The sequence below is a fragment of the Cicer arietinum genome, chromosome 4, assembly GCF_000331145.2.
Source record: "Cicer arietinum cultivar CDC Frontier isolate Library 1 chromosome 4, Cicar.CDCFrontier_v2.0, whole genome shotgun sequence".
NCBI lineage: Eukaryota > Viridiplantae > Streptophyta > Magnoliopsida > Fabales > Fabaceae > Cicer > Cicer arietinum.
The window spans coordinates 10,418,749-10,490,837 of record NC_021163.2 but is presented as its reverse complement, the minus strand read 5'-3'; the positions used below and the strand labels follow the sequence as shown (position 1 = coordinate 10,490,837).

Sequence of the window (72,089 nt, the reverse complement as noted above, 5' to 3'; positions counted from 1 at the left end):
GTATATAAAATTTAAAAATTACAATAATATTACTAGCGTAACAGATTCGAGTGCATATACATGTGAATATCAACATCTACAAACCCGTTTTTACCTCTAAGTTTTAATTTCGAAAACAGTCTATATCTACACCACATCCACACTACATCCAATTAAACCAGATATTTCACATCTAAATCAAAAAGAATTCGAGAGAACATGTTAAGTTGTCATTTCTAACATAAATAGTAATTATCCCCATTGTAAATAATTAATGACAATAGTCTCGTAAAACAAATGCAAACGTATTAAAAATATTTAATTTATTTATTGTTTTCTTTAATCATTTAAAAAAAAAAATTAATCCACACTCAATTAAAAAAGTATTACTACTCCCCTTCTTTTTATATTGGGTGTCAGCATTAGCAAAATAAAAATATTTAAAAACAAGTGTTGTTTTATATTTTCAATGTCACATTAATAAAAATTTTGGTTTTATTTTTTATATATATAAAAAAAAAACTTTCGAAATCGCTCCATCTCTAATTTTAAAACTCTTTTTGACATTTTTTAAATACATTTATTATTCTATTTTTAAATTTATTTTTTATTAATGCTACCAAATTACTACTTTGAAATATGAAAATTTAACATTAAATACATCTATACATAAATGATAATTCATTAACAATCGTACATAAATTATACACATTAATTAATTACAATACTAACTTTTTAATATGCATGGAAATTGTCAAAATATCTTTTATAAATATGAATATATGGAGTAATTTATTAAGAACATTGATTATAATTAATAATTATTTTGTGATAAAAAATACACAAAAGAAACAAAATGGTTATGATGACTCTAATTAGAGAGGAAATAGATCGGGATGAGCTAGCCTTTGCAATACTCTAGTATAAGAATATTATTGAAATTTTTAGTGTTCTATGCAAAGTTTGAATTTAGTATTTTATTTTTTTATGCAAACTCTTTATTTTTTTATAAGCTATATAATGATAGTAAAATTCATTATATTTGATGCGATAATAATTATTTTATATTGAATCTTATGACTAAGAGAAAGATAATGTATTTTATTATGTTTGATGCGATCAACATACTTTTGTATGATAAAATCCTATTCACCAATCATCTCAATAGATTTTTTTTTTTTAGATTAGATTAAGGACGAAGAACTATAGGTAAAAGATATTATTATGAAAAATCATCTAAAATTTTATGTTATTCTTCACAAACTTTGAGGAAAAATAACAAGAGTAAGAGAAATTATAAACAACATTTTTTTTATATCTAGGGTTCTACTTTTAGTATAAGGATAAAAAAAAAAAGTCTACAATTTTTTATATATATTCAACCATAAGAGCTCAACAATCTATAAAATTGACATTTAAGACTTAAGTTGGTCGGTTTGATAGATTTAAAAGACTTTTTTATGACATCTAACTTGACATTTTTAGTTATAAAAATATAAAATTCAAACCCGCACCCGCGGATACCCGGATTATATTGCCACTCGCACATGTGGATTAATCTTATATGTACCGATCAAATTCATAAGTGTGACATTTTTTTTATTGTGTCATATAATATATTATAGATTTAAACTTATAAAATTCACAACCTTGTCTATCTAAAAAAAATATGGTTTGAACTAAATTTGTAGTAGACCTAACAATATTTATTTTTTGTTTTTTGTTTTTATTTTTTTATTTTTTATGGTTTGTAAAATAGACTTTTAAAAATGTCCTAACCTTATGTTAAAAAATCTCTCACATAAGTTAAACATGTAGTAAGTTATACCATAGACTCATGTCTATAAGTAATGCGTCTAACAGTAGTGTAACTTATTGTACCACTAATTCCATTCATTTAAATTTGTTCATACATGACACTCTAAAAATCAGTCTCATATGAAATGAACGGGATAATAAAATACATTTTCATATTTTTGACATGTTGAAATACTTGTATTTTATTCTAAATTATTTACTTCATTTATCTTATTTTAAATATCTTATATAGGCCTAACACAATTTTTAAGAGAACGATCATTAGGATTTATTTTAATAATAAAATAAATCTTATTTATTTAAATATTCTTATTAATTACAGTTAGTATAAAAATTTGACGAGTTGAAATACAATAAATAAAAATATCTTAATAAAAAAATTTAATATTATATTGAAATGAAAAATAATTTAAAACATAAAAAAAGATATATAAATAAGATATTTATTTTGAGTTGGAAGAAGTACAAAAGAACGCATAGCATGTTTTTATTTTGTTTTTGAAGTCTCTTGGTTGAGCAATAGCATAGGAAGAGAAGTGGAAACGAAAGGCATGAATTAGAAAGCTATGCACGTGAAAAGGTGCACCAGACCCATATTTGTAGGGAACGTAGCTTCCTTGGAGACTCACTTCCTTTCACAAGTTTCGGTGACCCCAACAAATAAACCCCCTTCACCAGTTCAACTACAATTTGTCTATTTTTCAAAGCCAAGTCAATTTTGCATTCTACTTCTAATCTTGAAGAAATAAAAAACAAATTAATCGATACAAATTAATATATATATATATATATATATAATTTAAAATTTGGATCACATACATCTATTACAATTAATTCATTGTTTTTATATTTGAGATAACATAGAGTACACATTATATGCATTGCATGTCTTGGAAAACAAACTTGGAAGAATCATTATTTTATACTCCCTCCCTCTAAGTGACTCAATTGACTATTTTAAAATTAAGAAAAGTGTATGTACCAACAAAATAATTAAAAATGTATAAATTAAAGAGAGAAATAATATTTTTATCATAATTATTATTAATTTTTAGTGTATTTACAATTACTATTAACAAAAAATAAAAATATGAAATCGAAAATGGTACATATAATAGTAATTATATGACACAATGAAAAAAAATTAATATTACATTATAAATTAAAAAAAAATTATTCATCTTAAAACACTTTTTATTTCAAATGAATCAATCATTATAGATGGAAGGTGATCTATTTTGAATATAAGTTAGGTTGATCCAACAAGTTCAAAAATCTAAAACAAAAATTAAAAGTAAATTGTTTTTGTACAAAATTGAGATTTCTATTAAATGTAAAATAACAACATAAAAATTAAGAATCTCACAAAATTAAATAATTTCTCTATTGACTAAACATATATATTAATATTAAAAATAAGATTTAATGTAGACTTCATTTATAATTTTCAAAAAGATACATACAATTAATTTATAATTGTCTATCAAAATTATTTTAATATATATATATATATATATATATATATTTTAAACTATAAAAAAACTATATTAATATTGTCATCATAAAAAGTGTGATGTATTCATATATTGTTTAATCATTATACATTATTTATTTTATTATAACTTATATACATATTTTGATAGTAAAAAATTCTATAATGTTTGCAATTTTATTTTATATTTAAAAAAAAAAGGGTTTCTTAAATTTTAAATAATTAATACAGTTGAACCATACCAAATCAACCTATTATTTATTTATTAAAATTTTTTCTTAAATGAAAAAAAACTTACTTCCAAACCGAATATTTACATCCTAATCGCCATGTCTGACCATGTTTTGTAACCTTTGTAGGACCCATAGATGGCCTCATCACTTCAAGTTCAAATAACTAATAAACAATAAACAATAAACAATAATCAATAATCAATAATCAATAATCAAAGCACAAGTCGTTTGTCTTCTTCTCTATCACCACAATCATCTTCCAATGACAACACCATCAAAACAAAGCAACGGCTGTGATCAAAGGATACAAAAACAAGATGATAAGAAACGCCCCCACCAAAGTGGGGCCCAACAACATTGACCAAACAAATGGACGGCAGTTTAGTATGTGTTGACCAACTATGGTTCTGTTCTGCTGTGTTCACCTCAACATTACATGACTTATGCTTACTTTCAATGCTTATATAACCATTCACTTCATCTTCTATGTTTTCTTTCTCATCCCAAATTTTTTTATTTTTTTCTTTTCATTTTTTTTTTCTTTCACAAATATTGAGTATTCAGATTGTTAAAGCATCCTTTCAGCTTTCAACTTGTGACAGTAAAGTAAGTTCTTTCATTCTATTATTATCTAATTTTATTTTATTCTGTTGATCTTTTTTGTTACTTCAAGTTCTAGGGTTTCTTTGTTCACAAAGCATGCCTCCTTTTTTTTATTTTATGTTTTTTATGTGATAGGTGAAATGATTTATTGAATCTTTTGAGGGGGATTTCTCTAAATTGACTATTATTATTATTATTTTTATTCCTTTTTCTTGGGGTCAAAATTTGAATTTCTATTTAGTTGCTAGCATGCTTGAATATAGGGTAATTTATGCTACTATTTAGTTCTCCCTATAAGAGATTTGATGATTGAGTATCTGCAAATTGAGTATTTCATCATGGAGTTTCATATAGAAATGAAGGGTTAAGAGGGTATTTTTTTTAATGATTGTTTGAAGATTTAAGTATTTGTTGGAAGGGGAAAAGTTTGAATTTGGATCTGAAGATCCCTGAAGTGAAAAATAGCTTGGTCTTGAGAGTTGAAACTGGTCACTAGTGTATAAGCCTTACTACCTTAGCTTTTACCGGTTGATTGGCCATGTAGCAATCTAAAGTTTATTGATGTATTAGAGACTTCCATTTCCAAAGTTTGATACCAATTGTCAATCTTATGGTATATGTGATATTTGTATTCAGATGGACACCTCTGTTGAATGATATATGTCTTCTAGTTGGGGTCATGTGCATATTTTTCACTTGTCATATTAATTTAGATCCTTTTCCTGGTCGTATCTAGTTGGATATTTAAGATATTTGATGTTTGTCGAATGTTATTTACACAGGTAACTTTGATCGATAGAATATTGATTCCTTGGATAAGAGTTTGAAATGAATCCAATGGGAAGCTTGTGTGCTAACAACTGGGCAAGGTCCTCTTCCTTACTCCCTCATGGGAATGGAATACAGACAAATTTATGCTCAGATCCTCCCCCTTTCTATGGGGTCGGCATCGAAGCGCCTTTCAAAGAAATCAACCAACCCTCTCAAACTCAGTCTGTGATTCCGGGTGAATCTAACAAAGATATTAAGATCCCTGATCAGGAAACCGGTAAACTCCAAGATTGGGATCCGAGTGCGATGTTGAATAACCTTTCATTCCTGGAAGAAAAGATCCATCAGCTCCAGGGTCTAGTGCATTTGATTGTTAATAAGAAGTGTCTACCTTTTGAACAACCTCATGAACTTGTGACTCAAGAACAGCAACTTATCACAGCTGATCTCACATCGATTATCGTTCAGTTGATCTCTACTGCAGGTAGTCTTCTTCCTTCGGTTAGGCACACGCTTACAAACACAAGTCCATTGGTCGGACAGCTTAACCAGCTTCGCGGGATTAACCTTCCCTTTGGATCAGGTGCAAGTAACGGTATTCAGCCACAAAATAATAGTGGAAATAAATTGTTTGATCAGTCCATTCGGAATGATGTACCTAATAATAATTGTGATATGGAGCACAACCATAATATGGAAGAACATGAACATAAAGATGACGAAGATATGGACGAGGGAGAGAACCTTCCACCTGGTTCATATGAGATTTTACAACTCGAAAAAGAAGAAATCCTTGCACCTCACACACATTTCTGTACAATATGTGGCAAAGGGTTCAAGAGGGATGCAAATCTTCGCATGCACATGCGAGGTCATGGTGATGAGTACAAAACACCAGCAGCCCTTGCAAAACCGCATAAAGAAATTGGGTCTGAACCAAAGCTTATCAAAAGGTATTCATGCCCCTATGCCGGCTGCAAGCGTAACAAAGATCACAAAAAATTTCAGCCTCTGAAGACTATTTTATGTGTCAAAAACCACTACAAAAGAACACACTGTGATAAGAGTTACACTTGCAGCAGATGCCACACAAAGAAGTTTTCAGTCATTGCAGATCTCAAGACTCATGAAAAGCACTGTGGCAAGGATAAATGGCTCTGTTCATGTGGCACAACATTTTCAAGGAAAGACAAGCTTTTTGGACACATTGCTCTATTCCAAGGCCATACACCGGCTATTCCTTTGGAAGATACAAAAGGACTTGCCGAGCCACATGATCGATGTGACACCAAAGAAAATAGCACTATCTTAGGGAGCATGAACTTCTGTTTTGGATCAAATCCTTCAAGTGAAAATGGAGTTAATAACATCATGGATGTGAAAGGAAATATTGATGATCCTATCAATTGTTTCTCACCTTTGAACTTTGAAGGCTGTAACTTTGGTGGGTTTAATGAATTCTCCCAACCTCCATTTGAAGATTCAGAAAGCTCTTTCTCTTTTCTGATGTCGGGATCGTTTAATTATGCTCCCAAATCTGGTGGTGAATCGTGTTCTGACAATCTGTTGTAACAGTTTATGATGGTGTTAATCTACATAATATCTATGTTTTCGTTGTTACCTTGTTAAGGAATAAGCCTTTTTAAAGCTGGTCAAGTAACCTTTTTCTTTCTGTTAGTTTTGTAAAGCTGGTCAAGTATCTCGTGTACTCGCCATTTCTTAATATAGAAAGATTAATTCTCTAGAAGCTCTAATTCTTTATTCAAATGGAGGTTCTATGCAGCCATATACCATCATTGAGTGTAGATTTCAAATGCAGAGGATCTTCACTGTAAAAATACTACGTGGTTTATATGTATAGAACAAATATGATTGATTTGGCAATTTAAACACTAATTGCAAATGATCCTGTTTGAGAATATAAATTATTATGTATGTTATTGACAAAAGACATCCATAGCAACAGTCTTCTTGCCTATGTGGATAGAATAAGATATGAGTTGAACTCAGGTACTGCGTGCGATTGTTATTGATTTTAACCTGTCAATATGGACATTGTTTGATAATAATTTAGTTGAAGTATCATGTGAGTCGTGGATCTCAAATTCAAGAATGAGTTCGAGTAATAAGTGTAACTGTAGGCTTTTTTAGTGGCACACTTGGTTGTCATTCAGTCTTGTTCAATCATTCAGTTTTCTTCTTCATGTATGACATGATGAAGCCTTTTTAAATGGCTTTACCATTATGGCCAACTCATAAAAAGGCTCAGAAAGGACACCAGATGTTTGGATCATTTCCTTCCACCGTGTCTTTCCATCAATAAACAAAAGGTGCGCGCTTTCATAATTTTTTCTAAAATAGCAATTCATAATTTTTTCTAAAATAGCAATTGTGTTTTTCTTAAAACCATTTCCAAAAATGTGCAAAAGATATTTATTCCACAATTTTCTTTTTAAAAATATAAGCTAATATGCAAATAGATCTTCTTACCACGGCTATCTTAATGGACGGGCTAATGTGTAGCAATCCTTTTTCATTGAACATTAAAAAAAGAACATTGGATGCAGGGAGGTTGAAACTTGAAAGGAGAACTGGAGTTTGATAGCAAGTTACAAACTGAAAATTAAGACTAATTGGTTTAAGAGATTAAACTTGCTAGTATTGCCTAAAAAAAAGATTAAACAAGCTAGTTGCTGCTTGCTATCACAAACTTTTGAGTGACTAGGAGCTTCAAACCAGCCTTTGATGGCAAACCGCAGTATTTCTCCTTTAAAACCACATCATCTTGGCAAGACCAAGTCAATCCTCGAGGAGAGCTGTTTTCCCACATAAACCTCTTAGAGAAAGGGTTCACTAAACTCTGTTGAAATTGCTGCACCGTCTCACATCTCAACCCCTGCAGCACAATTTTTTTAACAAATTGTTAAGAGAGAAATAGTATACTGTGAAAAGAGATAACACATACTTGTCAAAAGATGAAGAATCATTAGTTCTGTTGGCCGTTGAATTAATCTAATGTCCTAGAGTACTTTATTTTGACCGTTAGATTAATCCAAATGCTGAGGTTTGTCATGAATTAAATAAATAAATACCTTTTCCATGGATTTTATTTTCAAGGTGACATCATCACTAAGAAGGACAAGTTGTCCATCATTATATTTTCTTCTACATTGAAGAGCAAAGTCAAGGATGTGATTTTCCTCCACCATTGAGCTCTGGATATGAATCCACCAATTTGACTTCACCAGGCATTCTTCAATCCATTCCAAGGCCAAGACAGCCTCTGAAATCCTTCTAAAAATCCCAACCTGTTGCTTCATGCTTCCCAATTCTCTTATCACTGACAAAACAGTGTCATTAAGAACCAATTTCAAAAGCATCATCATTTCAAACAAAGCACATTAAAACAAAGCATGTATTAATATGATACTCATAGGTACCTGATTCTGGAATGATCAAACGAGTTCCCTTGAGACCTTGTAGAAGCTGCAAAGCCTTTCTTGACTCCTTGTTCAGAAGAGAAGTAGAGTCTACAACCATGTCCCAGCTCCTCTTTTGTTCTTTACTAATATGCTGCAAACGAAACATATTGTAATTGTAAGCATATATAAAAAAAAAAAAAAAACTCTTGAGCCATTCACAATCAGAATGATGTCTTACAAAAGTTTCATTGTGCTTGTATGAAATGTGTCCACAATTACGGGCTCTGGCAGTGCCACCAACAATGGTTTTTGCAGCAGAAAAAGGACTAGAATTCATTGAATTGTGATTGCTTCCAGAGCTCATTAGTGATTGTAAGGGTATCCTTTCCACTCTCTTCTTTTCAAGAGGCTTTTTCCCTGAGTTCCATCCTATTGGAGTCTGGTTCTCTTTGTTCGAAATGGCACTTGTACTTCTTTCGGCTGAATAGACATTGGGACTAAAATTAGCCTTCAAATTATGTGACCATTGTGACTTTGAATAGATGTTGGGACTTGTACTTCTTTTGGATGAATAGAAGTTGGGACTAACATTAGCCTTCAAATTATGAGACTTTTGAGACTTGGACCTTTTACTTCCTTCTAGCTTATCTTTCTTTCTCATAAACTGCAAGTGAAAGGTGTTTGTCGGGCTTGAGTTTTCGTTGTTTGGAGTGAACATTTCTTCTTCATACAAGACACAGAAAAGATCCCTTGGCTTCATGATTTTGATATCCTTCAAATTACTCATTGCAAACTTAGTGTCAACATTAGGTGTGTTCAATAATCTGCTCTTCCTGATTCGATCCTGAGGTGCACTCGCAGCCTTATCCCTTCTTGACCGAATATCACTAACAAAGGTTGTACTTTTCTCTGATGATTGTTCTACACAGCTTTCAGCAATGAGATATTGCGGGGTCTGATTCTCTTTCTTGTCTGTAATCTTTAAATCAGCTTCCTGAGGCACTGCAGGACTAAGTGGCTCTGTCTGAAAGGATTGCATGGTATCATCAGCTATTTCATCCAGTGAGTTACTTTCTCCATCACAAGGTTTAGCATTCAGGTATGTCTGGAACTCCTTGTCACATTGATTTTGCTTTTCTCCATCAGATAACGAATCGACAGCAATTTCTTCAACAATCTCGATTTGTTGAAAATTGATTACAGGAATTGCTTCCTCAACTAGTGAAGATGTTTTTTCAGATACGAAAGTTCTTGCTATGCTAGTTAAAACATCGTTAATCCTGTCATCATTTTCCTCAGAGATGCATCCTAATCTGTGTTCTAGAGGTGTTACATTCACTGCAGCTTCACCATTTTCATCAGAAGATGCAGGATCCACATTTTCAATCCATTTATTTCCAATATCTTCAACTATTTCATCCAGTTGCTCATGGCAAGATTTAGCATTCGGGTTCTGCAACTCTGACTCATACTGCTCACCACATATATCTTGTTTTTCTCCATCAGAGAATGAATCCACAGAAACTTCCTCAGCAGCATTGGTTTGATGAGATTCAGAATCAGACATGTCCTCAGAATTGAAAACTCTTGCTCCACTAGTTAAAATATCTTCAAACTTGTAACTATCTTCGGATGAGCATCCAAATTCAGATTCTTCAGTTATCACATCCACTGAAGCATCATCACAATTTTCATCAAAAGATGCTGCAGGATCAATCCACTGCTTTTCCACAGAAGATTCTTGGCGCAATTTAGTGCCCTGAACTGCTTCCAAACCTGGGATACATATGTTTTGTTTAACATATTCCTTCAATGTGCAAAGCAAATTAGTATCTCCTGGCATCTCTACTTCGGAACAAGCTTCAGTGACCCGTTTGTTATCAACTTCATCAACTGAATGCACATAAGGTGGAGATAGGAAACAGATTTGACATTCACACAAGTTATTTTCACCATCACAGCACGATGTTCCAGTTCCAAATGAGTCATCCTGAACATCAAATGTTTCACCTTTGGATTGGCTATTCTCTTCATCGTCATCACAACATAAAGAACCAATGTTCTTCTAAAAAAAAAAAAAAAAAAAAAAAAAAGATAACATTAAGCATTGCTTAACAAACAAACACATACACTGAATATAACCAAACTAAACCACTCCTCCAAGGTCTTGTTGACAATACCTTAAAAACTAAACTATATCAAATTGTGAAAAATTTGTTATCCTAAGTAACTAGCAAAATTCCAATAAAACCCAATATTGAACAAAAAGGAATTAAAAATGAACAATTAGACGAAACACAAATGAAATGAAGAAAATAAAAGCAAGAACAACATAAAATTGAAATAAAAAATGGTACCTTTATTGCTTCGGCATCCAATTGAGAAACAAAGTGAAGAAAATAAACCCTAGTTGAAACCCCAAGTGTAAAGGTGTCACCTTGCTTGAGGTCAACGGTAACTCCAGGTTCAATCTTTTTACCGCACACCCACGTTCCATGCACTACCACCACATACAATAAAAACCAATCAAGATTCCAATAATCAATAATGAATAATACAAAAAAAAAAGGGGGGGATTGATTTGAAATACCAGAAGACATATCGAGGAGGGAAATGGAGCGAGAAGAGGGAGTGAAGCGAATTTGAAGGTGGAATCGGCTGATGCTGGGGTGAGTGAGGACTATGTTGCAATTTTGGTGTCGACCGATGAGAAGAGTGTAATCATTGAAGATGTTGTTATTGTTATTGTCGAGGATGATGAAGATGTTCTTGAGGATTGCTTTGTTCTTGAAAACAGTCAAAACTGGGATTATAGGTTCCTCTTGTAGTGGTTGTTGTTGATTAGGGTTAATGGTGTTATCGTGTGAAACGGAGATTGAAGCCATTATTATTATTGGGAGGGAGGAATGAGAAAGAAGGAGGCTCCTTTGGTTGAGAGTGAAAGTGTGAGAGAAGAGAGAGAGCTTTTGTAATGTTTTTGGAGAAATGGAACGTTAATTGTGCAACGGCTACTTCTTAATTAAGCGTTTTTCAGTTTACGTTTAACTATTCCTTGATTTTTAATTTGCCACGATTAACAACTTTTTTAAATTCAGTATTTTTTTTAATTTATTTAATTGGATAATATGATTATTGATCTTCGACATAGGCCCAAATTATTTATATAAAAAAAATATATTATTAATTTTTTATTTATAAAAGTATTAGTTTTTTATGAAAAAATCTTTGATAAAATATTCAAGAGACGTATTAGAATATTTTACAGATAAAATAGTGTGTCTTTAAAATATTTTTCAAGTAAAAATATGTTTTTTTAATTAATTAATTAGTGAAAAATTAATTAATTAAAAAATGACTTTTTCATGATTTAAAAAATAACATTTTGCAGATGTTGTGTTTAATATTATTATTTTTCGGATAATGTGGTGTTATTGGGTTTTCTAAATAGACAGTAGATTGAAAATTAATACGAGCTTAATTAAAAAGATAGTAGATTGAAAATTAATACGAGCTTAATAGATATTATGATGAACAACAATAGTTTTTCACTTAATTCTTTTATTTTACATTTTCAAAATAAAATCTACATAGCCGAAAAATAAATATAATTACGACTGAATATTTTTATACAATTATTTAATCTTATTTCAACTTATTGTTGAGATATTTGAGAAGATATAATTTTTTTAATAAGCTAAAAGGTTATAAAATCAAATAAAATGGGAAAAAACACTGGGGACACAAATGTTTATCCAAAAATAAAAAATAAAAAACGAAAAAGGCAAAAGCTAATGTTATGATTTGCAGTTCTAGAACGAGATTGTAAGCATCTATTTATTTATGTTTTTTAATTTAGAAACAACTTCAAAGAAACCAACCTCATCTCTTTGTATCTTGATAGTTTGGTTGACTAGATATTTTATAATAGCAATCTTTTCCTCCTCATCACTAAAACTTTACCTTTATAACTATTTAAATAATTTTTAATTGTTTGATCATCCTTCTCTGCCACATCACTGCATAAACACCTTATTATTCTCAAATCAACATTCTCCTTCTTAGATCATAATTACAACTAAAATCATCTTAGCTTTAACATTCTCCTTCTATTTTAAATCATATTAGCTTAAACCCAAGTAGTGTAATTAGATCATAATTAAAACTAAAATCATCTCCTTCTTCCTTCTCTTTAACTTCCACCACTCAAAACGAATTAGACTAAGATTTTAGTCTTTATGACTTGTATTTTGTTCATAAATTTGTATAACATCTGATATAAATTAAATATTTATTGACTTAATACGAATAAAAATATAATAATGATTTTCTCAAATATAAAAACGATATCAACTTTAATACCAAAATTTTTCTTGTCAAAAGACCATAGATTATATATATTATATATATGACTCACAATCCGTACTAAAATATAATGGGCCTATTCATTACTTAGCTAAACGGGCCTAAGAATAATAACATAAGTGGCCCAATATGAAAATTGCATACGGTAAAATAAAGTGTAGTAGTTTATTTGTATAGAGAATAAGCAAACTGAAGTGCATCTGAGATTGAGTTGTGACTTAACATAATAAATAATTAGTACTATATGTAATGCGACGTCGTTAATCAGAGGCCATACCATTACCTGCAATGATTCGAATTGGTGATAATGACAAAATAGTTGAGGAAGAGATGATTCGGTGGTTGACATGTCACAGTTAGTATAATAGTATGTCACAAATTTCCAATGGAAATGTATTCCACAAGTTAAATACTATGTGTTGCAGTCATCATAGTATATGCTACATCATTCAATTTTCAACACATGAAATTCTACTAATACATATACAAGCAAATAAATTCTCCACTCAATGTACATAGATAGGAGTAGTAGTAGTAGTAGTATATCTCAAAATTACATTAATATTACGATTTTAAAATGTAGTGGTATATATTTGAATAAAAAAAAATGCATTAATTAGCTATTTGTTTGCCTCAAATGGGTAGATGTTTGAAGTTTCCGTGGCAGAAGAGAAGAGATTCCTTCCCCTGCAGCAGCAATAACATAGAGAAGGTGTTTGCAGTTGGTGATCAGATTCAGGCTCACATTCCCCCAAACAGATAACAAATTGTGATCTACAAGCTATAGTAAATATTGCAGCTTTCTGGGAGTTATTACTCTACCTATGCCTATCTTTGGTTTCTGCTTAGAGTATGTGTAAATTTGCTTTATCTTTTCAAATTTTATTTTCATTTTAGATTAAAATTTACCATTTTTAAATTTAAATGTGTATATTTAAACATAAACTATTTTATATTCAATTAAATTTTAAATAAAATAAATTTTTTATTAGTGCACAAGAAATTGAAAATGTAGATTATGCTAGGTGGCTGTATAGGTACATAGTTGAATAACATAACATGAACTTTAATGCATGGAATACATTGCAGTTTTCAATAAACACAACATTGTCTTGCATGCTAAAACATGCCTATCTGGGACAAACTCAGAGTATTGTAATTCTGTTTTGCACGAATTAACACTAGACAATAACCATATATAGCTTACAAGTTATAACAACCAGGGTGACAATCAGAATATAGCTAGATATAACTTTATTCCTCCTAAAATTCACATTAGAACTATTTGTCATTACTTGTGCATATAATTAACTTAATTTAGAATTATCACCAGGGCAAAATTAGTAAACAAGTACAACATAAATAGTTAATAGGTTTAGTGTTCAATTCGCTTAGATGATTGATAATTTTTCTATATTTTTTCGATTGAGATAGTCATTTGATTAGTATAAATTTAACGAATTAAAAAAATAATTTATTTTCCCTTATTTGTAAGTTATGGATCAATTGAGTTATTTTTTCATGTATGAACTTCTATTTCATAAAACATATGTCGTTGTGGGAATTTTGAAAACAATTTCATGTGCTAGTCACATCGGATCATTTCAAAGTTGGACTAAAGTAATTAGTTATTGAGTTTCATATCAAGATCAATAGATTAAATTGAATTTGGTGATGTTGATTATAAAAAATTTAGGACAAATTTTATTTATTTTTCAATCAAATACTAAATTATCATTTCATATTCCTTTAAAAACTGAAAGATTAAGACAAATAAAGTTTTTTTCAATGCTTTTATTTTGGTTGATTAAAATATTGTTTAAACAAACAATTAATTAAACACTTATAGTATAATTGTTTAATGCATACAGATTTATATATAACTTATTTTTATAATATAAGATAAAATAAAATAAAATCACTATTTTTATATAAATTATAAATTATTTTCATTTCGTACTTATGGAAATTGATTGAAAATAATATATATATATATATATATATATATAATAAATCATAATTTATATGTCACTATTTTTATATAAGTTATAAATTATTTTCATAAACTATCTTTAAAGTGTTTTAAGATATTAACTAAAAAATAACTTATAAATAAATCATAATTTATTTTTTTAAATTCTCTTAAACAAATTATTTTTAATCAAATATTATCCATCAAGTCGGGTTAAACCGCAATAAGTTACAAAACACTTCATCAAAAAATTAAATATTATTGCATTTTTAAAGTTGAATTTAAATTCAAAACCTTTATTTAAAATAAAAAAAAATCCTTACCATTTCATCTAAATGAAGAAATCCTTATCATTTCATCCGAATACTATCTCAAACAATCTCACATCTTCTTAGCTATTTGACACCATTTTTTACTATAAAAAAGTAAAGGATAATAACAGTTCCCATAGAAAATAAATAATTTTAAATTCTATTGCTAGATTATAAGATGATTCATGAAGTCATCATCAGTATCTTTCAAAAAATCTGATTTTTTTTGTTCAATTAAAAAAACTTTAAATATCCATACATAAAATGACATTTTCAAATAACAAGAAACCACATCTTACTCAAGTATAAACCTGGGTTTCATAAAAGATATATTCATCACATTAACTAGGGTTTTTCCACTTTCACCCAAAACTTAAAAAAGGAAAATTAGGGTTCATCATATGCTTAAACATTGAACAAGACAAAAAGGACACTAATTGATTCCTTAATAAAATTACATATATGCTTCATATATATATATATATTCACCTAAATATCCTTACTTGAACAACCTACCAACAACTAATTAAAAAAAAAAAAAAACTCTTAATATTTGAAGACATAAATATATATAAAATACAACAACAAAAAAATAGGTAGTTAAAGAAAATGATGAGAAAAAGATGATTAGCATAAAAATGATGAAAAGGGTTAGGTTATATGATATGATATGATATCATAGTGATTGCCAAGCTGAGACAGTTATGAGAAACCTATTTTGCCATCCTAAAGAAATAGCCCTTCCATCATCTCTTTCTGAAACCCTGAAACCACCACCACCTTCTTCCTCAAATTGAAGTGGACAATAATGTGTCCTCATCTTAAGTAACAATTTAGCTTGTATCATAGCTTTTGAGCTTATTTTAGTACCAACAAATCCATGATTCTCCATTCTAGCTTTCCATGTTTCCATTTTTTCATATTTGTGACAATCAAGTTCAAAACCACCTTCCACATCATAATTAAGCATGCTTTTAATCTCTTTTCCAAGAACCTTCTTTTCAATCCTCAACCTCTCAATACTATCAAGTGGTAAACAATCATCAAGTGAATCAAACATGGCTGCAAAATAATGCAAAGAATCTGTGAATCTTGACAAAAAGTTTCTATTAGGGTTTCTACTACCTTCTTGTTCAACCAACACAACAATGGAAGGGTTAAGAGAATGAACAAATCCCAATGTGTCAGATATTTTCATAAAACAACTCAAAGTGTTTAAATAAGAAACTAAATTAACTGCCACAGTTTCATTTTTCTTCTTCCTTAGGTTAATAACCCTAGAACCTCTTAATAACCCTTGAAACTCAAAAACTAGGTTTCCAAAACCCTTTGAGAAACTAACTAACCTACTTTCAGTTTCTTGAAGCTCTTTAAGATTCTTACCAAAACATGTTAACCTTAGTGAGATTCTGTTTCCACTTGTTGCTTTTTCAGAGAGTGATTGAATAAGTGAAGGCCATTGAAATCCATAAGAAACATCAAAATCAATAACATGAATAGAACGGTTGTTTTTTTCTTCTTCTTTTTCAAAAGCTTCTAAGATAGCTTGATTTGCAGTGAAATGAGCAAATTGAAAGTAAGGTGAGACTCTATAAAGATCAGTGAAAGCAAGAAACTCTTCATCAATGGTTGGTTCTTCCATAACCATGTCATAAAATGGTGATTTTCTTGACAGAAGTTTTGCTGTTAAACCATCTGTGAAATAAGCAACAACACGTTCAACAGAATCACCTGTTAAGGAAACATTTTTGTAAAGATCTGTTAGGTTTGTAAGAGATGAATCAAAGTTGTTGTTGTCAACTAATGTTGCTGTTGTTAGAAGTAAGTGAATTAATGGAAGACCATTTTCATGATCTTCATTAACAACACTTTTTCTTCTATGATCTTGTCTTATCATTTGTTCTCTCATTTGAAGAACTCTAAAGATTTTTGCTTCATAGCCTTCATAGGAGTTTCTAATATTATTTGTGATGTTTTTTCCCTTTTTTTTTCTTTCTTTATTGGAAGAAACTGAAAGGCTAAGATTTAGAAGCTCATCTTCTTCTGAATCTTCCATATATGAAAAAGGAGAAAAAAATATATAAATAATAATAGTAGTAATATAATGGGATGGACTATTTCTTATAATTTATATTTGTGTATGTGAAAGAGAGAGAGAAAAAAATCTATGACATAAAGGGAGATATATTTATGGTTGTGGACTTTTATGAAGGAAGAGAAGTTCACAAAAATTCTCTCATGTCATGACATGGCTATATATAGGAGGAAGACACCAAAGAGAAAAGGATCAGAGATTTTTTCTTTCTTATATTTTGCAATAAGACGGAGAGATTAAGAAAGAAGGGTATCTTTATATTCTTTATTACAATCAGTGTCTTGGGTGAGGAAAGCACATTGATCTTTTCATTATTATTATATTATAATTTAATTGTATTTTTATATCTATTTGTTTTACAAAAATAATCTTCTTATATTATTTAATATTAATGTTTTTTATCTTTCAAATATTTGAGGTAGATATAGATTTTTTCATTTAAAAATAGTGATGTGACATATTTTTAATTGACATGATATTAAATATTAAATGTGTTGATTTAGTAAAATCCAAGTGTATATATATATATATATATAATTGAATATTAATATAACACATTTAATACATAACAAAAATATTTTAAGATATTAAAAATAAATTTTATTTTTAATTTGTGTTATTATTTTCTATTTTTGAAATTTTTTTTAAAATTTTGAAATGTATTATTTTATTAGATGGAGAAATTTAAGTTCATATATATATTTTATCACGTTAATATATTTAATGTTATATCATTTAAAAATATGTCACATTACTATTTTTGAGATGAAAAATATAAATTGAGTTTAAAAATACAACAATTTTAATATTAACTAGAAAGATTAAAATGTTTAATTAAAAGAAGACTGATTTTATAGTGTTATTAAATCAGAGACTAAAATAGAATAGAACCATATATTATATAGTGACTTTTGAAATGAAATACAAGGACTAATTAAATTAAGGGTTTTCAGTTTTAGTTCCCCTTTGGTAGTTGAGAAGGCTTGGAAGATGCCATATGCATTAGACAAGAGACAGCGGTGTCAATAAGGAATCAAACGTACCGTCCTTCAACAATTAATTCTCTTTATATAACTTTTTTTCATTTCGTTTCTAATTAATAATAACAACAACTTATCTTCATCAATACCAGATTCTATATTCTTTGCATTTCATCAATTGACTATAGCTAAAGTTCCATGTATAAACAATTTCTTATAATTAAGAAAAGAAATGATCTCTATATATAATTAGCTATATGCTATTACTATATATATAAAAATATATTTCAGGTTCAATCTCAAAAAAATTAACTTAATTATTAATTTACTAATATTTACTTTAAAAAAAGCATATGAGTTATTATTAAACACACAAGTCAACTACATGCAACTTATTATTAATTATAAGTTAGCAACATTTGAGGTTTAATTAATTAATTTATATTTCCTTTGATGGAAATAAAGAAATTCGGATCCTTTATATATTCTTGTCAACGTGAATGTAATTGGCACAATTTAGAGAGATTTACAAGGATTTTGGCTTTCTTATCATTTATATTCCTTAAGTACATAGGGATCCTCTGCAAAGTAAAACTTTTTGACACTTTCTCGTCATAATATGCCAAGACAAATGGATGCTAACAAAAAGTCACGCAACTTTACCCGTATATATATGATAGATGTTTTTCATTATTAATTATTAATGTACTTTTTCTAATCTATAATTATTTTTGAACTTTGTTGATTTTTCTCTTTTGGTAGTAAAACATGGCCGTGACTGAATGGCATAATTAAAGGTTAAAAAGAAGCATCTACCATTGTGAATAAATATATTATTATAATAAGGAACTTCGATCGATCAAAGTAGGAAATATATATTTCAACTTTCTTTGGCTATCTCTATATTTTGCAGCATACAGTGAATACATTGACAACACTAGGATGTCTCATGTTCATCATTAACTGCACAGTCCTTCATCGATCAAATATCGAATCTGTGAAGTACTACAAATTAAATAACTATAGCATATAGAAAAACCTGAAGTGCTTTTATATTTTTAAATAAATCATATATACGAATTATAGGATCATCCTGCTGTCAAACTTGATAATATGACATTTTTGATAATTTTTAATTATATATTTATATTATAAATTTTACTGTTTAATTGAAAGTTACATTTTCATATATATAATATTGTTTATTATTAAAAAAACCATTTTTGTAAAATTTAATATTAATATAAAACTATTTAATATATAAATAAGATATATTAAAATTAACTTGTCATGAAACGGTAATTTTAAAATATATAAAATATTTAAAGATTTAACTAAAAAATATTTTAAAATTAATATAAAATTTTATAGTAGTTAAATAATTAATTATTTATTATTTCAAAAAATTCAATTAAATATTAGAGTGATAAGGATAACTAATGATATGTATCATCAATGAATATTCTAAATAAAATAATTATTTTTATAAATAATAAATTATATAATAGGATATAATTTCAAATAAATACTAAATGAATACTAGTACATCTTTTAACCTTTAACTTATTGTTTTAGTCGAAAAAAACAATAAACTTATCGATGGTTACGTGAAGAATCTACGTGTAATAATTTAAGTTCGGTCTATCAATCATTTTGCATAGAAAGAAAATCATTTCCCGTAAACAAAAGGAGAGGATGAGAGAAGTTATTATTTCATAGGAGTTGGTATTGGTGTTTGAAATAGTCATAGGTAGCAGCGCTGGATCCTCTTAAGGTCACATCAAACATGAAAATGTTCTTAATTCTTCATTGTCTTGTTAATGGAAGACACATAACTTGCCATTAATATGCTCCAAATTTGGCATAATCAACATGCTATTTGACACTGACATATGGCAATTTCTTGGGTGCACTAAAGTATAGAAGAATAATGGAAGATGTCAAAAAAAAAAAAATGTTATTCAAAGACCAAAGAAGAAAGAGCATTTAACATTAAAAAAAAAAAAGCATCTAATATAATCTAATACTATATAGTATAAATAAATATAGGTTCCCTCGTGCATATCTAAAATAACAAAACTAATAAAAAAGAAAGAAAATAGCAAAACCCAAATGCAAGAAACCTCTTTGTCTCAAGTTGATGAATGGAAAGGTAAAACGAGGAAGGAAAGAAAAAAAAGAGGTAAGGTAGAAAAACATGCCTTGGTGTCAGAGAAACCCACGTGAGACCTCTCTATGCTACCCCATGTCAAAGACAAAACAAAAACAAACCCCCAAAATCCATTTTTCTTCTTATTTTATTATTCATTTTGCGTGAGAAAATAAATCAGAAACAAAAAATAATAATTTGATAAATAAAAAAACAAAGACAAGTACGTATATATATAGATAAAACATGAAGTATACTAAAGAGACGAGATGGGGTGTGTGTTAGAAACAACAAAGGTGTGGAGCAAAAGACAAAGTACTTGAAGAGGCTTCTCAATCTCTCATTCAGGTTTGTGGAAATTTTTGGATGTGTCAGACAACCCCACGTGAGAGCTTTTCATCTCAAGAAACAAATGTTTCCTTCCCAATTTTACATATATTTTTTTTGAAGAGAGGACAAATTTTCACATTTTTTACAGTTAAATGTATTTTTATTTTCTAAAAAATTTATATTAAAATATTTTAATTTTGAAATTTTATAAAATATCATTTAATTATAATTTATACTATTGACTTAGCATATATTTTAGATTACTTTTCTGTAAATAGGTTTATAATAATAAGAAAAAATCCACAAAAAATAAATCAAATTTAATTTTTTAAATTAATATTTTTTTTACTTGACATTTAAAAAAAATTATATCTAATTTATTATTAAATAAAAAATTTAAATCTTTGTGTATATTTTTATAATATTTTAAATATATTTAAAAATTATTAAAAATTTAAAAATTAAAAGACAGTTAAACATATTTATTTTAACATAAACTTAAATTAATTTTAAGATAAAATTAGAAGTGAAATTTATTTTAATAAAAATTAAACTTAAAAAAGTTCAAAATATTAGAATTAAAATCATATTTAAATTTTTTATTAAAATTTTTGTAGACAAAAAAATTCATGAAGAAATACCGTTATATCTAGAAAATGAATGAAAATATATTGTAAAAGTAAAAAATGTATATAATGATTCCGTTTGCGTGAGGATAGAGAGTTTGCGTGTGAAGATGAAAAAGGAAAAGGAAAAGGAAAAGGGAGTGGTGGGGGTTGAATTGAATCCTGAAGTGAGGTGGTGTGGTCGGTTCTCATGTCAGAATCATAAATTGATGGATGGGGAAATAAATAAATATATAAATTAAGAGCAGTGCATATTGCAGTCAAGTAGTAAGTAACTTATCACTCATATCATATGCATCAACATTCAACAACCAAATACCAAAACTACTGTTTTCTAAATTTCACCCTTCCAATCTATATATAAATAAATAACTATATTCAATTCTCTTTCAGCATCTAATTAATGATACTTTAGAAATACGTACTATCAAATTGTGTGTACATCAACGGATTCTGAGCACGTGTTGTCTTGATCATAACGAGTTTAATAAATACTCCCTCGAACCAAAACTAAATTATGAGTAGCTTTGTTAAAGATAATAAAATAAAAAAGGACTTTTTTATTAAATAATTTAACGATTATTTATTATAGTTTTTTAAAAAATAAACGTTCTTTACGGTAATGAAAATTATTTTAGAAAATAAAATTGATACAAGAAATAATTTTTACGAGAAGATGATTAAAACAGTTTTTCATTTTAAATAATTTTAATCTTTTTTAGATTTTAGTTATTTTTAAAAATCATAATAAATAAATATTCGTATTAATTAATTGTAGTTAGTAAAAATTTTAGATGAATTAAAATATAATAAATAATATATTATTCAAAAAAATAATAAATAATTATTATGAGATAATGATCGAGTCATTAAATTATTGACGTATAATAAATAAAAGTATATTATGAAGAAAAAAAATAAATTATTGATGATATAAAAAGACAAAAAGATAATGATGAGTTTTCCCTCCAAAATAAGTTATAAAGGGAAGTTATAAGGTAGTAAGTGACAAGTAGGTCACTAGTTCAACTCTTTTCTTTATAAAATATCAATTTTTATTATGATTTTTTTTATATTTTATTTTTGTTGTTTCTATGTCTTTTATTTGAATTATTTTATTTTTATATTATTTATGTGTTGATGATTTTTTTTTGTTTTTGTATATTTATTAATTGTTTTTTGATAAATATTTACGATATATTAATCAATTTAGAAATGTATATAAGAAATAATAATTAAAAAAATTATATATTTTATGGTAATTTTGTAGTTAAAAAATTATTTTTATAAAATTATATACAAATAGATTAAAAATTATTTTAAAAAATATATTTTAGAAAAAATTATTTTTATAATACTAGACAAACATAAATAAAAAAATTATTTTAAAAAAAATCTCTATAAAATTATTTTTAAATTTTTTAAACTAAAAAAAAATATTTAAACTCAAACAAAACGCAAGTTAGATACATTTTTTTACCCTTACAATACAATACTTTGTATAATATTAAAGAGGCACTAAAAAAAGCAGTGAAACCGAGTTGAGTATTGTTTAGAAAATTGTAGTACTATATTTTTACATAAAACAGTAATATGGGGTGGCCCTCACATTCATATGACATGATCCGGGAAATCATGCTATGTAGTATTCTGAATATTGGGAATAACTTTATTTAATTTGAGACACCAGTATCCATATGTTAGTTGTCTGCATCCTAAGATGCAAACTATTTGCTTCTACAGCTGTTGTCTTCTTTCAAAATATTATAATTTGCACAATACTTTGATTGATACTTACTATAGTGGGTGTAATTATGAACAGTATTGTAACAAGATTAGAGGATCTTCCGGATATTACGATTCTTGCACTCCAACTCTTGGCATCTTTGACACTCTCTCTAAATAGCAATCATCACTTTGTATCTATTATCATTAGGGATCCAGGGAGATGCTATGGGCTGAGTGGAGGATTACTTACTTTCTATATGTTCCAGATTGCACGATATAGTTTATTATTGCTCAATGTCATTATTAAAAAGTTATTTGAAATAATAACTCCATTAATATTAATTTAAAAAAAATTAAAAAATTAAAATTAAACTATTAAATTATACTTTTAAAAAATATCATCAATATTTGTTAGAATTTTAAATAATATTTAAATACAAATTTACAGTTGATCACCTATTGAGTTGGCTAGGAAAGAGAGTTTTGTCTTGAATGCTATGATTTTGGTATTAGTTGGAACATAGAGATAGAAAGTGTCATGTTATTTTGAGTTCCTCAGCAAGTTGAAACTTGTGATGGAAGAGGTACAACCCATGCATACTTATGCGGTTATCCTGCAAGATATTAAACATCAATTACACTCTTCCATATGGTAACATTCATTTCTTTGCAAATAATGGCTCTTGTTGCTATTTAGTTGTTGTGCGCCTAACAGACTCAATTTTTCGTATCAATAGGCCGTTCCTATCTTTTTTTTCTTGTGTTTTCCTATGTTCCAATAAAAGATATGAAGTCTGGATACATCAAAAATAGAGATGTATATATATATATATATATATTAATTCGGATACTTTACGTATACTTACGAATACGTAATTTAGAAATATTATAATTATTATTTTTTTAAAATTTAATTATTTGATATTTCCATGATACGTGACATATATCCGAATATGTATTTTATAAAAATTATAGAAATAAAAAAGATAAAGTATTAAAAAAAAATATCAATTAAAATGTACATGATCTACTTAAATTTAATATGTTGTTATTATTTTTGAATTGAAAAAATAATCTCTTGATAAACTAGCCTTCCAAACTATCTTTTTTATGAATAAGACAATTAGAAATATTTTTAAATTATTAGCTATTTAATAAAACCAATATCTATTTAAATTATTTTAATGATATTTTTGTTGATGTGTTATGATATAAATTAAAATATATTATAATTTTTTCTATAAGTATTATACATGTATATAATTTTTTTAATCAATTTTTTGTTAACACATCTAAATCGGATCATATCATAAATTTCAAAAATTTCATATTTCCGTAATATAAATGAAAATTATTAATATTAAACATGAAAGAGACGAAAATATAAATAATTTTTGTATTGATAAATGAGAAAGATGATTATAATCATAGATATAATATAATATATATACTAAAATTAGACCAACTCGTTTTTAACTATATTAAATAATTTATAACTAATTTTACATTTCTAATATACTCGCAAGCTAGAAAGTGTTCGCGACACTTCTAGTTTGGGACAAATGACACGTATATTGTAAAAAAATAAAATAAAAATACAATGAAAAATGCCGAAATACATTGTCTAAAGATTTTACAATGTTGCTAAAAGATAATTGGAATATTTATTCTTTGTTTGAAATAAAAACAAGAAATATTCTAATGTAGTATTGATTCTTCTCTTTTTGTTGCAGTTAGTGTTTAATCTAGTCTACATTTTCATACAAGATCTTCTCAAATATTTTTTTTAACGAAATTTCATGTACAACTATTTGGTTACTAGGTAAGACTTATGAAAAAGAATTTAATTATGATTTTTTTTTCGGAAACAAGAACAATCTTACTATTTTTATTATTGATAAATGTTGAATCTAAATTTCATACTTCTATGCAAGATTTTGCTTGCATTTTTTATTAAAATGTCAATTTGACTAAAAAGGAACAAAAATGTCAATCTAAAAAGTATTTTAAAAAGTATTAAAATGTCAATCTAAATTTCATACTTATAAAATATGTTGATGTTGAAACAAAGTTAATATTAATGCATTAAAAAAGTCTTGAGTTTTGAAATAATTTTGTTGGCAAAATGTTGCCTTTAATGTCTATTATTCAATAGATTATTATTATTATTATTATTATTATTATTATTATTATTATTATTATTATTATTATTATTATTATTATTATTATTATCGTGTGAAAATTCTAACTTCGAATTTGAAAAAAACAATAACAGAATAATTAATTATATATTATAATAGAATACGTAAAATATTAATTATAAACATAAAAGGAAAGACATTATTTTATATATCCAAATAAAAACAACAAAAGTTAATTTTAGTATGAAAATTAACTATAGATCTTCAGTATATAGTTTGAGCTATCAAAAAAGCCCCCAACTCTTAAACCCTTAAGATTAGGTCCCCTATCAAAATAATTTTTTTAAAATTTCGGCCAATTATTTTATGGGGCTTAAGAGAGGGGGATCAGGGGCTTATACGCCCTCAATATTTTGATAATATCGAGATTTTTTCATGAAAAATTTTCGAAATTTATTTTTTCATAAAATTAACGAAAGAAATTAAAAAAATACTTTTTTTTCTAAAAAATTTTGTGAGAAAAATAAACAAAAAATTCTCAAAAAAAAAAAAATCTTTTACATCAATATCCTTTTTTTTTTTTTAACCAACATATACTACTTTCAAATTTATATACCAAAATACCCTACTTTTTGGGAAGTGCAGGATATCGCTGCCTAAAGAGTGATTTTTTTTCACCAATAGGAGGTCGCTAGCCGGGGATGCGACCTCCCAAAGGATTTTTGAATTTTTTTTTCGTTTTAGAGTTATTTAATTGTTAAATTAATTAAATTAATTAATAATTATATTAAATAATACATTAATAAATAATAATAATACATTAATAAATAATAATAACATATTAATAAATAATAATAACAATAATAATTATTATTGTTATTATTAGTAAAAATTGCTATAATTAAAAATTATTAAAATTAAAATAGTAAATCAATATTGTTATTATTAAAAATAATTAAAAGTAAAAACAGTAAGTTATATTATAAATTTATAAAAAAAAATACATTAAACAAAATTTTATTAATAACATGAAACAAAATAATTTAAATTAACGAAAAAAATACATCTTATTGATGTCCACCTAAATGACCTCCAGTACCACATCTAGAATTTCGTCGAACTCGTCTAGCTCTTTGAACGAGTTGAGGTTCTTCCAGTTCATCCTGATCATTATCCTCATTGTAAGTTGTAGGTGGATTAGAACCACTACGAGCTGCTTCCATATAATGTTGAGATTGAGGATTATACATGGAGTCAAACACAACATAAGCCGACTCAGGAGTTGTGGACTGAGTTCCAAATAAATTATAGAAAAGCCCACTTTCTGTTGGATAACCGGGGGTTGGTATTTCTTGAACCGGAACGTAGTACTGAGTTGATAAAAAAATGGAACTTCTGTAGTAGGGACATGTAGGTGAGGTGATGATAGAGATGATTGTGCTATGTTTTGTTGTTGTGGGCTTGATTGAGAGGTCGACGGAACAGAAGGATATGACAGTGTTGCAAACGGAGATCACAGAGATATTGTTCGACAGATATAAATAATTTGGTGTGTTGTCTAAACCAAATCATATATTATTTGTTGTGGCATAAAAGACCTTCTACGATCTTACCTTGCAACACGTAATTGTGACGCTCGTTCCAATGTTGAATTTCTTCCCTCCAAACCCAGTTCCAGTTATCATCAACTCCATGCCTCATGTCGACCTCATGGTACGCTCTCATGTCCTCTCGTGGTTGTGGTATTTGTTGATAGAAGCCGAACTGAAGTGTGACCTTATCTATATGATGTTTTTCAACAATATGATAACAATGTAGATAGGTACATGCAGTCCAAGTGACCATCTCTTCCTCTGAAACTTCATGTTGGAACATGAGATAATGTCTCCAATAGAACTGAAATTTAAAAAAACAAGCTAAAGTAATTATAATAAGTATAAAAACAAAATATTTAAAAAGTTCAAATAAATGTGAATGAATATATTACTTCGTCAATCATCATGTGATCAATTGTTTTTCGGTATCCTTCTATATCGTTATGAGGAACTTTACCGAAATTTAGACTACCAGAATTAAATCTGTCGAATATATTAAAAATAAATTTTTAATAAAATTAGTAACATGGTAAGCAGTTGGTTTTAAAAGAAGAAAAAAAAATATAAAATTTATTTGCAATAGTTACCTTTGTGCAAGTGGAAATATCCATTGATTGGATGATTCTGGAGCGAGACAAGATAAACTCATACCATGCCCAATTTTACTATTTTAATTTAATTTTAATAATTTTTAATTATAACAATTTTTACTAATAATAACAATAATAATTAATAATAATAATTATTATTATTGTTATTATTATTTATTAATATGTTATTATTATTTATTAATGTATTATTATTATTATTATTAATGTATTATTATTATTAATGTATTATTTAATATAATTATTAATTTAACAACTAAATAACTCTAAAACGAAAAGAAAAAAAATTTCAAAAACCCTTTGGGACATCCCCAGCCAGCACCCCCAGTCAGAAAAAAATTTAACTCTTCAACAGGTCGCACCCCCAGACAGCGATATCCTATTGCGCCCAAAAAATAGGGCATTTTGGTATATAAATTTGAAAGTAGGGTATTTTGGTTAAAAATTCTAAAAAAATGGATATTAATGTAAAAAATTCAGAAAAAACTTGATTTTTTTTCTCGAACAAAAAAAATCAATTTTTTTTTCTCAAATAAAAAAAAAATTGTCAATAGAAAAAAATTTGAAAAAATTAATTTTTTTTTTAAAAACGTAGATCTATTGGTCAAAAAATCTGAAGGAACTTTCTTTTTGTAGCCTTTTAAATTATAAATTTTTGTAGCTCCAAGTACGAAGTGGAGTAGGAGCGGACGTTAAAATCATGCTTTAGCCTTCAGCATTTGGCGCACAAGTCAAAATCATGTTATATTTTAACTAATGAATTATAATATTTTTGAATTGAGTTTAATTTTTAATAATGTTAAGTTAAGAAACTGTGTTATTTTTTATTTTAAGTATTATAATTTTATTATTAACGATCTAATCTCAATGCAACTCCCATCAAACGGTTAAACTTTGAGTGGATGTCTACTCTAAATTTAATTATCACGATAAATACATTTTTTTACAGTATCTTTTATCTTACCTCACATATTCATTTCTCTACAATAAATAATTAGTTGTATTATTGATACATTAATAGTTAATATTAAATTGAACTTTTAAAAATATGATTAAATAAAAACAGTTTCTTTATACAAATGTAATAATTAGAAAGTCAAATACTTAGAACTAAAAAAAAATCATTTGGATGCAAGTCTAGACATCAACTCAGAATAATTATACGAGTTTCTATTTTTTTATTACTTTTTTTTTTTCTCTCTTTCAAGTTAATTAATACTTATATTGGATGTTACTACACCTTCGGGGACAAAGATCCGATTCAGATTGGTGGGTGCTTGAAATATGCCCTTCGGCCAATCCTGTCCTAGATTTAACCAAAGGCATATTCCTCCTAAAAAGGTGCTTTACATCTTCAGTCAAAGATTAAGACAGATTGACAAATTAAGTTACATCCATTGCAATATCAAATTAATTACTACTAGTAATTAACAATAAAAGACATAATAAATGGATGAATAAACCATCGACAAGCGACAGAGGCTGAGAAAACAATGTTACACTAATCTAGCTTATGGTTTACTTTTTTAATATTAATCCTGGTCGTCCTCTTCTGATTTTAGAAACTTCTATTCCTTCACAAGATTTTATTATTACTTGAACGTTTTATTTGTCTTTCTCTGGCTTTATGTTCCTTCTAAGAAATACTACGTCATTTCCTATACCAAAAACTTTTGTCCGGAATCTAAATACAAAGCAAATCAAATCCAACTTATATGAAAGGAAAAAAAATCAGGTTATGAAATGAAATTTTTGTGACAATTACTTCCTAGCTACTCGTATACTTTTTTATATTAAACTTAAAGAAGATTCCAATACATGTATATATAAATATCGAAAAGAAAAACCGTTGCAACTATAGTACAAACTGATTAGTTGGAAGTTGAAATACTCACTGGATTAGGATTGTTTAATATAGCAGAATACGATAACCCCTATGTCCTACTTAACTATCAGGCCAAAATGTTTTACGTCTATTTCAGAACTATTGATTTTTTATTTTTATACTAATACTTTTTGTTGACTGAGTTTGGTATTACCCCATAGTTTAATCGCGTGAATTTTAAATTCATCTTCAAGGAAATGGCAAAGAGTATACGGAGACGGAGTTTAAACTGTTAGCTACCAAAGTATCGTTTTCAACTATTTTTTTCTGAGGATGTGCTTTTAAATTTTAACCACAATTTGAATATATCTGTGAGCAGGTTTAACTTGTTCTCCTTTTTTGTGTTTCATTGATAATTTTCTCATTTTAATATCAAAGGAAAATTACCTTGTGATATGTGTAAAACACAACATTGGTTGTTGACTTTTGTAGTATGCTCTGGTATGGTTAATTTCGAAATCCATATCTTCCACGTCTACACTAAAGAGCATGTTTGAAGCATCTTATAATACGCAAAAAAGCTTAATCGAATAAGCAAATTATTATATATAAGCGTTTCTGTTGTTGAAAGGCAGGAGGAGAACAGGGCAAACAGGTGATTTAAGGAAAACAATAGACGACTGAAAGTCCCAACTAATTTCACCATAAACTCAGAAATGGAGAAAAAGTATATTACTCTTACTATTATTATCAATTTATTATTATTATACATCTATAAATACAAATGCAACAATAATATATTGTAATACGATATTATCTCCTGAGCCTTTTCCCAAACACAAGAGATAGGGCTGAACCAACCAGTGGCCAACTTGTGGTGATAGCAATATAAACCAGCAGCCAGATGGACAATCGATTTTGTCGAGATAACTGACCTACATATCTTTTCAAAGGTGTTAACACATCAAGAGGCACTGGATTATGGGCACTAGCTGTCTGTGCATTACAAGAGGAACCACCACTCCCAGTGTTAGTAACAAGCTCATTTTGTTTCTTTTTTACTGGAACCCTGTCACGCCCAACATGATGTGTATCCTGTCTAACATGTATTTCTTCTGCATCGTCTGTTGTTGGCTCATTGTTCGAAGCAGCCACCATTCCATCCTCAGTAATATTGAGGTACGGGCCCTGATCAATTGACGAGTCCAATAGTTTGTTTGGTGTAGAGATCTGCAATGCCATTAACAGGGAAAACAACAGTTTCAGCAAGTAGAAAGGTGACCGCTTAGTACTCAGAGATAAAGATAAGATAGCCTAAAGCAATCTTGAATAACATATTTTATGCCATACCAAAGCGTATATAGTATTTACATTAAAGATAGCAAACAACCAGAATATGAATATACATTAGTCAATAAGCAAAATAAGTAAATACAATAGCATAACGTATACCTTCTTCTGAACATGCTTGAAAGGGCTAGAGAGTAGTACATCAAGGAATTCATTAGCAGCTCCTACCCACCTGCAAGAGGGAAGAAAGTTGCTAATCAATTTTTTTTATATATATACACTAGTCACTCTTAATTGGATTATATTTCAACATGAACTAATCAAAAGATGATATCAAATACAAAAGAATCTTTCCATAAGAAACCCCCACCCCCTGGAGAAAGAAAAAAGAGAGAAAGATTTTGCAACAATTGAAGACAGATAAAAGCATGAGATGGAAGATGTGACAAAATGGAAAAGTCAGATCTACAAAATGAGGCAAGTTACCAAAGTCTAGATGCAGTGATCCCTTCAAAGAAAGCCAGATGTCCTCCATGTTTTACAGTGGCCAACACAACATTTTTATTTGCCCTATGAAAAGAGTAAATAAAAAACTGGTTAAGTAATGCAAAAGAAAGCAAATTAATCAGAACTATGGCATGAAATAAAATAAATCAGCATACCTGCATTCATCCCAAGGAATGGCTTCCCTGGTACATAATGGATCATCCAAAGCACTAATACAGAGCAGTGGAATCAATACAGATTGCACATAAATAGAACTGCTGCAGCGTCTATAGTATGTATCAACAGTCTAAAGAAACAAGATCATTTTTTAAAACTGACATAAGGAACTAGAACATGAGATAAGGCAAGAAAATAGAAGATTATAAATTCTATGTCCTGCATATGTACCTCATAGTTCCCAACAATGCGGGTGGCATGGTTATCAAAATCTCGGATAGAAAGTGACTGCAAAGCATAAAAGTACATGCACTCAGAATTGATAAAAATCTAAAAACTAAAGCAAATCAATAATATGGGAACCGAGCATTAAAAATGCAGCACGTATTAGAATAATGTAATCCTTTGGGTTAAGGAAAAAGATATATCCAAACAAATAAATGAGCTGCAATTGATTGGCCTCTAAAAGCAACGTGCACCATTCAATCACTTGCATAGTCCTTGACTTGTAACATTTACACATGCATGACCATTATAAAATAGCAGAATCAGGAAGAATAAGGGAAAAAACGACAATGCTAGTCTTGGGTCAATAACACCATTCATGCATCCTCCTCATTTATTAATGTTGACATTGTTGATTTAATTTCTTATTATTGCTGAACTAATATCCCATGAAAAAAGAACGGAATTCTGGTTTATTTAGGAGATATATATCAATCCCTAACTTTGAGAGATTTGGGTATTTGAATTGTGAATAATTTATTTTCACAAAATTGAGTGCTGAGACCTGAGAGGACTTCTAGATATAAATCCAAACAATTCGAGTACTACTACAGATTAGTAACTTACCTTAAAACCACAATAAAAACTTAGCTCCATTTTCCAATTAGAAAGTAAATCATCAAAAAAAGATTACCAGATAGTAGAATGAAAAGGGAATAATTGAATAAACAGGTCAGAGTCATACAACTGTAGTATATTCGATTGATGTTATTGTTAAACTCACAGTAGTAATAAATATGAAATTATAAAGAGGAAGGCCACCTTTTCTATTCCTTCCCAATTAGCAAGGCGAGCAAAAAGAGGCTGATGTCTGCATGCAATGAATATTGGAGAAATATGTTAAATCAGACTTGATAATGAACTTTAATTTTTGCATGTTAGTCTGCAAATGAACAATTTATAGATGAAAAACCAATAACTTAATAAAAATATATATATCTGAATTTCAATGGAAGATACCAACATACAATTTTGCATAACCTTGAAGTCCAACTGCTAGTGCTTTATCATAAAACTTCTGCACACGCTTACGGGTTATAAATCGGTCCCCTATCTGCAAATGTTAACATGTTACACGGGTAAACACAAACATAACATCTGGTTAAGGAAAATGTCAAACAATTCAAACTTCCAGTAATGTTCAATGGTAGTGAAATTCAATTCAATTGCATCAATCATATCAAATATATGGTATAAAATAATTTTGAACCAGAAACACATTGTTGGAATTCAAGTGTAAGTGGTTAGTCTCGCATCGACTAGGAATGAAGGAAATGTTGGATATATAAGAAAGGTGACCCATATACCTAATTCCTTAAGGTTTTGGGTGGTAATGTGGTGTCAAAGTCTCTTGTTGTTCTAAAGTATTTGGTCTGTTATTACTCACGCGCACCCTCAGACTCTCCAACAAGTGGTATCAGAGTCATGGTTCGGCTTGGTGGGGGAGCGGGAGTGAGATCCTAGTGTGGATTAAGTCTAGTGATGTGAGTCAATCACACTTGATAGGGAGATTGTTGAAATTCAAGTGTGACTAGTGATGTGGTATCAAACTCTCTTGTGGTCCTGAAGCATTTGGTTTTTGTTGCTCTCGTGCACCCCTAGACTCCCCAACACATATCTTGCTGAAGGCCTATAAGTGTTTCAAACTCAATCTTCAAACCAACATGTGTCTTCAACTTTTTAGAAACGCCTACCTTTACTCCCTAACCCACTCTCCCTGCTTAAAAAATAATGTGGAGTTTATACACTCTGTTCCTAAAGTTGAAAATATTAGACCAATAGAAAAATGCAAGAATTGTATATTGAGTATAACATAGTTATAAACCACTAAACTGCTCTGCGGGCAACACGGAAGTGGTGTCACTATTAAACAAGTCTTTTTATTGCATATGTTATGATTACATTAAAAATGTGTAACAAAGAAGTCACATTAACAACTTATCTAAACAATTGTCGGATTGAGGATAATTAATTGAAGAATTAGGGAACATTTGGAAGAGCTTGTTTAGACTTATCTCATAACATAGGCAGTTGTATAAGTGTTTGGATACAATTATAAAAACTTCTTACATGTTTAAAAGTTGTTTTTAATTTTTCCAATGAATTCTCCAAAATATTTTATGAATGAGTGCATAATTAAACTACATAGAATAACTTATTATATACATGCTTAAATAATTTGTTTGTCCAAATGCATCCTTAATGCACAGTGTTAATATTAATGTTCCTAGAAGATTGAAATGATTTTGAATTACTCCTTACAATTTGTGTCAGCTAGTTCCACAAACAAATAAACTGGATCCAAAATCCAAATTCCGATGAAAGATGGATAGTCTCGATTTTCATTATATATTATGCACATTGATCAATGCCAGCCGAAATGCAAAAGAATAGTTTTGAAATCAAAATACTAACCAAAAGATCCCAAGGAGAGCAAATGGCTACAGCTCCAGCTACAGGAATATTCTCACCATCCTCACCAAGATATTTTACCTGCAGACAATCTTTCAAGTGAAACATGCAGTGCCAAAAACAAACTCATTGCACATGTGAGAACAAGTTAACATTTGTCGAATTCCTAGTTTTGCTGTAGTTTGAAAAGGTAATAGTGTATGTACCAAATGTGATGACATAAGTTAAAGAAAAAAACAACCACTAACATATGAGTCAGAATTGATCTAAAAATGTGGTTAGGAACCAGCAATGATGTCTTCCCTATCTTACCCATTTTCTCATCATGGGGGACCAGGGCAGGGGGTGTTTATGACGTAAAGAATATCTGTGCAACAAATATTCAAATCATTGTATGTTCAGTCTTAGAAACCAGTATATTTTTTGGTTCTCTAGATAGCAATTACAAAGCATAAAACAAGGGATTGGAAAAAGATCCAACTGAGAGAGCATTTTGAGAAGAAATACAGGTCAATGTGGTTAAGGAAGAAATGTCAAACAAATAAAAGTGATATAGCAATACACATATACAATGTACAAGCGGGAAACATTAACATCATGAGCAAGAACAGTTCTGATATTATCCTAAACCAGAACGACAAAGTAGGAAATTTTGATCAAGCTCCAGCCAGGAGAGAGCAAATTTCAGAAAAAAGGTTGATGTGGGGAAGCTAAGTCCTTGGTGCCTTAAATAATGGAGTCATTTGACCATTTAACATATATTAAGAAACGTGTATAAATGAAAGAGAGAGAATACTATTTTTACCAAATTATCGTTATTAACTACTGGTGCATTATCAATATCATAAATGTATAGTAAAAGATATTGCATCGAAAATTATACAAGTAGTATTAATTAAATGGTACAATTGGAAATAAGTGCATTGGAAATTGAAAGGGTCAATTATTTTGGGCAATAAAGATGTATGTGTTAAATGGAAATTTTAAGGTTTAGACTATTTGAATTTAGCAATTAAATTAGTTAATAAATTACATGAAATGTTAAGACATTTGATGTAAGCACTCCATAAGACTTGAGCTATGATTTTACCAGAACATTAGCTCCAATACTAGTTCCAATAAGAAACAAAGGTGCCTCGGGATTCTTTTTGTGGACATAATTAACCACTGTTCGGGCATCCTCGGTCCACCCAGCATTGTAGAAACAATCAGACTGAAACAATTTTAATAAGAAATTACACTACTATAGGTAAAAACAACAAAACTGTTACACCACACAATATTCACAGTATTGAGATGCACACCAATCCAAAAATTCTAACAAAATGGGATGTAAAAGAAAAACATCAAGAACACTTTGCTGCTGTCATTTTCATGTTCTAAAGGAGCTCCTTAAACTAGTTATTGTTCTCAGACAATTGCTGTTTCAAGAATTTGCTTCTTGACATGTAAATAGATTGGCAAGATTCACCTAGCTGATTAGATAATTTATTAAAGTAACCTAAATTTTAAGATTATGAACTGAACGGTACGATACCAAACTTAAAATTCAACGAAGATATAAAACAAATCTTAAAAATTCACCTAATAACTTCAATTTCAGATTGATTTGGATGATATTGAGGAAGTACAATAAAGATGCTGATGATTCTTCATATGGATCAACATTATTCAAGTTTTGTCTTGAAACGTTTTAAACTTGTTAATCTATAAAGTTTCAGCTTGCAGATAAACTAACCGTGATTGAAACACCTCCAAGTCCTCGGTGATTACTGATAACAACTTTCCATCCACGCTTTGCTGTATGATATGCAAGATGTTTGAGATACTACCAAGGGGGGAGGAAGAAATAGAAAAAAGTAAACTGTAAGACACCACTAAAATATAAATGAATATTCTAATTGGCAAAAAGAGATAAACAATTAAAAATTAATACATCCGTACATCTAGCATAAATGATGCTCAAATAAGAATGAATAGATAAAACAACAATGTCCAGTCCAATATCTCCATGTTGACAACTACTTTTCGTTGAGGGAAGCAATCTTTCTTTTTAGCATCAACACTTTAGCATGAATCAAATATCTAACCCGATATTGTTCTTGCTCACTTCTTCTTAATACTGTTCCGGAAAACAATCTTCCTTTATATCATTAATATCTTAAATATGCATCAAATGTCAACCTGATATTGCTCTTGGCCCACTTCCTCTTACCATGTGCTCTTGAGAAATTTATAATTCCCAGCCTTAGGCCATAACACTCACAAGTGGAAATTTATTTGTCAGGCCAGAGTTTCGAGGATGACTCTAACGCTTGACGTGTAATATTTAATGTGCATTTTCCCAATATGTAAAGCATAATATAGTATATGAAGAAAACTATGACAGGTTTCACAGAAAATTGGACTGCAGTTCTATTATAGGCAGTTTTGATTTGCATTTACAAGAGGCTGATTTCTCCACTAAAGTCCTATTAACATGTATTGCAAAGAAGCACACATTATTTATATATGGTTAGATGAAATTACCATCGAATCATACAAAACAACATCCAAAAAACAAACATATATAGCAGACTCGGACAATGATAACTGGTGCTATAAAAGAGAACGTTATCACAACCAGAGATCACAATCCCTGCCCTATAATAATCAAGTATTAAACCACCAACTAGTATATAATTATCGAATGTCAAAATCACTAACTTTTTATAATCTCTAACAAACAGGCTCTAAGTATATCATTTTTCCAGTTCGCCTTAAGTTGATTAAAAGAAAAAATAATGAGAAAAAAAAAACTAACATTTAGGCGCAAACCATAAATAAAAGTATGACCTACTTATATAACAACTTACAGGAGATGAAGAGTCACTTGTTAAACCAGGAATCACTACAACAATGGGAGTAGATCCGTCTTTAGTGACATCATCATTTACATGGAAAGTACTGCCACAAACTGTAACAAGATCAGAAACAAAATGCTTAAAGGTCAACCATGTAATCAACTAATTTGATAATAATCCTCAAATCAACTAAACTCATAGATTTAATTCGCATACACCGTCAATATAACAAAATTACATTATTAACCAATCATAAACGTAGGATAATTAAAAATGTTTCTAACTACTTTAATCGACACAGTCGTAACTACTCTAAAATAATCAAACATATGATTAGTTGTGATTTATGGACGTATATAAAAATTAAACTCTTATGCATATAGAAAAGAAATTGATAATTTGAATATCCTAAATATGTATATACCATCAGAATAGGTAAGCCAGTCCAAAGCAATAGTTCCACCATCAGGAGTATTAAATAATTGTCTGAAAGTGAATATAAGAGCAATTGTTAGATTCATGAAACCAATAAATTAGTTCATAATCATATACAATTACAAAAAAAAAAAAAAGAAGAAGAAGAAGAGAAATTTTATAACCTTTTGTATTTGAAGATTGGAGGATTTCCAAAGAAGTTGAGGAAAACGGTTTGAAGATGAGGACTAGAAAGCCAGGGAGTGACCGAATATCTGCCTTGAAGAATCCGGCACTTTGAAACGACGGCGTCGTAGATTTGAGAAGAAGAATTATAGGTGAAGTCAACGGCGGAGCCAGAGAAAGCGGTGAAGAGGTCTTGAAGGAAATGGATTTCGAGGAAATTGTAGAGGAAGCAAATGAGAGCGAATGCGGTGGCGAGAGCGTAGTGATGGATAGGGATTTGAGAGAGGGATTGGAAGAGAAGTTTGTAGTTGTTGGATGGAGAGGGTGGAATGAGTTGAAGGTTGGAGCAATTACAATCCATCGGAATTGTAGTGAAATGGAATTTGGCGGAGTTTGTTGAATGTGTGTGTGTGTGTGTGTGATGATGGCGTTAGGAGTCAGGAGCTAAATTAAAATGCGAATTATTAGGGACCTTTCTCGATCCTCCACGTGACTTAATACTCGCTCTTTTCAAACCATGCATGTTCCACAACAAAATTAAATGGCTTCAGTCGATAATATAAATGTAATCGTCATAATTTCGAGATTGTTTTACTAAACTTAAACAAAAATATTATTTAAAAACATAATTTATATTTTAAATTATATACGTTAATTTTTCAGCTATTATTTATTTTAAAGAAAATATTACTTTTTGTTTTTTATGTTTGATAGTTAGTTTTAATCTTTATGAAATTTATTTATATTAAAATTGGTTTATGTAAAGACTAAACAAAACAAATAATTGTTAGAAAATCTTAAAGCAAAAAATATATAATTTTATAAGAACTATAAATATATTTAAATTTAATTTATATATATTATCACAGTACTAATATTTTACACTCTTAATTATTAATCATAATCTCCATATCACTAAAATGTTTTATTTTAGTCGTACTTTGAATTCTAAAATTACACTGAACAATTCTAATTTAATGATAATGTAAAAGTTTTGTATTAAAAGTGTTGATAATTTTTTAAGTAATTTTTAATCTGAACAATCATGAAGTGTGGTTGGTTACGTGGAAAAAAAAAGTAAATTTGTATAAACTAGTTGCTGATTTTATAAGCAATTAAACTTTAAAAATTATTTTGTATATAAATTAATTGCTGATCAATAAAGTGATTAATACTATAAGTTTCTAAGCGTCTCGATTCCTTTTCCTTGGCATAACATATGTTTGTTGAGGTGCTTATTAAATACTCCCACTTATCACTCTCAATTATTAATTTTGTTATAGCTATTAAAATAATTATGTTGGCTTATAATAAGGATAGGAGAAAGTATATGACATTTTTGTCTTTAAAAAAAATGACTTTATTTTTATAGTGAATTAATAATTTTAGAGGAGTCTAAAATGCTTCACATGGTTGAATTAAAAAATAATTTTGGTGTTAAGTTGGGAAAGCACGCATATTTGAATCTTCTTAAAGAGATCTGTGGACTATGACTTTTGAAAAGCGCCAAGATTGAAGGACGATCAAAACAGGTTATCAAAGTCCAGCCGGCAGATATAAGATCAAAAGTTTTGCCTCTCACTGTCATCTCTTTTGATTTTTATGATTAATGGTAAAAGTTTTTCTCCCCTACTTCTGATTAGCACATGATTCTGTAATTATATTTGTGGATAAAAAAAAGTGTTTTAGAGTGTTATAATTTTTTTCAAGTTCATATTTATTTAATATTAATTATTAATGTACATTAATAAATAAATAAAAGATAAAAATAAAAATTTAATTTTTATATATTGTTAGTGTAAAAAAATTTATATTGTCAATATATATAAATTAAAATCCTAAAAATAATAGTCATTTCATTTAATAATAAATGTCAATTTTTGCTAATTTTCATACTCTCATACTCATTTATAAACATTTCACACTATTTGCTAATTACATACTAATATTATTTAAAACGTACAATACAAAAAAATATTTAATATTTCAGTAAAATCTAAAAAACAATATTTGTTTTGATTTTTTTTTTAAGTGACACTCTTTTAAAACTCAGAAAGTAATAATATTTAAAATAAATGAAAAATAAAATATAGCGACATAAATGGCTGCTATAAGATTTTAGTTTATGCTATACAAATTATATTTATTTTATATAAAAAACAAAATTAAGTTAAAAAGAAATTGAACATACATATATGAATGACTTTCAACAATACTTGAATTTAATGGTTGCCTAAACAAATTATGAATTGCTAAAAATAGAGAATTAAAATTATAATTAAATTTATATTATATAAACCAAAAATATTTAAGTAAAATATAATTATGTATTCCTGTCAAAAATAATAGTATTTAATATCTATCAATAATAATAATAATAATAATAATAATAATAATAATAATAATAAAAGAATCTAAATGTAGAAAACTATTTAACTCAAAATTTATATTTATTTTATTTCTTTAATAAATGTCTTTACGACACTTGTTTGCGTGATTCAAAAACATATAAAGCTTGATGTTGATAAAATGATGTTCAGTCAGAAAAGTACTGACTTTGATAAATTTGACAAAAAGTGTGACGACTAATATTTTAAAAAAAATTGGATATCTACAGTAATTCTATATGAATTTATCTAATATTAGCAACTATATATCTTGTCAAATTACTCTATTTTATAGCAAAATATGAAAAAATAGATATTTTTTATTGAAAGTTAATAGAAAATTAATTATATTGACAATATCTATTCATTGTATTCGATATTTTAATGTTCTTTTCATGTCTCAATTTTTATATATTTGAGTAGTAGTATATTGATTATACATTGAGGAAAGAATTTTGTTGGGGTTGGTATAAAAAAGCCCGGATTGAATACAAGCCACAAAATATATAGATAATTTTTTGTGGCTTTAATTTTCAATTAAATAAATTTATATCAAAATAAAAATATATTGAATCTAAATACGCGTTTTAATTCATTAAATTAAATATAAAATTATAATACAAATAATTTAAAATTAATACGTACAAGTAAAACTAAAAGTAAGAATCCATGAATAATAAAAAATACAACTCAATTGTTAATATCAAGATTTAATTGGTTTTTAAAAAAATATTTTATACATGCCCGTATATATAGTTAAATTAAAAAAAATCCATAAATATTTATTTGTTAACAGCAAAATAAACATCAATAAATAAAATTAACATGTACATGTATATATAATGTTTATATTAATTTCTTTTGTCAATCTTATTTATTAATATTTAATTATTAATTACAAAATAATATTTTTATAAACGTTATGTTATAATAGATGAATGGGAGGGGTTGCAAAGAAAAAAAAAGTTACAGGGTTTAATAAAAAATAAAAAACAGTGTGTGTTGAAGAAACGAAGTTGGAGGTTGTGGAGGAAAAGATATGTGAAATTGTGTAGAGATCAAAAGGGTTTGGATTTTCGTTCAAAGTCTCGGTAGATAGATCCTGAGGTATACTAACTTTGTGGGATAGCTCGCGGGTCAATATGTGGAGTTCTTCCATATTGAATCATGCATTAGTTATGGAGGGGAAGTGGAAGGATACTGGAGAAAAAATTTGTGTGGTAAATGTTTATGCACCTTGTGACAAGATTGAGAAGCGAAAACTGTGAATATGATAGTTAAGAAGGTTGAGAGCGATGTATATTGTTGTTGGTGTGTATATGGAGATTTTAATGCAATAAGGAAGGAAATGGAGGAGTGAGTATATCAAAATGGAAGACATTTTGTGCTTTAATAATTTTATTGAGAAATCATAATTTATTGATTTGCCTTTAAATGGTAGAGCTTTTGCTTGGTGTTGTCTGGATGGATCGGTCATGAGCAGATTAGACCAATTTCTTTTATGAAAAAGGTGGGGTCATCAATGCAATTGTTTGCAATGGACGTTTGATACATGCTTGTCAGATCATTGTCCATTATTCTTGTGTGATGATTGGGATAATTAGGGACCAAGACCTTTTCGTATGTTGATGTGTTGGGAGGAATTTGATGGTTATAAGGATTTTGTTAAGGAGGTATAAGATAATTAAAGATGAGTTAAATAAGTTAGATATTAAAGCAGAATCGCGTGTTCTATCAGACGTGGAGATTGAATAGCGTAGACAATTGTCAGCTAATATTTGTTCTTGGTATCGGTTGAATTGTAGTATTCGGTGACAACGATCGCGAGTGCAATAGTTGAGAGAATGAGATGCAAACACAAAGTTTTTTCATGGTACGGTATCCAATAGGAGGTGTCGCAATACAATTCTCAGTGTTGAGAAGTGCAGTAATTAATCATTTTGAAGGTCATTTAAATCCACCAGATCCATCCACGTGGGTTTGGATAACTTGCAATTTAATTCTCTCTCGCTAATGCAAGCTGGAACACTATTAGTTGGATTTAGTGAATAGGAAGTCAAACAGGCGGTGTGTGATTGCAACAGCTACAAAAGTCCAGGTCCAGATGGGGTACATTTTGGGTTTGTGAAAGAGTTTTGGGAGAACATAAAAGGTGACTTTATGAGATTTCTAGGTGATTTTCATGCAAATGGGAGGTTGGTAAAATGATCAAATTACTCATTTATAGTTTTAATTCCCAAAAAAGACAATCTGCAAGTTTTATCTGATTTTAGACTCATGTCATTAGTGGGATGTATGTATAAAGTTTTGTCAAAAGTGTTGGCGAATAGATTGAGTCAGGTGATTGGTTTAGTAATAGTTGAATCTCAATCAGCATTTGTTAAAGGCAGACAAATTTGAGTTGGAATCTTAATTGCAAATGAAGTGGTCGATGAGGCAAAAAAGAAGAAAAAAAAAAGCTAATTTTGTTCAAAGTGAACTTCGAGAAGGCATATGACTCAGTTGAGTGGGATTACCTAGAGCTTGTGATGGCAAAGATGGATATTCTAGAGAAATGACGTAAATGGATTTTGGAATGTGTTGGTTCAACGTCAGTTTCTGTGCTAGTGAATGAGAGTCCTACATAAGAGTTTGTTATGCAGAGGGGATTGAGACAAGGTGACCCCTTATCTCCGTTCTTGTTTGTAATAGATATTGAGGGTTTGAAAGCTTTTTTTAGTGCTTATGTGGAAGCTGATCGATTCAAAGGTTTTAAGGTGGACTTAAATGAGTTTCGTGTCTCTCTTTTACAATTTGCAGATGATATGTTGATCATGGGAGAGAAGTGTTGGGATAACATTAGAGCAAACAAGGCTAATTTGTTGTGGTTTGAGCTTCAATCTGACATAAAAGTTAATTTTCATAAAAGTATGTTGGCAAGTGTTATTGTTAACAATTCATGACTTCAAACTGCGGCAGAGATTCTTAATTGTAAGATGAAATGTGTCTCATTCAAATATTTGGGGTTGCCTATTGGCGATAATATCTGAAGTAAGGTGTTTTGGAAACCTATTATTGAGAAGATCCGAAATAGGTTGGCTAGTTAGAACTCTAGAACTTTGTCGTTTGGTGGTCGTTTAGTACTCCTCAAAACTGTCTTATATGCATTGCTGGTTTATTTTCTTTTCTTTTTCAATGCTCCTTGAGGTATCATTTATCAACTTGAATTCATTTTTCAATCATTTTTTTGTGGGAATGAGGAAGTGAGTAAGATTCATTGGGTCAATTGGGAGAAGGTGTGTTTGCCTTTAGAGAAGGGTGGATTAGGAGTATGAGATTTGAATTTTTTTAATAAAGCTCTATTGGATAAATGGCGTTGGAGGTTAAAAACGGAGTCAGAGGGTCTTAAGGTTAAGGTGTTGATCAATAAATATGGAGTGGAAGTTGGGGAATTTATGGGAGGCAATTCGAGGGGTCTGTGTGGTGGAAGGATATTTTTGAGGGAATAGTTGGTATTGAAGATAAAAAATTGTTTAAAATTATTGAGAATGAGAGCAATACTTTGTTTTGGAAGGATCTATAGCTGGTTGGTGGGGTTTTGCGTGAGAAATTTAGTAGGTTATTTCATTTGCCTTTACAACAAGAGGAAAATGTAGAGGTTATGTTAGATATGTTGCGACGAGAAGGTATTCAAGGGTGGAGATAGTTGAGGCTGTTGTTTGCGTGGGAGAAGGAATTAGTGGAGCAATGTAGGATTTTATTGGCTAACGTTCATTTACAAGTTAATGTATCTGATAAGTGGTCGTGGAACAATACGCATGGAGGATCACATTTGGTAAATAAGGCATATTTTGTACTACGGGAGGAGTTTGTTGCTAGCATCAACGCACCTCCATTTCAAGACCTAGTATGACATCATTTTTTGCCCAAGCAAAAGTATCATTATTTGTGTGGAGGTTGTTTCAAGATAGGTTGACTACAAGGGAAAATTTGTTCTGTTGGGGAATCATTTGTTCTCTGTGTGCCCTCTTTTTGGATCTATGTGGTATGGTGTTTTGAATTGGTTTGGACTATTTGATGTATTTCATAAGGATGCAATTAACCACGCTAACCAATTTTATGGCTTTTTTTTATGCGGTCGTGTAACGCGTCAAATAATTAATTTAGTTTGGTTTGCGGTGACGTGGGCAATTTGAAAATCAAGAAATGAGGCGATTTTTCGTTCGCATGTTTTGAATGCAAATCTTATTATTGAACATGTCAAACTTTTAGTATGGAGGTGGATCAAATTGCATGTAAAAGAATTTTGTTATGAATATAACCAATTGTGCTCTCAACTCTTAGAGTGTGTTGGTATCGCTTGTGGTTAATTGTTTTACATCTTGTTTGAGCAGTTTAGTTCGTATTTCTACTTTATTTTGATAGCGCAGTCGAAATTTGCTTTTGCTCTAAGCACTAAGTGTGTTTGGAACGTTTCTTGAATATATTTATTTTTTGTTTGTTCAGAAAACAATATTTTTATAAACAACTTTTGCACTTAATAACTAATAATGTATTTAAATTTAAATAAATATTTTATTAATACGGAATCAGTCGGGATAATTCATTACGGACTCAGATTTTTATAGATCGGATTAAAAGATTTACTACAAATTCAAAAAATTTACCGTGTACCCCTTCCTTTATTCATGTATCTAAAAATATAAAGAAAAATACTAAAATACCCTCATAAATATATTAAAAGCAACCATTTTTTTTTCATTTCTTCCGGAAATCATTTTTGAAGTTCTTCGGAACCGGAAAACTTATTTCAAATTTTTCGGAAAAAATACACTACTGGCAACTTTAACGTGACATTTCCGGGAAGCTAATGGAAAACTTCATCGACACATTTTTCGGTAGTTGATTAATTTTTTAAAAAATATTTTTTAAATTATTTTTTTTTGTTTTAATTTTTTATTATATTAGTATTTATTTAATTCATTCTATTTTAACGAATTTTTTTTCTTCAGTGGGTAGAGCTAGAGATAGAGACAGAAAAATTGTAGGAAAAATACGTGACTTTGAAATCTTCATCTTCTATGGATGTTGCTCCGAAAAGGGTTTGTCCTACAACATATCGTAGAAGACGATAATTTATAATGAAAGATCATATACATGAAGAGCATGAGGAGGTATTGGACAAGCTTGTACAACAGGAGAGTGAGGAACTTATGATCTATCGGTCCTTAATTATTTATGGTGTATTAATTATTTAATGGTGTTTTATGGTGTGTTAATTATTAATTATTTATGATATATTATTATTCAGAAATATTTATAGTGTATTAATTATTAATTATTATTTATGGTGTATTAAAAAAAAAACTATGTACCGAAAAACTTGTCTACCAAGTTTATTAGAAACTCCTTCTGTACCGGAAAAATTGAAGAATTTTTTTCTATAGTACACATTTTTTCAATTGTGTAACGAAAGTCTTTTTCGAGTTTTCCGGTAAATATCTTCTATACCAAAAAACTTTTTCAGAAGTGTATTGAAATTCTTCTAAATAGTTTTTCGAAAGTTATTAGAAATATTTTTTACTGGCTCTGTAAATGACGAAGTGATAAAAAAAAATTGATTTGGATTTGTTAAAATAGTAAAAGAAAATTAGGATATTTTTGACATTTTCATAAATTTAACGAGTATAAATTTAAAAATGGAGATATTGGGTAAATTTTTCTACAAATTCGGACTCCAAATTTGAAACCCAAACTTTACAATTTTTTGGGATGCCCATTTTAACTGCTCTACACACACTATCTTTTCCTTGAAATAATTGAAAATACTCTTCTTGCTTATTCCATTCATAGAAGATGGAAAACCTCGTATTTTTTTGGTGACAACGTATTAACTACACTACAGTTTCGAAGGCACTACAAGTGTCAGGATCACAATTAACATTGTGGAGAAATACCCTTAAAAGAAACAGGGCAATTCTACAGTTATGAAAAACACCCTTACATGATCACAATTAACATGGTGGAGAAACACCCTTACAATTTTTTTTCTGTTTTTCTTTCGCATAAATGATGGAGAAGCAATTCTACAGTTATGAAAATGTACGTACACATTTATTTTCATATGATCTTTATAATATGAAGTGACAAAATAGACAACCGTTTGAAAACAATAAATCACGAATGACATTAAAGTGCAATACCAAAGGCTTGTGAGTGGCTTTTGCCTCTTAAGGTTGGTTTAGTTGCTACATTGAAAAACAGAATGAGCCATTGCAGCTCATACAAACTTATTCAGATTAGACAATTAAATTATTTTGATTAGACTGTTGAAAATGTATTAGTTCACGTATCATCTATATGACAATTTTAATATATATGTTTATAGTCAATAAAAGGTTAATTGTTGAAATGGTAGATATAGATCTAACCGGATTCATGTTAAACAGCTCCAAAATCTATGTATACTTATGTATGAGATTATATATACCATTTAGCTGTTCCCCTGCAGTCTATGTATAGGAATATGAGAAATTCATGCTGTAATATCAACATAATACAAAGTTGAGGCATAAATGTCAGTCCTTTGAGAAACATACATGCATACTGACTGTTACTTTTCCAAGTCAAAAAGAAAATTGTATACACGGGTAAGTTTAGAGGATGCATAAAATAGGCAGCCCTAGCAAATGCACGAGTACTATATTAGTAAAAAATAAAGTATAATTTTTATCCAAACACAGTAGTTTTGCCTCAAAGCATGCCTAAAGGTACAGAGTTTTATTTAAAAGCTTGAACATTTCTTTCAAGCTAGAGACATTATGGAACACAATATATCACGGTGCCAATAATAACATCGTTTTAATAGAAATGAATTTTATTAGAGAAGAAGAAAAAGGACAAGTACTATCTCAATGCCAACGTTTGGTAACATCAAAATATACCAGCATTCAGATGGACCATCAATTTTGTCAACATAACCATCCTAGGTGTCTTTTGAAAGGTGTTACTACATCAAAATTCAAGAGGCATTGAGATGTTGGCACTTGTTTGTGAAATGGCAGAGGAAACACCACTCATTGCATTAGTCACTAACTCATCATGTTTTTTAACTTTTTTCTTCTGGACCCTGTCATGATGCTGATGCATATCCTGTATTACCTGTATTTCTTCTGGCTGTCCGTTGTTGGCTCATTGTTCAATGCAGCCACCATTCCATCTCCAGTAAGATTGATATAAGGGCCCTGATCAATTGATGAGTCTAATAATGTGTTTGGTGTAGAGATCTGCATCGCCATTAATTAATAGAGAAAATACCAGTTTTCAGCCACTATAAATGCTCCACTTAGCGCCCCAAGATACGATAACTTTTTTAGCATATAGCATTCAAAGATATTATAGGACAAAAGGATAGAATAAATTTTTGTCAATAAGCTTTACAGTAGCATATCTTTTACCTTTTTTTGTTCATGCATATAATGGCTAGAGTGCAGTACATCAAGAAATTCATTAGCAGCTCTTACCCACCTGCAACAGGCAAGAAAATTACTTTTCAATTTATTTTATAATAGTGGCTCCTTATTTGGAATTTAGATGATGTTATACCCAATCAAGAAAAAAATATAATAATAATTGAAGGACTGCTAAAAGCTAAGATTGGTAGATGTTACAAAATACGTAAGAGTCAGATGCACAAAACGAGTCAAGTACCACAGGCTAGATGCAGTTATCCCTTCAAAGAAAGCCAAATGTCCTCCGTGCTTTACAGTAGCCAACACAATATTTTTATTTGCCCTATCAAAAGAGTAAAATATTCAAATGGGTGTTGAAGTAATGAAATGGAAATAGAAAGCAAACGAATTAGAACAAATAACAATGTTGCATACCTGCATTCATCCCAGGGAATGGCTTCCGTGGTACAGACGGGATCATCCACAGCACTTATACAGAGAAGCGGAATTGATACAGATTGCACATAAGTTGAACTGCTGCAACGTCTATAGTACGTATCAACAGTCTAAAGAAACCAAAATAATTTATATAGCAGACATAAGGAGCAAGAAAAGAGATAACATGAGAAAATAGAAGTTTTACAAATCTTAGGTGCTACATGTACCTCGTATTTACCAACCATGCGGGTAGCGTAGTCATCAAACTCTCGAATAGAAAGTGACTGCAAATCATAAGAATATATTGCACTAAGAACTAGTCAAATTTAAAAACTTACCAAATCAATAACACGGAACAACAAACGTCATTAAAGAATGTGGTATCTATTAGCATAAGCCTCGTGTCTTAAGGGAAAACAACTATATCCAACAGGTAAATGAGTAGCAACTATGTAGCCTCTATAATCAATACACATCTTTCAGTCACTTAAATAATGTTCTTGACTAGTAACATTTAAAATGCCTGCTATGAAATAACAGAATTAAGAGGAATAACGAATAAAAATGAATGATCAATAACTCTTAACTGGAAACCCTTCAGACATCTTCCACGTCGAATAATACATACGAGTAATTTGCTCTAAAACCACAAAAATTGTAGTTTTCCATTGTAAAAATATGTCAATAGAAATGTGTCTCAGATAACATAATGAATAAGTTGTTAAGAAGTCAAGTCATAGTATCATACAGCTTTATTGTATATTTATACTAAATAGTAGTAAACATTATGAAACTTTAGAGAGTAAAGCAACCTTTTCTATCCCTTCCCAATTAGCAAGGCGAGAAAAGTGAGGCTGGTGTCTGCAACAAATATTGGTCAAATTAAGTTAAGTATGAACTATAGAGACACTTCTAAAAATTTGCATGCTTGTCTGCATATGAAGAAATTAATGGATGAAAAGTAAGAGCTTATCAACTACAGAGATAGAGGCATACAATTTTGCATAATCTTGAAGTCCACCTGCTAGTGCTTTATCATAAAACTTTTGCACACGAGCACGACTTATAAATCTATCCGCTATCTGCAAACATTATACAAATAACACTACTTCCAGTCAAGGAACAATAACAGGCAAAATGGAAAACAATTCAAAGTGATGGTGAAATTCAACAAAGCTCCATTGATTATATCAAACAGATTGTATGTAACAATCTTGAGCCAGAAGCATAAATAGCTTGTAATTGTATGCTAAAGGCCGGAAAGTATATCCTAAGAAAGTTCGAGATAGTTTCCGTTATGTTCATGGGATTCCAAACCAAGTGTCTCCAGCCTTTTCAGAAATGTCTGACATTCCACTCTAACCCTCCCCCAAAATATTGCAATGTGTACACACTCTGTTCCTAAAGTTTCAAACATGTTAAAACCTAAATGTTCCATGCAAGTAGCGTGATTTTTCAATTAATTCCGACAAGTTTTTTCGTTTGGATTCACAAACTATAAAATTGATTCAAAATTAAGATAAAACATAGATTGTGGTTACCTTTCATGACATATTAGGTACATAAATAAATGTCATCTCAGCATAAGTTGAACTTTGAAATCAAAATACTAATTACTAACCAAAAGGTCCCAAGGAGAGCAAACAGCTACAGCTCCAGCTACAGGAGTATTCTCACCATCCTCACCAAGATATTTTACCTGCAAACAATCCTTAAAATCAAAACAGCTTTGTGCCAAGTTATTTGCATTTGTGAGAATAAGTTTACACTTGACAGTTGTGAAATTTTCCAGCTTTGCTGTAGTTTGAAAAGCAGGCATAGGATTTACCAATGCCAAAGGTCATAACATAATTGAGACAAAATTAAACTAAGCCATGCTATAACAGCACTCGAGGATGTATGTAAGCATATAAAAACTTATAGGTTTAGATTACTTGATGTATGCATCTAAATTAATCCATTGATACTAAAACATGAAATGTTAAAGATATTTGATCTAAGCACAGCATAAGACTTGAGCTGAGAATTTACCAGAATATTAGCTCCAATACTGGTTCCGATAACAAACAAAGGCGCCCTGGGGTTCTCTTTGTGGAGATAATTAACCACTGTGCGAGTATCCTCAGTCCATCCAGAATTGTAGAAACAATCAGACTGAAATAATTTTAAATGAGAATTTAACATTACACTATACTGTTATTGAGATGCACATTAATCCTACAATTCCAACAAAAAGAAGTGCGGAAAGCCAGAAACATATCGACCACAATTTTCAGCTGCTGCATCTGACATGTTGAAAAGTGGCTACTTAACCTCTTTATGTTTTTTTTACCCAATGGCTATTTCAAGCTTGCAGAAAACGCATCAAATATTTAACCAGATCTATATATTTCTAACTTGCAGGAAAACTAACCGTGATTGGAACACCTCCAAATCCTCGGTGATTACTGACAACAACTTTCCATCCACGCTTTGCTGTATGATATGCAAGATGTTTGAGATACTACCAAGAAAGGGAAGGGAAGAAAAAGGAAAAAAAAAAACTGTAAGATACCACTACAATATAATTTAATCTCCTTTTAATAAAATTACAAAAGAATAAATAAACAAAATTATAGTGTCCAATAGACTACTTTTGTTAATGGAAACAAACATTCTTTTTAGCATTAAATACTTAATCAGAGATTCGAAGCAATGTTTTAAAAACTGAACCGATCTGTCACTGAAGCAGTACTGTCTACAGTTAGGTTACTTTAGCAGCTCTGATTGGGTGCGTTGTTCGGTTTTTAGAACATTGATTCAATGCCCTTGCAGCCAATTAGCAACCAACTTGAGTATATAAGTACACGGTTTTCCCAATTCCGATTAAGTTGATTAAAAATTAAAGTGAGAGAGACAACACTAACATTTAGGCACACACATAAATATAAGCTTGATATAACTTACAGGAGATGAAGAGTCACTTGTTAAACCAGGAATCAAAATAACAATTGGAGTAGATTCATCTTTAGTAACAACATTATCTACATTTAGAGCATTGCCAGAAACTGTAAAATGATGAAACACAAAATTCTGAAAAGTCAACGAGGCTTTCTAATTTGATAACCAATAGTCCAATACAAAATGAACTATACATAAATTGATAATTATAATATTCTATGTATATTATACCATCCGAACTAGTTACCCAGTCCAAAGCAAGGGTTCCACCATCAGGAGTAGTAAATAATTGTCTGAGAGTAAATAGTTGTTAGATTCATGAAATTGAAAACAAATTAAGAAGAAGAATGAAAAATGAGTGTTATGACCTTTTGTATTTGAAAACGGGAGGATTTCCGAAGAAGTTGAGGAAAACAGTTTGAAGATGAGGACTGGAAAGCCAAGGCGTGACAGAATACGTGCTATGAAGAATCCGGCACTTTGAAACGACGGCGTGGTAGAGTTGGGAGGAGGAGTTGAAGGTGAATTCAACGGGAGAGCCTGAGAATCCGGAGAAGAGATCTTCGAGGAAATGGATTTCGAGGAAATTGTAGAGAAAGTATATCAGAACAGTGGTGAGTATGAGCAAGTAATGCCAGAATGGAATAAGAGAAAGTCCTTGGAGAAGGATCAAGTAACCGTTTGAAGTTGAAGTTGATGGTGCTTCCAGTTCCATGGAAATCGGAATTTAATTTCGCATATACTACAGTGTGTTCTGCTGAATTTAATCTTTTTGTCCTTTTGATAGGTGTGAAAAAGAGACTTGATAACAGTCAATTCTGCAGAATATGACTAAAATACACTATTATTTTTTAACTATGACTGTTTAAGTATTAAAATAAAAGGACTACTATATGTGCATGCGCACCTGCTTCATAACTGGTGGTTGGTGGTGAGATGGAAATGATGCACTTCCAGAGTTCCAGTTCCACGCAGCATCTTCCATGATTCTCTCCTTTACCGCACACATTTGAAAGAATAATACGGAGAGTAATATTATTAAAATACAATTTCAGAGGGAACATTAATACAGAGTAATAACGTATAAAGTAGGTCGTAGTTTGTTTTTTTTCCTAGAAGGTATATGTATCCTATCTTCTTAAAAAATTGTGTTTTTTGTATAAATTTCATAAAATTTTAATTTTGTTAATATTTTTTTTTTGAAATTATAAAATATCAATTAAAATTATTTTTCTTTAGATATTTGGATCCGATGTTGTAATTAAATATATTGGTTATTTATGTTAAACTCGCATTAATGTCATCTTTATGATAAAACTTTGCGATTTAAAAGAAAAATTTGCGATTAATTATAATTGTACATAGACTAATTATAGAAAAATTAGTTCACATAATTTAAATTTTATCAAAAAATTAGTTCACATTGTAATTACATTGATATGAGATTAACATAGATAAATCAAATATTTAATTAACATATTAAATAATAATTTCTAATGAGAAAAATTAAAAGAATAACTATTTTGATTACAATTTTAGAATGTATATATCAACAATAAATTTTTATATTCACTCATTTGCCGTAAAATATAGATACATAATTCAATGAAATCTAGATACATAATTCAATGAAATCTAGATACATAGTACAACTCCGACAAGATATGCATACGCATGGAGGGTAGATAAAATTTTGTAAATTTAAAATATGGCACGGTTTAGATACATTGACAAAAAAATTATTAAAAATATTACATACATATTGAATACTTATAAAAAAAATGTATATATAATTATAATGATAAAAAAAATTTATAATATATTTTAATTCATGTGTTATAATATCAACAAAAATATCATTAAAACAATTTAAATAAATATTAATTTTATTCAATATATAACAATTTAAAAACACTTTTAATTGTATCATCCATACAATATATATATATATATATAAAAGAAAAATTTGCGATTAATTATAATTGTACATAGACTAATTATAGAAAAATTAGTTCACATAATTTAAATTTTATCAAAAAATTAGTTCACATTGTAATTACATTGATATGAGATTAACATAGATAAATCAAATATTTAATTAACATATTAAATAATAATTTCTAATGAGAAAAATTAAAAGAATAACTATTTTGATTACAATTTTAGAATGTATATATCAACAATAAATTTTTATATTCACTCATTTGCCGTAAAATATAGATACATAATTCAATGAAATCTAGATACATAGTACAACTCCGACAAGATATGCATACGCATGGAGGGTAGATAAAATTTTGTAAATTTAAAATATGGCACGGTTTAGATACATTGACAAAAAAATTATTAAAAATATTACATACATATTGAATACTTATAAAAAAAATGTATATATAATTATAATGATAAAAAAAATTTATAATATATTTTAATTCATGTGTTATAATATCAACAAAAATATCATTAAAACAATTTAAATAAATATTAATTTTATTCAATATATAACAATTTAAAAACACTTTTAATTGTATCATCCATACAATATATATATATATATATATATATATATATATATAATTTTGACGTTTCCTTTATCAATAGATAATTTTTTCAATTAAAGAATAGTAACTACATCTTAAAATATTGTCTCACCTTTTTTTTATGTCATATGATACATTTTTGTACAGTATCCCATAATCATTAAATAAATTAATTTTAAAAAATAAAAATAAAAATTCCTACAATTATAGGATACGCATCTGCAAATATCTGCCAGAGTTCAATATATATACTATACAAATACATCTTTGTATTTGAATTATATGGATTTCATAGCTCAGTTTTTATTAAAAAAATAAGCTTGAAAAACAAAAAAAGTTACAATTTTTTCCTTAAAATTAATGAAAAAATATTGATAAACACCTAATCACTCATTTGACGCCTTAAGTGATAAATAAATAGAGAGTGTGATGGAATAAATGATAAAAAGAGAGATAAAGAGAAATTGAATCTCAGATGAATGTATAAAAATTATAGATATATATATTGTTGTTGAAAATTAATATTGTATTAATCCAGTAGAAGGAATGAAAAATGTTAATTTATAGATAATACTATAACTAAAGATATCTGGATAAATATTATTTAAGAGGACAAAAAACTATAACTCTTTTATTATCAATTTTAAAAAAAAACTACATTAATTTTGTTTATATTTATTCAAAATTTATATATTTTATTATTTAATATTATAAATTTATAAAATATTTTGAAACTTTAAAAATTCTTATATTATAAATCCGTCAAAATTTTATAATAAATTTTGATTGTAAAAAATATTTTGAAATCGTATGAAGAATCTTTTAAAATTTATACATTTATACAAAATGTTTTAAAATGTTGATGAATTTTTCTTTCAGAATAGTCTTTATTTAAAGTCTTCTAAGCTCTACTTTCGTCATCTTTGCATTTTATTTTTACAATTAAAAAACCCTAGAACAAGAAAAACTGAAACCAAGTTGGACTCTCACTGACCTCAATCGGCCTGAAACGCAAGCGGGGTTAGTCGTCGGTCGCCAGTGATAGCGCGTAAGTCCTAGTTTGTTTTATATCTTTCTTTCATTAAATTTCGGATGCAATTTCAGCGCGATTAGCGGCCAACGCTGCGAAAGGCAACGCACCAGATAATTGCGTCGCAGCAGAGTTCCACTCCGCACCGCGATTTTTAAACCGCGCAATTGACAATATTGATATTGATTCCCTTCTTTTAGGTTCCGGTATTTCTCTGCTTCTTTTGGTGTTGGCTTCACATCAGATCTATATATACTGATATGTCTCACAATGCAAATTGCTCCGTATACATTGGTAATATCACTATTTTGTTCTCCAGTTTATTCATCTTATATATATATTTTGTGATTTTTTGGAGATTTTTTTTTGGCAAGTTGTTTTTCTTTTTTTTTTCGTGGAGATAGTGACATTGATTACCGAACGCAACTTTTGTATCATACATTCTCACAGAGAAAATTTAGATTTAGTTATGTCGGTCATATGTGCATTTTTTTTATTTGACAAGTTAGATTTTAAATTTTATGCAGTTTGAGAAACGTATTATGATTTACACCGTACATAATTCATTCTTGTCATCATTAATGATGTTTATAACTAAATAAACTGCATTAAATTTAAAATAAGTTGAAATTATTAAGAACTCTTGTCTAGGGGTTTAGGGTTTTATAACCATTGTCAACATCACTCACTTGTTTGTTATTTGATCACCTTTTGTTCCAAATAAGCTGACATATATATTTAACACATTATTAAATAAGATACGATGTTGCAATATTTTTCCATTTTATTTGCATATTGTTGTTATCTTTTCATTAGTGATTTTACATATGTTAAAGTTTATTTTTGTTGAGACAAGAATAAACTGTGATCGATGAAGATATGATGCTATATGTATTCAGTTTGCTGGTGGAGATCATTAAGCTAGTGGATTTTGCTTAAGCTTTTCTTCCATTTTTGAGTTGTGTATTCATGGCATTGTTTTGGTGAAAAATAGAACTGTTTCTTGTCAAATGACCTCGATACAATAAACATAGCATACTTCCGCTAATTATTTTTGATAGAAATAAATTTTTATTAGTGGTGAAAAAGTGGAAGTACTATAGATGTACTGGTGTAGGATACGATATTCATTTAAAGAGAAATATGAAATTTCTATTTCTATTTAGTTGCTGGCGGTGGAAATCAAGCAAGTGGATTTTACTGAATCATTTCTACCATCTTTGTGCTGTGTGCTCATGGTATTTTTTTTATGAAAAATAAAATTTTGGTTGTCAAGTGCACCCATACCATATTACTCTTTAAATAAGATTCGAGTCTCTTTTATGTGTTAGATCTCCCTTTCTCTATTTGTTATGTTCACTTCTGTAAAAGATTTTATTGATAGATGATTCTTTGATGAATATGCTTCTAAATAATGTTTAGATGATCCGTGGTTTCCTACATTGTCGGTGCATTTTATTACTTTTATATTTAGTTAGCTCAACTTCCCACAGCTATATTTTCTGGTTTTTATATAACGAAGTTTCAATTCATAATAGTGGTAGTTGGTTGGAACATTCATTTTGTACACAAACAAATTTTTAAGGGGTTTTGGGTTACACCTCTATGAATAAGTAATATGGGCCATCTACTTTTGGGTTCTGATTTGGTTATTGTATTGAACTCAGGCAATCTAGATGAAAGGGTGACAGAAAGGGTCTTGTATGATGTATTAATTCAAGCCGGTCGAGTGGTAGACTTGCACATTCCTAAAGATAAGGAATCTGAGAAACCAAAGGGTTACGCCTTTGCAGAATATGAAACGGAGGAGATTGCAGACTATGCTGTCAGACTTTTCTCAGGCCTTGTAACACTGTACAAAAGAACACTGAAGTTTGCGGTGCGTTCTTGACATCTATGCTTTCCACGTATTGCAACTTACTGAGTTGGATAGTTTTCAATCTTTCTTTGAAGTTGTTGAATAAAAATTTAGCTTCGTTGAATATAGGTTCACGAGTTGAGACATGGGCAATTCTCAATCTTTCTTTGAATTGTTGAAAATAGTTTAGCCCTGTTGTTTGGATGTTCACAGGCTCTATTATGCAATAGCAGCAATACTATTATTACCTTTGGCTATAGTTGGGTATGTGGGTGCTTTCAACTTTTTGGATGCATCCAAGTGGCCAACTATACCTCAGGACACATATAACAGGGCTGCATAGGTTTGACTGCATAATCATGTAATAAATACTATTTGAAAATTTAAATTTCTTACATATCATTGGGCTTTGTTAATCGCGTGTATAGTCTGCTAATAAACAGATATCTGGAAAAGACAAAACTACCCCTAATGGTTCTACAACTACGACACCCACATCAAACTCTTCTCAACGACCAAGGCCTTACCCTGGGCCAATAAGTAGTTCAGATAATTTTCAGCATTCCACTAGGCAATCAATACCTGACCGATTCTCAGATCATGCAACAAATTATTCCCAAGGTAATACTTGTATTACACGCTTGCTTCAATTTATCTTTTAAGTCTAAATTTATCACTTTATTGAAATTTTGTTTAATACTTGCTGTGATTTTTTTAATTAAATGTCAGTTCCTCTTTCTCGTACAACCGACCAATTGAGTGGGTATGGATCTCACTACAGTGGCAACCATTATGATTACAGTCGGAGAGCTTTTGGGGAGGCATTGGATAGTGTTAGCCGTTCTAGGTCACGCCGCCCTGATGGAATTAGCCCAATCTCTTACTCACCTTACGAATATTTTCAATAGACCCGAGAGATTAAACTTCCATTAAATATTAATCAGAAGTGAAAGTAGAATGTGAATGGTAAATATTCAATTTCTAAAGGAACGCATCTGCTTAAAGCAAAGGCGTTGTTGTTGTTGTTGTAGGTGTACCTATGTTCTTCGTTCTCAAGGTAGGTTGGTGTTTACGAACTAACTGTATAATTTCCTTGAAATTGGGGAATACCTCCCATGTACTTCTGTAGGGTTAAAGTTAAACTCCATAATTACAGGTTTCTTATTGCTTACCTTTCTGTTCTGTTTCCTGTTTAAAGTAGCCATTTTTGGATTGCACTTCACGGTTTAATTGAATACATGTTGTATTGTTTAATACTATCCATATCAATGTTGACTGATCGGAGCCGCCGAGCTACAGCTGTTCATGGTTTACTTTATGATATCCAAGTGAAATTTGTGTCAAGATTACTTATTTTCATTCATTTTTCAAACCACAATGTCATAAGAATGTGACTCATATTCATAGGCTTGAGTACAAGTTTTCCTGCCAATGCGAGCACCTCTTTGAAACAGTATATTTGTACTTTTGTAAACAGGCATTGAATTTTGAAGTTTGCCTTTTTATTGAGCTCCTGTTATTCGATCCACCTTAGTTTGTCACAAAAAGGAACCACGCAGTATAAATATAGAAGGAAACGACATGGGGACCAGATTTATTATATGCGTTAAGTTGAATTTTATTAATTTTAACTTAGTTTACTTATATAACATCAACTGTTGAATTTTTATTTACTATTAAATTAATGATTATAATCGATAATTTTACACTGATGTATGCACTTTAGTGAAATAAAATCTTTCATCACAAATCTTAGCAAATAAGAAAATGTGGAAATTTATAATTCGGTAGATAAAAATTACATATAAATTCTTGTTTGTGAATAAAATATGTTCGTGCAATAGAATAGCAAATAGACATACATTGGCGCAAATCAATAGAATAGTAGATAGACATGCTAAATTTTTTAAATTAAAAAAATTATAAATAACTTCAATAGATTTTGCCCAAAAAATTTAACACTAAGAATTTGAGAATTTTAAATGAATTGAAATGGGTTAGGAACTTTATTGTTTCAATTGAGTCAATCATAATTCACAAACTTATCTTTTGTTGGGCCGTTTTGTGCGGTTCGCGATAGGAGGTAAAAATTGTGAATATTTGTTTTTGTTGGAAATTTACAAATTCACAAAATTACATTTTGAAATGAAACTGTAGAGTGCCAACATAAAACTGAGTTCAAATTCTAAGCGTTTGTTTGGTTATGCCTTCCGCGGCACTCAACGTACATCTATACTTGTCTAATGCAATTTGTAGGTATCACGAGAATGTTTGGATTTGAGTTGAGAAAATGATTTTGGAACTTTTTTTTTTAAGAAGCTAAGAAAAGTAATATATTAGAAGACAAATATCCAAAGACAAAGAAGTGTCGAGGACATAAGCAAAAGTTTACATCAATACATTTATAAAAAATGTTCACAAAAGGACCACGAGCTACTCTCACCTGTACATTTAGAAACAACAAAAAGGTGACCCCATTTTGATCATAATTGAGACAGCCCAATGAATTTAGCCACCAATGATTAAAATCATAACTAAACTCCATGGTTTTATATTTAAGCCACCACCAAGAAAGATTTTTTACTCGATCCACTAATTGAACGCTATAGTAATTGTTCTAATTGAACACACCGTCAATACGATCCTTCTAAATTGTTCAAATCAACAATGTTATATATAGTACAAACGATTTTTTAAGAAAATTGCAAAAGTTAAAATTTTAAGTTATGAAAACTAATTATACATCAATGGAGTTAAAATAGTCAAATTAGTTAAAAGAGGACTCTGAAACATAAGATTTCTCGTCTTTTGTTATTGTCTATTTTTTTAATCATAACATTTAGCATTTTATTTGTTCAAATACACATAAACCAAATATTTGAGGTTCTGAATTTGAATTCAAAAAAATGATATTCAGTATAACAATATTGATATTTGTCAATTCACTTTACATATCTATCAACTTCTAATGTTAGTACACTTCATAAGGTGATTTGTCAATAAAAATTGTGTAATTTATATAAAAATTGTAGTAGTGATTGATATAATCAAATATAAATTACATAAAGCAATGAAAAACTACTCCATAAGACTCCAAAAACTACATCCCACCATAATAAAATAAAATATATAAATAAATTTAAAAGAATATATAAAAACATTTTTGTTAATTTTTATTTTCTTAATTTAATAATTTACATTTTTAAAAAATATTATTATTATTATTATTATTATTATTATTATTATTATTATTATTATTATTATTATTATTATTATTATTATTATTATTATTATTATTATTATTATTCCATTTTGTATGATAGTCCATACATCACCTTTCACGTGCAAGAAAGCAACAGGACCAGTAGTTGCTCATGAATCACGATATGAATATGATAAAATAAAATATAGAATGATGTGAGCCTTACTTAAGCAAATATTCAAAATGGGGTCACCTTTGTTGAAGCATTCCGTTCAAGATTGGTAAGTGGGGTATTGCCAGCCATTTTACCCCAATTTTCATGGAATAAAATTAATCCTCACGTTTGTTCCCTATGTAGTTGTCAAAGTCCACATTTTTTCTTGGATATAAAGTTTGTTTTTCCAAGATTTGTTTTTGCCCTTTATTGAATGCTTGAATGCTTCCCTTTTTTTTTTTTTTTGGTTGATGAAGAATATAAACACACATGTTGTCAACATATAGAAAAAAAGAATGTACTACTGTAGAGACATATGCTTGCCTTTGACAACATTAATTGACTTTTGATAGATAAGAACTCCAACTCGTTGCTGACTATATTAAGCTAATCTTACGTTTAGAAAATTAATTTGCATAATGCATGATTATTTTTATTTTTTTAAAATTCATTGACAATTGTTCTTAAATTTAATTTCGTAGCCATGAAAAGGGAACATGGAGAACGAAAAAGAACATATATGAACAAATTAATATTATTCATGCAAAATTAAATATGAATTTCACGTCACTTTCATCTCAAAATAAAATTGACTATTTCTTTTATCTCAAAAAATAATTATATTTGATCATTTATATGAATGAAAAATGAAAATAATGAAAGAAATATTATTGATTTTATTAAATTATTTTCATATAAATTAATGTATTCTAATTATCATATATATACAAAACGATAGTTCTTAAAATCCAAAGTAATGGTAATTCTTACCAAATGCGTAGTAACAATTGTCTCCCATGGTGACATTTAGCATATTAGTGATCATGTTTTCACCTCTATTGATCATGGAGCTCCTATAAGAGCTTCTCGTTGGTTTGATTTATTGAAAACCTTCGAAAGTAGTATACACCAACTCATCGTTTTGTTCTTTATGATTTAAGCTTTCAAAACTATTTAAAGTTTTCAAGGTTATAATTTGGGAAGGAAAAATGAATTATAATTTGTACTATATCTGTTGAGAGGAAGATGACCATAGGATTTTACCCATCAAAATTATAAGTAATACTTTATTTGTCTCATACAAATCGTCACATTAATTTGCCCCCAAAAAAATATACTTACAAGATCATTAAATAGACCATATCATCGAAATTCAAATCAAAAAATATTATACCACTTTCTCTTTAGTAATTTTGAAATGAATAAACAACTCAAATAATTTTAACCTTTCTAATACGTAATTCAAGTAAAAATTATTGGGATTTTTTTTTTTTTTTACATCACTTTGTTGACTAATTAAATTTTAATTTAATATTAGCCTCTTATAAAAAGGATAAGAGAGAGTAGTAAATAAAAAATTGATTAACTTTTATACAATTGAAGAATTTATTATATATCTTTTTATATTTTTGTTTCACTTATTTATACATATTCGTATAAAATTTAAATATAAACATAACATGTTGAAAATATTGTCTTTCATTTATTTATATACATTCATACAGAAAAAAGAAGATGTTTCCCTTTCTCGTGTGATATATAGTGTTTTATGCTATAAAACTTTTATGTGTAGTTTTGGAGACAATTAATGAAATTCAATGGTTTAGTACTTTATTTTAATAGTAAAAAAAGACATTGCACATATAAGTTGGAGTTCGATTTCTGCTAGGATTATTAAAGCAGTGAAATGTAAATATTTTTCTATCGCAACATCTCGAGAACCTAAATTTGAGACACTAAATTTGTCTCTATTAAAAATAAAAAGAAACAATTTATGCGTCACTATTTCATTAATTGATTGGCAGCAATACATAAATGCATAATAGGTAACATCTTAACTTAACGAGAAGCCACCAAAATATTTTTAGATATTTTTCTCCTGGGAGGATACCTGTTGAGTGTTTTTATGGAACTAAATTTATAATATATGTCTAAAAGACACTTTCTTAAAATGTTGTTTTATTGACTGGAATATTGTATATAAACATCAGATATATAAAGGCAACAAGTCTTTATTCATGTACAAATACAATATTATTATAAAGCTTTTAAGACAAATGGCTAATAATAATAACATTACTAACATAAACATGTGACTATTTTTTTAATTAAAATTTTGACAAAAAGATGAGGCTGTTTAGTTGGAACCCAATATTGTTGTGACAATATATATGAAAAAATGGATTATATGTGTTCAAATAAAAACTCTGTTACATATTGAACTTATGGTGGTTTATAGTTGCTATTGAAATAACATAAAAATAAAAAAAAAATAAAAATGAGTGACAATTTTATGGATGGAGTCTAATTTTCAATTGGTGAATCTAGTTTTCTATTTCTTGATCTATTATAAATAGATGATTTAATTGTTTTGAAATGATAAAAAAGAATGACATTCATTATATCACATATTTTTAGATAACGTAGTGAATATACTAATATAATTGTTAATTTAGGGATTCACATTATTAACATTCGTTGGTGAAATATTTTTTCTTCTAATATTTCAGTTGTTTTTAATATAAACAAAATTAGTTTTTCTGAATATAGATTATGTTGATTTTTGTAAATGTTTATCGTACTCTTTTTTTCTTTATTATAGTTTTATCCCAATGAGTTTTCTTGATAATATTTTTAGTGAGACACTAGTTTGTATCCTTTAAAAGTGTTTTCTTGGATTTTTGGATATAGTTCCCCAATAATTTTGTATTTTTTAATAATATGTTAAATGATAGACAATTGATTTGAGGTGTCAACATAGTTGAAATGTTTGATCATGTGATGTCTTTGTGTTCTTTTTAGTTTTAAGAAAATAAATACAAATTATATGAATAATCAACTCATGAAATGATTGTATTCAAATGTGTGATTTAATTATTTTTTATAGACAAAGTTCTCTCACACAAATGTTCTAAACTCCGATTTTACCCTCAAACCCCATCAACCGGTGTAGTTCAATATATTGAATAAGGACATCAAAATAATTTCAAGAAAGAAATATATAATTTAGACATAATCAACTCATGTGATGCCTTTCTGTTCTTTTTAGTTTTAAGAAAATAAATGCAAATTATATGAATAATCAACTCATGAAATGATTGTATTCAAATATGTAATTTAATTATTTTATAGACAAAGTTCTCTCACACACAAATGTTCTAAACTCCGGTTTTACCCTCAAACCTCATCAACTGGTGTAGTTCATATATTGAATAGGGACATCAAAAGAATTTCAAGAAGAAAATATATAATTTATGCATAATTGCTTATGTGGTCCTTTAACTTAATTTCAGATAACACTTCAGTCTTTTTTTTTTCTTCTGATTTAATCCTTTATTTAATTTTAAGTAAACAACTTGATTTTTTATGTTTTAAAATGTTGATAATGCTATCATTTTTTTTATAAAATTTTCAAACAAACCTCATAAAATTAATTATCATCTTCAATACAATGCAAATTTCAATAAATTTGTAACTCAAATCTTCAAATAAACTCATATTTTCATTCTTTATATTATCGAATTTTTGTAATAAAATTAAATAAATGGCCAAATCAAAAAAAAAAAAAAAAAAAAAAAAAAGATAAATGACTGAAGTCTTATATGAAATTAAGTTAAAGAACCACGTAACAATTGTGCCTATAACTTAATATTTGCTGCTAGCAAATTAATTCCCTTTTAACTATTTACTAACTTTTTTTGTTTTTGTTTTCTTAACTATTAATAACTAATGGCATTTACCTATAAAAAACATAAAATGATTCCTAGATAAAATTAGGATTGAAATATTGAATTTATATTATGTGTGTGTATATATACAAATAAAAATGGTGAATCAAACTATGCATTGATTTATTGATTTTTTGAATTTGAACCATAAATCCTTTCTTGGAAACCTAATTAATTATTTTCTCTAAGTTGTAATTTACATACAATTTTAATTGAATTAGCAAGATGCTATATTTCTCTCATTAATGCAACAAATTTTTTTTTGTTGCTTATTCTTCTATGATTTCGACAACAACAACGGGGTAGCCATTCTTAAATCTCAACTTCATTCTATAATTTATCTCTTCTTTTTCTACATTTCAATCTCTTCCTACCTTAAGAGTACTTCATTTTTTTCTCCATTTCTACATGTATTAAGCTTTGTATCACTCCGCCTATAGCACGAATTTTCAGTAGAAATTTCACCATTTTCATTACCTTAACAAATTTGTATCTTTTCACAACAAAAAATCTATTACCTAAAAAACATATTTTCCTTTTTTTATAAACTAAAGTTCATACATTTAGTTTTAAAATAATGCATAAAAATATGACTCATTTTTAATTACTTCATTTTATACAAATTAGTCTTTTTGTTCATCTTAGACTTTTCCTTTATGCTTTTCTTTTAACGTCTTATATAAGTTTAATTATTTTCTTTCTTTCATATTTATATAAATGTTATATATATTATATTTTATCAATATTTCACTATGTTGTAAAACATTTATTAATTGCTCATCTTTTTAATCTTCTATTTTATCTGATGGTGAATGTTAAATTTGGAGAGTGCTACTGATTGTGGTGTAATATAGTGTATAAATTATAATTTATGTACACTAATTATTGATTGAGTTATATGGTGAAGATTTGTTTAAGGTAATGAAATGAAAACTATGCTCAAGTTTCCTCGTAGTTTTGTCGTCATAGTTTCATAATGCATCAAATTCTTGAAATTAACAAGTTATATCAAATTTTTTATATATAATGTCAACGTTTTCGAATCAATTAAAAAATAAATGAATTTTAACCGATTTAAAAAAAATTGATTTTAAAATTGAATTTGTCGAAATCATTAATTATTTAACCATAACCAATTTTAAACTAAAAAATAAATTTAGTTATAAATCTTAATTTATATAATAGTTATAAAATAAATATAGTTTGATCTAAAAAAATCCAACCATACATGCCCAAAATGCAAGCATATCATATACTAATAGGTACAATGCATTTTAATCCTCCTGAGTACCTATTTGATATTGTTGCTTAGTGAATAAAGCACCATCTGTTGCAGATCTATATGCTTTGGTAGACTCTCGAAACCATCACAAAACAAGAGTTTGCATGAATTGAATTTTCTCATGCTGCAACACTCTCTGCGACACATATATTATATATTTGTTGAGTTCATATTCGATGTTGAATGGATTAAACAAAATATAATTTTCTTAACCAATGCTCTAAAGGCACATGTTAAAGAAACTCTAAAAAGAATTCTTCAAAATATAAGTCAAACACTAGTTAATATAATAAATAACACTTTCCTATAGAAACTTACCTCTTTAGATTACTTAATCAATGTTTCAAGAAAATTTGTTAGCATTCTCCACAAAGAATAATATATCTTCTTGTATATAGAAACATTGCAGAATCCTACATCACTTGTTGAACAATATATTAAATTGTCAAACATTATTCTTAAATATAATAAAAAGTCAAAATTTTACATTACTCAGTAAAATTTAATTTTTTTTTATACAATTTAGTTATGAATATATATTATTAAATTATAAATGTTCATCTAACTCAATTAGTCAAAATAAAGAAAGTCACATATCTTTCGTTATTCAGATTCTAATTTGGATGCACTAAAACTTAATTATCTTTTTTTTTTTTTAATTTCTTATTAAAAAAGGTTTTACTGCAACAATTATTTTAAATCTCTCAACATCTTGGGATACCCGGAACTATAGATTTATAAGATTTGAATGAGCTCCATAAATATTTAGCAATTATGCTAAGTTATAAGAATTAATGAAAAATAATATATAGTGTATTGATTATATCTTCATGTCCTCCCAAATGACATTTTTCCACCATACCTAAAGTTACACGACCTTTCACGCATTAGCATCTTCTCATTTGGTTTAAAGCTCGTCTCCAAGTAATTAATGTATAATTGTCACAAACACAGTAACCCTATATGTCTTTGCGATTGAATTTCACCCATAGCCAAAGTTGTTATGAATAAGTCTCGAAGCTAGAGTTGGACGAGTTTTTAAGTTATCTTAAAGTTAAAAAATATTGAACCAACGTTAATTTTAACGAAAGGGGTTTGTCCCTACAATTTAACGAACCACTGTTCAAATTGATTGAGACTAATAATTTTCACATTTAGTATTCAGTAATATTTCAAACATGATTACCTTCAATATAAATAATCTTTGTAAAACTAAAATATATAAATAAATAAAAAGGTTTTACCAAGGCAATGTGTTATTGAAGCATGCGAGTTAATGACGGAGAGTGCTTGAGAGAGTTGATGCTCCAAAATTATTTAATACTCTATATAAGCAAAAGTAGATCTAAAAAAGTTAATTTTATTTAAATTAAATATGTTAATTTTCTTTGACATATTTTTAAATTTATTTTGTTACACAACATGAATACTTGAGAGATAGCTTATCAGCATGAACTAACACATTTTCTCATTTATTCAATAAAAATAATATAAATTTTTATTAAACTATTTAATTGTATATAAGAAGAGACATAATTGTAAATCAAATAATTTAAATGATAAGTAAGGTTAGACGAAAAATGTTACACCAAATTTTGATGTCTTTTAAATATATATATATATATATGTTTGCAAAATTGTTTTATATATAAACATATAGATATTTTAAAAAAATCAGTTATATAATTAGATTTAAAATTATAAATAAAATAATTTAAATGAAAATAAATCTGAAAGAAAAAAATTACACAAAATATTACTCGATCAAGTTTTATGGTATAAGAAAACAAATTATGTCACATTCTATAAGAAAAACAGTTGGTTTTATTTTATTTTCTTAAAATAATAAAAAAATAGCATTCTCTAAATTGTCCCTCATGCAAATTTTTTCCATAATAGTAAATTAAAAATTAATGAAAGGATATTTTATGACCAATAATAACACTAGATTTGTTAGTCTTAGCTATTTTTCTTCTGATAAGACTACAAAATACATATTTTTATTGATTATATTCGAAACTAGAAAAATATATACATAGAGATGTTAAATGGTTACACCAGTCTAGCCTAGCATAGAACACATAAAATTTCCGGATTATAATAAACTCATTTCCTGCTCGGCTACAAATCCGTGTCAGTTTAGTAGGCCAATAGGTTAGCCCATTTCTATTTATTTAATATTTCAATGTTTTGATTTATGAAGAAATAACACTTAAATATATTTGGTCACTTTGTTTAAAGAGATATTATCTCATTTCTAAATTTAATATGGTAGTCATTCTAGTGCACAAGTTTCAAGATTTTTTTTTTAATTATATTTTTTGAGATTCAATTTGTATGACATGACATATTTACTAACGAGTTAGAATTATATTTGACTATTTGATAAGAAAAGATTTTAGTCAATTTTTAAATGTAAATATACAATTTTATATCATCAAATATTATTTTATGTCAGTATTTAAACTGACATATCATAAAAAAAGTCTAAATTGTAATATGAAAAAATTTATAAAACATATAAAATTAGAAAATTAAAATTCAAAACTTAAAAATAGAAAATTAAAATTTTATTTTAATCGCAGAGAGACTAAAAATATGTTTAAATTAAAATAAAATAATAGTATAAACTATAAATGAGTGGAAAGATGGATATAATACATGAATTTAATAAGATAACTTTTGTCACCCTATACTAATTACTAATAATCAAGACGAAAGATAAAGCTCCACGGCGAGAACGGAAAGTAGGAGTCATGCGCCGCAGCCACATGCACAACAAAGTGGATTAGAGTATCTCTATTACTTTTTATGGGGTTTTAATTTGTGAGATAATCAATCAAAATCTCACACACACATTAACAAAATGATAAAAATAGATCATTGACATTTTGTTTATTAAAAAAAGCCAACCTGAAATCTATTTGCCTGATATTATTAGTAAAGTAGTTTAATTGAACTGAGATAAATTTCAAAAATAAAATAAACTTCAATTAATCTGATGGATGCTCTTTTAATCTCTACAAATTTTAGAATTTTTTTGAATTTTAGGATCTAATTATGAAAATACTCAATCCAATAATAAAAAAAATTGAATTAATAATTTATAGAACTCTCAAATCTAATATTATTTACCATATTTTAAATAAAAATTATGAAGAAAACAACCGCCATTATTTTTGGACATGTAGATAAATTGAACTAACCCGAGGCATTTTTACAACTCTACCGAAGATAAATTTAATTGTTTTGTTGCTTTGTTTTTAACTTATTATTATAGCAAATGTATTTGTTTACGTGATTCCACGTGAATATTCAGTTATTCTTAATTCCCTCCTACAAGTTTGGATGTCAACGAAATGACGCGCTACATCCCTGTAGTAAGGGATATTCTTCATTCATACCACGAGGCATTTAATGAAAAATTTTACAATTTTTATTTTGGACGAAATTCTGTTGTATCTGCATCTGACTCATATCCTCGTCAAGGTCGATAAAACAATAAGAATATATATTTTCACACATTTATTTATTTTTTAAATAGTTCGAACATAAAAATTGTCACTAAAACATATAGATTTTTTATTTTTTTTAATTTAAAAGATTTCAGCCATCCACATTAAAATTCACATTTCAATATATCAAATATTTCGAATCACATCTAAGTTATACTCAATTAAAATATTATTTTTATAGTAGATTTTAACAATTTAACAGACTTTGTTTTATAAAAAATAAGTAATATATTAATTTTTTTAATAGGAGGCAACATATTATTATATTATAGAATTACGCATTATTAAAACTACATATTTTGCAAAAATAAAAATTAATTATAGAAGTAAAGTAAAAGTAAGGAAAAAAAATTATAATTATTTAAAGAGTAGGAATATGTCATACCAGGTTTTGAAATGTCTTGAGTCTGGCCGCCTACGATTTGTTTTTTAGGCTTAAGTCTGACCTTTTTTTTTTCGGTCCGACCTGGCTTTTTTAAAAGTCTGGTCTGATCTGAAAGCCTATTTAAAATAATTTTAAAAAATATGAAACAAACATTCTTTAAACCCTAAAATATAATATTTTGTGTCAAATAATATATATATTTTTTTCTGAAACAAACACACTTGTTATTACCTCTTAAACAAATATGGAATGACTACTGAGTGATTGACTAATTGAACGGCTACCGAATATAGAATGACTACCAAATTTAGAATCGATACCGAATATGGAACACCTACTTAATATGGAATGCTCACTAAGTGATTGCCTAATTGATATAATTTAAAATAGATAATATTATTAATATAATAATAATAAATAATAAAATATATATATATGTCGGTCTGTCAAGTCTAATAGACTTTTTTTATAAGCCTGAACCTGACCTATTTAAATAAATAGACTAAAACAAAACGAGTCTAGCCTTTTTATTAAATAGGTCAGACTAGACCATAAGTAGGTCAAACCATATGACCTTGATGAACGACCTATCATATTTCCGTCGCTACTTGTACAGAGACATAAGGTTGTCAATAATATATGTTATTTTTAATTTTTTTTAATATAAAAAATATGATAAATATCACTATAATTTATTTAAACAAATGCGAGAGTATGTGTTTAAATTAACAATATCAATATCTTTCAGTTTAGCTAGATAAAAATATCAAAATATTTTATTTTACTATAATGATGACAAGCATGAATATCCCTAATACAAATAAAATTATTGAATATAAGTTTTATTTATTTTCTATAATTAATATGTATACAAATATAATATCAAAATGTTTATATATACTTGAACAAAGTAATTTTGTATTTTCATTTATATATATATATATATATATATATATATATATATATATATATATATAGTTTGAAATAAAAAATGATTGTATATTTATCGCACCCCATTTAACACTATTATTTAATAAAATAAAAAACACATTTTATTACGTGTTTGTCAGATATGTTTTATATTTTTGTTGATAATTTTTACACCATTTTCACGTTACAACAGATATTTATCAAAGTTGATTTAAGATAATCTAAATTAATTGATAAATTTTCATTTTAGAGATTAATTTATAATTTAGTTGAACTTCACAATTTTAAAGATAAAATCAGTGATGATTCACTCAATTATTAATATCGATTTGATATTTTTTGACAAAAAAAAAACTTTAGATCATGATAAAAAAACAATGCTGTACATTATTTTATAATAACAATAAATAACGCGATGACCTAATTTCAAGATTCAAAAATAAATATTTCTAACCAATCTATAATAATTACATTATTCATATCCCTCATAAAATTATAGCAAAAAAATTATCACAATTAAGGAAGTATTGTCTTTTTAAGAAAACTTTTACTACATAAACGAGTATACTCTAGCTAATCCAAAGGATAAAAAACAGTGTGACAACATTCTTGATATAAGTCCTTATTTAAGAGTCGCATCTCATGTTCAAATTTAGAAATTAGAAATATTATACAAATAAGATTAAAATCATTTAATTCACATTTTCCTTTAAAAGACACCTTCAGATATAATAAAAAAGTAAAATAAAAAAAGCAAAAGATGATGTGAATTTTATTGTCATGATGCACACCCTAACTTCCTTATGATAAGTGCTTTCTAAAAAGTCAATTTATTTCCTAACTTATATATTTATTTTCAAATACGATAAGAAAAATACAAGTTGAAATGTAACTATCCAGGCACATAGAATTGATTCCAAATCCACCCCACCTACCCATTTAATTAATTAGCATTGAATATCCATAAATAAATATAAATACACATGCTAGCTGCAGTCCCTCAAATATCCAAATATCCAATTTCGAAAATCTCGCTGTATAGAAATATAGAGGGAGAAACAAACCAAAACGGTGTCGTATTGCCTACGTGGAAGCCACCTCGTGTTGCAACCGGCTATACCCAGTTACCGAATAACACCAAATCAATTTTTAAGAAGGAAAAAATAAATAAAAAAGAAAAAGAAAACGGGTGGGACGTACGGTCCATTGGTTACACACTCTCTCTCAAGGTTTCACTTTCTACCGTCCGTCTTCGGCTATAAATATAAGCTTTCGAGCAATTGCTCATTTTTTCGTTTCTCTTACTCTCCTCCGTGTCTTTTCTATTTGCTTGCCATTTTCCGGCGAAATCGCCGGCCAACAACCGTCGTTTAAGCCGGGAGATCTCACTACGAGTCTCCGTTGTTTATCTACTTCAGGTTTTCTCCCTCTCTACTCTTTCCATTTCTCAGTATCATTTACTTTTTCTCGTATTCTCAGATCTGTATATTTTTCAGCTTACCAATGAATTAACGCTTATTTTTACATTGTAGTTTTATAATTTTATTTGGATACGATTTTTATTTTCTGTTTGTGTTGTTGTTTGGTGGCGTGAATCCCGTGATAATGGTGCTTCTTTTGTTTTCTATGGATCTTGATCTGTTACTTATTTTGTTTTTGTTTAATGTGTCATTTGTTGTTTTCTTCGGTTCTAAACTTTTGATGATGAAATTTACATGAGTTAAATGTGGTGGTGTCTTTTGTTTCGCAAACAATGTACTGATATAAGTTTTTGTGTTTTTTTATTTTCACTTTTTCTTCCTATTTGTAGAAATTAATCATCCATAAGGATTATGTATGTTACGTATGTAATAGTTTTAATGAATTTATGATTCTGATTATTGTGATTGCGACTCGTGACCATAAGTGTGTTTTTTACGTTTCCCGTACCGTCACTGGTTTTAAGATTTGTTTTATTATATATTTGTTTCTTTTGCTATTTTGGTTGTTTGTAAATGTTTGTTTCAGATTTACATTTGACACTGGATCGTATTTTTTTTCTTTCTGATTGTAGATAATATCTATTTTTGATAAAGTAATTTGATTATTGTGGAGAAAATGGACGGTCCTGTGGGAATTAGGAAAATCAGCTCTCACTGTTCTATCTCTGAGATGGATGATTTTGATCTCTCTCGTTTGCTTGACAAGCCAAGGTTAAACATTGAGAGACAGAGATCATTTGATGAGAGGTCGCTCAGTGAACTGTCGATTGGTTTTGCAAGGGCAGGTTTGGATAACTATGACAATTTCTCACCTGGAGGAAGATCTGGTTTTAATACACCTGCTTCATCTGCTCGGAACTCATTCGAGCCTCACCCCATGGTCGCTGATGCGTGGGAATCCCTCCGAAAATCTCTAGTCTATTTCAAAGGCCAACCTGTCGGCACAATTGCAGCTGTTGATCATCAAGCAGAGGAAGTTCTAAATTATGATCAGGTGAATTCCTCAATCAGCACTGAAATGTCGTATTCCGATTTCGTGTGCGTGTACTACTAATTTTCAAGTGTTTTAGTCATGGAAATTTTAATCATCTAATCAAGCTACAATGAATTATTTTTTGTTTGGATATAATTTTATTTCATATACTTCGAAATGAGTTTTGATGTGTGTATGATGTATTGTGCATTTAATACTGCATTTTTGTCTTAATTATTGGCAAGTTTTCATCGGCTACGTGAATCTGAAACATCATGTAAGTCACGGATCTTTGAAAATTCTACAAGACATATGATCTGTAATAACATATTTGAGAGTACCTAGAAGTTTCAATGTAATGAATCTAATAGCTCTACAATAAACATGAACAGGTGCACTGATATATATTATTTACTGAACCTTTAAGTTGAAAATATTTTGAAATCCCATTCATTCCTTGATATTAAACAGAAATGATTACTGTAGCTGGATAGTTGATTATTCAGGGAAAATATTTATTTTAACACACATCCTAGCTCCCTTCTCATTTTGAATATAACAATTTTAGATTAATGGTAGTCAAAATTCTGCTCAGCAAAGAATAAAACTGACAATAGAAAACT

The 72,089-nt window shown here is 28.5% G+C and overlaps 7 protein-coding genes across 9 annotated transcripts in view; 3 read left to right on the top strand and 4 right to left on the bottom strand.

Annotated features, from left to right (window-relative positions):
* Positions 1 to 3,970: 3,970 nt before the first annotated feature.
* On the top strand, positions 3,971 to 6,643 carry LOC101515427 (protein SENSITIVE TO PROTON RHIZOTOXICITY 1). The gene is made up of 2 exons (XM_004496299.4): positions 3,971 to 4,128; positions 4,908 to 6,643. Exon 2 carries the CDS (start codon positions 4,954 to 4,956, stop codon positions 6,466 to 6,468), a length of 1,515 nt encoding a protein of 504 aa, XP_004496356.1. The 5' UTR covers positions 3,971 to 4,128; positions 4,908 to 4,953; the 3' UTR covers positions 6,469 to 6,643.
* Positions 6,644 to 7,414: 771 nt separating this feature from the next.
* Positions 7,415 to 11,304, bottom strand: LOC101515102 (uncharacterized). The gene is made up of 6 exons (XM_004496298.4): positions 10,909 to 11,304; positions 10,676 to 10,818; positions 8,557 to 10,383; positions 8,337 to 8,469; positions 7,989 to 8,236; positions 7,415 to 7,792 (listed from the first exon to the last, which is right to left on the bottom strand). The coding sequence occupies exons 1-6, from the start codon at positions 11,201 to 11,203 to the stop codon at positions 7,583 to 7,585; spliced, it is 2,856 nt and encodes a 951-aa protein (XP_004496355.1). The 5' UTR covers positions 11,204 to 11,304; the 3' UTR covers positions 7,415 to 7,582.
* A 4,071-nt stretch (positions 11,305 to 15,375) lies between these two features.
* LOC101514777 (GRAS family protein RAM1-like) lies at positions 15,376 to 17,186 on the bottom strand. The gene has a single exon (XM_004496297.4). The coding sequence runs from the start codon at positions 17,017 to 17,019 to the stop codon at positions 15,640 to 15,642; it is 1,380 nt and encodes a 459-aa protein (XP_004496354.1). The 5' UTR covers positions 17,020 to 17,186; the 3' UTR covers positions 15,376 to 15,639.
* A 12,571-nt stretch (positions 17,187 to 29,757) lies between these two features.
* Positions 29,758 to 37,614, bottom strand: LOC101514452 (embryogenesis-associated protein EMB8-like). The gene is made up of 13 exons (XM_004496296.4): positions 37,133 to 37,614; positions 36,958 to 37,019; positions 36,546 to 36,646; positions 35,429 to 35,518; positions 34,781 to 34,903; positions 33,694 to 33,771; positions 32,247 to 32,332; positions 32,041 to 32,089; positions 31,225 to 31,281; positions 30,993 to 31,123; positions 30,817 to 30,900; positions 30,493 to 30,562; positions 29,758 to 30,270 (listed from the first exon to the last, which is right to left on the bottom strand). The coding sequence occupies exons 1-13, from the start codon at positions 37,492 to 37,494 to the stop codon at positions 29,854 to 29,856; spliced, it is 1,710 nt and encodes a 569-aa protein (XP_004496353.1). The 5' UTR covers positions 37,495 to 37,614; the 3' UTR covers positions 29,758 to 29,853.
* Positions 37,615 to 46,182: 8,568 nt separating this feature from the next.
* On the bottom strand, positions 46,183 to 51,366 carry LOC101513917 (embryogenesis-associated protein EMB8-like). Its single transcript, XM_004496294.4, has 14 exons — positions 51,236 to 51,366; positions 50,697 to 51,146; positions 50,560 to 50,621; positions 50,335 to 50,435; positions 49,802 to 49,891; positions 49,420 to 49,542; positions 49,010 to 49,087; positions 48,385 to 48,470; positions 48,201 to 48,249; positions 47,616 to 47,672; positions 47,386 to 47,516; positions 47,210 to 47,293; positions 46,957 to 47,026; positions 46,183 to 46,785 (listed from the first exon to the last, which is right to left on the bottom strand). Exons 2-14 carry the CDS (start codon positions 51,041 to 51,043, stop codon positions 46,657 to 46,659), a joined length of 1,407 nt encoding a protein of 468 aa, XP_004496351.1. The 5' UTR covers positions 51,044 to 51,146; positions 51,236 to 51,366; the 3' UTR covers positions 46,183 to 46,656.
* Positions 51,367 to 53,724: 2,358 nt separating this feature from the next.
* On the top strand, positions 53,725 to 56,927 carry LOC101512714 (uncharacterized). Of its 3 annotated transcripts, none has more exons than XM_004496293.4 (5): positions 53,725 to 53,916; positions 54,099 to 54,192; positions 55,566 to 55,777; positions 56,200 to 56,377; positions 56,486 to 56,927. In XM_004496293.4, the coding sequence occupies exons 2-5, from the start codon at positions 54,159 to 54,161 to the stop codon at positions 56,662 to 56,664; spliced, it is 603 nt and encodes a 200-aa protein (XP_004496350.1). In that variant the 5' UTR covers positions 53,725 to 53,916; positions 54,099 to 54,158; the 3' UTR covers positions 56,665 to 56,927. The 3 variants fall into 3 exon arrangements, with proteins under 3 accessions (XP_004496350.1, XP_004496347.1, XP_004496348.1); XM_004496290.4 differs by having other exon boundaries at positions 53,777 to 53,916; positions 56,185 to 56,377; XM_004496291.4 differs by having other exon boundaries at positions 53,788 to 53,916; positions 54,143 to 54,192; positions 56,185 to 56,377.
* Positions 56,928 to 70,144: 13,217 nt separating this feature from the next.
* The window catches only part of LOC101512400 (alkaline/neutral invertase CINV2), a 5,483-nt gene continuing 3,538 nt past the window's right edge, over positions 70,145 to 72,089 (top strand). The window contains exons 1-2 of the mRNA XM_073367611.1: positions 70,145 to 70,430; positions 71,066 to 71,487. Of these exons, the coding sequence (XP_073223712.1) occupies positions 71,110 to 71,487 (378 nt within the window). The 5' untranslated portion in view covers positions 70,145 to 70,430; positions 71,066 to 71,109. The remainder of the gene's footprint in view (positions 70,431 to 71,065; positions 71,488 to 72,089) is intronic.

Bases quoted from the DNA above. Each gene is read 5' to 3' on its own strand.
- LOC101515427 (XM_004496299.4), top strand. From the start codon at position 4,954: ATGAATCCAATGGGAAGCTTGTGTGCTAACAACTGGGCAAGGTCCTCT.
- LOC101515102 (XM_004496298.4), bottom strand. From the start codon at position 11,203: ATGGCTTCAATCTCCGTTTCACACGATAACACCATTAACCCTAATCAA. The intron at 10,384-10,675 runs GTACCATTTTTT...TTTTTTTTTTAG, and splicing joins TGGATGCCGAAGCAATAAAG to AAGAACATTGGTTCTTTATG. The intron at 8,470-8,556 runs GTAAGACATCAT...TTTCGTTTGCAG, and splicing joins ACAAGCACAATGAAACTTTT to CATATTAGTAAAGAACAAAA.
- LOC101514777 (XM_004496297.4), bottom strand. From the start codon at position 17,019: ATGGAAGATTCAGAAGAAGATGAGCTTCTAAATCTTAGCCTTTCAGTT.
- LOC101514452 (XM_004496296.4), bottom strand. From the start codon at position 37,494: ATGGATTGTAATTGCTCCAACCTTCAACTCATTCCACCCTCTCCATCC. The intron at 34,904-35,428 runs GTTAGTTTATCT...AAATTGTTTCAG, and splicing joins TTGGAGGTGTTTCAATCACG to TCTGATTGTTTCTACAATGC. The intron at 30,563-30,816 runs GTAACTTGCCTC...TCCCTCTTGCAG, and splicing joins ATCACTGCATCTAGACTTTG to GTGGGTAGGAGCTGCTAATG.
- LOC101513917 (XM_004496294.4), bottom strand. From the start codon at position 51,043: ATGGAACTGGAAGCACCATCAACTTCAACTTCAAACGGTTACTTGATC. The intron at 50,622-50,696 runs GTCATAACACTC...ATTTACTCTCAG, and splicing joins CCCGTTTTCAAATACAAAAG to ACAATTATTTACTACTCCTG. The intron at 47,027-47,209 runs GTACTTGACTCG...TGCCTGTTGCAG, and splicing joins ATAACTGCATCTAGCCTGTG to GTGGGTAAGAGCTGCTAATG.
- LOC101512714 (XM_004496290.4), top strand. From the start codon at position 54,159: ATGTCTCACAATGCAAATTGCTCCGTATACATTG. The intron at 54,193-55,565 runs GTAATATCACTA...TATTGAACTCAG, and splicing joins AAATTGCTCCGTATACATTG to GCAATCTAGATGAAAGGGTG. The intron at 56,378-56,485 runs GTAATACTTGTA...ATTAAATGTCAG, and splicing joins TGCAACAAATTATTCCCAAG to TTCCTCTTTCTCGTACAACC.